We start from the raw sequence: 72,089 nt of genomic DNA, 5'->3' as shown, positions 1-72,089 counted from the left end.
GTATGTATGTCATAAATGTTTCTCATTCAGGGGTGGTATTCTAGAAACATCTTAAGTCATTTCTTAAATAATTTCACTAAAGTTCAAAGTTACAATGTTTTGTATTTCTTTACTAAATAAGGAAATACATGTTTTTTTGGAATTCCTAAAATAACATTGGCATAATGATGTTATTTAAATGTATATTTTGATGCCAATCTATTGAAATATGAAATGAAACACTTCAGAAAATTTCCTAATTTAAGGATAAGAATAAAATTTAACTTAAGATGCTTCTGGAATACGACCCCAGATTCATATGTTTCACTTTCAAAAGGCATTATGCTTGAAGAGCATTTGTTAAATTCTTTGATCAGATTTGTTTCTTTGGTCCTTTGTTTCTCTGTTCAGGAGAATTCATTTGTGTCGCGTTCTGAGAAAATGGGGCTTAATGTTTGTGCGTAAAGTGTCATCCCAGATTAGCCTGTGCAGTCTGCACAGGCTAATCAGGGACAACACTTTCCGCTTTTATGGTATTTTTAGTTTCAAGGAAGTCCCTCCTTACCAAAAATCAAGTTTAGGCGGAGAGTATCGTCCCTGATTAGCCTGTACGGACCGCACAGCCTGTGCGGACTGCACAGGCTAATCTGGAATGACACTTTACGCATATGCATTAAGCCCAGTTTTCACATAACAAGGCTCATTTTATTATCAATCATGCCTACACTGTTTCAGACATATTTCGAAGCCAGTCCAACACTTCGTTTAAGGAGAACAAGATTGGTTTCTTCACAGTTCCAGTCTGGCTCAAGAACAATCTGCCTGAGGTGAGTAACATAAGTTACAGCCATCTTGCTTGTCTTGGACAGTATATATGTATTTGGAGCTTCAGTAACCCGGAGTGTAGCTACCCTACACAAAATTGCAATTATGTTTTTAAATTGTTAATATGGTACTTAAACCTCTTGGAAAATTAAAATGAGGCTACTGACCAGCTTTGGACATTGAAAACAAAAATCATTCCTGTTTCTTAAAAACCCGTAAATCCTCAGAACAAACAATAATTGCTCACAATATTTCAGAAATAAAGTTAACACATACAAAATCAATGCTCCTTATAGCAATAGCAAAAATTTCAATGCTAGATGTGGTCTGGTTACATAGATTTAACAAGATACAAAATGCTTTTTTTTTTTTTGTGGGTCAATATATTACACACATGTTCATGTGAGGCACAATATATTCCAATTTAATTTCCTGTAACAATATCTATTTAAATGAACACTAACTTGGTGCGTGAACATGTGTTTAATATATTGTTCCGAAAAAAAAATGAGCATCTGGTTTCTCGTTAAATCTATGTTACGGTACCAAATCTAACTTTGAAATTTTTGCTATATTATAAGGAGTACTGATTTTTGTTATGGTTGTACTTTATTTTATTGGCAAAATATTTGTTGGTTTTGAGTATAATTGTAACTTTAATTAATTTAAATTATCTGTGTTATTCCTCTTTATTACTTGCATAAAATTAAACAGTAATATTCTTAACATTGAATATTATTGGATTATTTCTCCTATGTCTAGAAAAATTTGAGGTCTTTCTATGAAGTACACTTCTACATTTTACAGGTGGAAGTTTATCTTTTGCTGATGCAATCCTGCAGTGTTTGTTGGCAATTTTCTTTTCTTTCATCTTATGACAGATTTAATACCCTCTGTAATACAAACTTGAAATAGTTTTTATGCCCCTGAAGGAGGGCATATAGTGTCTGTCCGTCACACTTTGCATTTAGGTTTCGAAAAATGCTCATAACTTCTATGTTGCTTCAGATGTAACATTCATATTTGGTATGCCATTCGGATTGCTAAAATTAACGCGATAAACCATGAAATTGGGGGAAAAAGCATGATTGACCATGAAATTGGGAAACATTAAGCATTATAAATATGATTATAAGAACAGAATTTAAATTGATAAGTGTATGTTTGACAGCATTTTTATTAGCTCACCTGATTGCTCAGGTGAGCTTTTCTGACCGTTCTTTGTCCGTCGTCCGTCAGTCCGTTAACATTTGCTCGTAAACACTCTAGAGGCCACATTTCTCATCCCATCTTCATGAAATTTGGTCAGAAGCTTTGTCCCAATGAAATCTCGGCCGAGTTCGAAACTGGGTTGTGCCAGGTCAAAAACTAGGTCACTAGGTTAAAAAAAAGAAAATCCTTGTAAACACTGTAGAAGTCACATTTCATGCCCATTCTTCATGTAACTTTGTCAAAATGTTTGTCTTAATGATATCTTGGTTGATTTGAAAAGTGGTTCCGATCTGTTGAAAAACATGGCCGCCAGTTGGCGGAGCAGTTTTCCTTATTTGTTTATAAAGAAACACTAGAAGTCACAATTTTTGCCCAATCATCATGAAAGTTGGTAAAAACATAGGTTCAATTGATGTCTCAGACGGGTTCGAAAATGGTCGAGATCGGTGAAAAAACATGGCCGCCAGTGGGCGGTGCATTTTTCTCTATATGTATATAGTGGCAGTTTTCCCTATTTGGCTATAGAGATACCTTGTAAACACTCTAGCAGGCACAATTTTTGCCCAATCATCATGAAAGTTGGTCAAAACATTGGTTTTATTGATTACTCAGACGAGTTTGAAAATGGTCGGGATCGGTGAAAAAGCATGGCCGCCAGTGGGCGGGGCATTTTTCTCTATATGTATATAGTGAAAACATGTGAACACAGTAGAAGTCACATTTTTGGCCCAATTTTCATGAAACTTGCTCAGAATTTTTTTTTTTCCTCCTTGATACGAGAGTTGAGTTAAAAAATGGTTCCGGTCAGTTGAATAACATGGCCTCTTGGAGGGGGGCAGTTTTCTCGTTATGCCCCCCCCCCTTTCGAAGAAGAGGGGGTATATTGTTTTGCTCATGTCGGTTGGTCCGTCCACCAGATGGTTTCCGGATGATAACTCAAGAGCGCTTATGCCTCCCCCCCCCCTTGAATCCCCCCCCCCCCCGAATCCCCCCTCAATCCCCCCCATTATTTTTTTTTAAATAAAAAGAACATCTTATAAATTACCACCACACCCTCACACTATACCCCCCCCCCCCACCCCCAAAAAATAATTTTTATGCCCCCAGTAGGGTGGCATATAGCATGTTGAACTGTCCGTCAGTATGTCAGTCAGTCTGTCTGTCAGTCCGAAAAAAACTTTAACATTGGCCATAACTTTTTCACTTTTTAAGATAGCAACTTGATATTTGGCATGCATGTGTATCTCATGGAGCTGCAAATTTTGAGTGGTGAAAGGTCAAGGTCATCCTTCAAGGTCAAATGTCAAATTTATGGTGTCTGTCCGTCCGAAAACTTTTACATTGGCCATAACTTTTTTAATATTGAGGATAGCAACTTTATATTTGGCATGCATGTGTATCTCATGGAGCTGAACATTTTGAGTGGTGAAAAGTGAAGGTGAAGGTTATCCTTCAAGGTCAAATGTCAAATATATGGCGTCTGTCAGTCCAAAAACTTTAACATTGGCCATAACTTTTTTAATATTAAAGATAGCAACTTGATATTTGGCATGCATGTGTATCTCATGAAGCTGCACATTTTGAGTGGTGGAAGTTCAAGGTCAAGGTCATCATTCAAGATAAAAAAAATAAAAAATTCAAAGCCGCGTTCTCATGAAGCTGCACATTTTGAGTGGTGGAAGTTCAAGGTCATCCTTCATGGTCAAGGTCATCCTTCAAGGTCAAAGATAAAAAAACAAATAAAAAATTTCAAAGCGGCATTATCATGAAGCTGCACATTTTGAGTGGTGGAAGTTCAAGGTCATTCTTCAAGGTCAAGGTCATCCTTCAAGGTCAAAGGTCAACAAAAATCAAAGCGGCGTTTTCATGAAGCTGCAAATTTTGTGTGGTGTAGGTTCAAGGTCAAGGTGATCCTTCAAGGTCAAGGTCATCCTTCAAGGTCAAAGGTCAAACAGAATATTTAAAAATCAAAGCAGCGTTATCATGAAGCTGCACATTTTGAGTGTTGGAAGTTCAAGGTCAAGGTCTTCCTTCAAGCTAAAAAAAAAATAAAAAATCAAAGCGGCGTTCTCATGAAGCTTCACATTATGAGTGGTGGAAGTTCAAGGTCAAGGTCATCCTTCGAGGTCAGGTCATCCTTCAAGGTAAAAAAAAAATATATATAAAATTCAAAGCTGCATTCTCATAAAGCTGCACATTTTGAGTGGTGGAAGTTCAAGGTCAAGGTCATTCTTCAGGGTCAAGGTCATCCTTCAAGGTCAAAGGTCAAAAAAAAAATAATTTCAAAGCGGCGTTATCATGAAGCTGCCCATTTTGAGTGGTGGAAGATTAAGGTCATCCTTCAAGGTCAAGGTCATCCTTCAAGGTCAGAGGTCAAAATAATAATATTTCAAAGCGACTTTCTCATAAAGTTGCACATTTTGAGTGGTGGAAGTTCAAGGTCAAGGTCATCCTTCAAGGTCAAAGGTAAAAAATGGGGACATTGTGTTTCTGACAAGCACATCTCTTGTTTTTTTCAAACATAGTTAAAAAACACAAATATTTATTTTTATTATTTTATTTTTGAAATACCGTCCAATTATCCCACCTAAGAATCCCCCCCCCCCCCCCAAAAAAAAATTTTTGGGAAGGTAATGTAATAAATGACCACACCCCCTCACTTTACACCCCTCTCCGCCCCACCCCTCCATCCTTTGTGATTGAAATTGAGGCAGGTCCCTACACCTTTAAAAAGAAAAATTAATGAGCGGTCTGCACCCGCAAGGCGGTGCTCTTGTTAACTTGTTATGTTCATGGATATATGGGTTATTTTCGTACTGATTAGTGCGTGTACATTGCATGTTATTAGAAGCTAATTACACTAACTCATACAAGTATTGTTTATAAAAATAAAAAAACAAGATCATATAACTGTATGCACATAGCTTTTGCATTAAAATCCCTCAAATGAAAAACACTGTTGTAAGATGTCATTTAAATTATCCAATAAAACACATTGTTTTTGAAACAAAGATTGTTATTTTTACACACACAAAAATCTGCTTAAGATGTTTGTTTTTTTTTTGGGGGGGGGAGAGGGGATGAGGGTTAAGTGTCAATGCTGTTTACTAAAACTGAAACACAGCATAATACACAATGGCGAGACAAACTTTAAGTCTTTACTTAATTATGAAGTTTCTATATTGTTCTTGTAATGTATACTTTCCTTTCTATGTGATTATAGGAAACATATTGCATTCAAGTAAGTAGATTAAATAAACCCATATATCTGTGAACATAACAAGTTTAAAAATGATCTGTTGTCTTATCTACATGCACTAGGCATTGTTTCTTCAGATTGTCATTTGCCACATCCATGTTTATATTCTTGTATATAATAATCATGGATTATATTCACATAAAATAATATATCATTTTATTCTCTTTATGGTTTATATATGCAGTTGACATGTTAATTTCATCCAAAAAGCTGTTAAGGTAATACTTGAAAATGTCCAACGCAAAAACAACCATTTTGTGTACCAATTTAACGTGAATTTAATCATGTTTTCATATAAAATATTCACGTACTAAATTTCATAAAAAACAATAAATTATTGTAGTTTTTTTAATAATATGTTGAACGTTCCTTAAATTAAAAAGCTAACCAAAACGGTTGAAATTAGATGTTGTTTGCGTATTTCGTGCAAACACAGTATTTTATAGGTTTATGGGCAGCCATGGATCTTGGAAGCCATCTTTGCTTTAGTAACCATGTGATCAATAAGTTTCGTGGGTACAAAAATAATGTTTTACCCTAAATAATATAGATTATCATCAGAATTTTCAAATAAAATCTTAGAATCATGCAGCGTGAGCCCCTGATGCTACTAGACCTCATTGTGAGAGATTTTAATTATACCCATTGTTGATAAATGATTTTTATCTTTATTTTTATGCCCCCCTTCGAAGAAGAGGGGGTATATTGCTTTGCCCATGTCGGTCGGTCTGTCGGTCGGCATACGCCTAGGATCATGAAACTTCATAGGTAGATTGATCATGACTCGCAGATGACCCCTATTGATTTTGAGGTCAAAAGGTCAAAGGTCACAGTGACCGAAATAGAAAATGATATTCAGATGATAACTCAAGAACGCTTTTGCCTAGGATCATGACACTTCATAGGTACATTGATCGTGACTCGCAGATGACCCCTATTGATTTTCAGGTCACTAGGTCAAAGGTCAAGGTCACAGTGACAAAAAACGTATTCACACAATGGCTTCCACTACAACGGACAGCCCATATGGGGTGCATGCATGTTTTACAAACAGCCCTTGTTACAATTATAATAAAGAGAACATGAAATTACTGTTTACAAACAAGAAATGTGTTTGTCAGAAACACAATGCCCCCCTACTACGCCGCTTTTGTTCAATTATTATTCTATCCTTTAAATTTTTTTTACTTCCCTTGTGAAAATGATCTGTACCTGCCAAATGATAAATAGAAATTATCTCCCTTTAAAGCTTGTTACTTTCCTTGGTGTTTATTTACCTTTAACCTTGAAGGATGACCTTGACATTTCAACACACAAAATGTGCAACTCCATGAGCTAAACATGCATTCCAAATATCAAGTTGCTATCTTCAATATTGAAAAAGTTATGGCCAATGTTAAAGTTTTCGGACGGACAGACAGACAGATGGACGGACGGACTGACAGACTGGCGGACAGTTCAACTGCTTTATGCCACCCTACCGGGGGCATAACAATGGGCATAAACGGAAAAGTATCAAAACGATCAAAATACATAAACATAACAAGTTAACAAGCCTTTTATATCTCAAAATATATCAATATGCACATTGGGCATTTTTTCCTTATATTTTTCATTTACCCCACCCACTTTTCTTGTCTTACAAATCACATTAATATCATAAAATTCACATAAAATATTATACATTTATACATTTCTTAGTCCCATAGATGTGTGTAAATGTAGTTAGGATAATTATTGTATCTAAACTGTTTATCAGATACAAATTGAAACATGTTATAATAGCAAAAACACATGTTTTTTATGCTAATTTAGGCTAATAATAGGCTAATAATAATTTTCTTTTATCGTCACACTTTTGTTACCGTTTCTCATAGCACCTTCAATACTTTACTGATCTCTTTCATATTTGGCATGTAGGTACCTTGCATGGACCTCTAGCTTTTGATGAGGTTTGAGGTCACTGGGGTCATGGTCACAGAGACTTATACTTTTTCCATCACACTTTGTTTACAGTTTTTCATAGCACCTTCAATACTTTACCGATATATTTCATATTTGGCATGTAGGTACCTTGCATGGAACTCAAACTTTTGATTAGGTTTGAGGTCACTGGGTCAAGGTCAAGGTCACGGAGGCTAATAATAATATACTTTTTCCGTCACACTTTTGTTACAGTATATCATGTCACCTGCAATACTTTACCGATCTCTTTCATATTTGTCATGTAGGTACCTTGCATGGACCTCTAGCTTTGGATGAGGTTTGAGGTCACTGGGGTCAAGGACACCGAGGCTAATTATATACTTTTTCCGTCACACATTTTTTTACAGTTTCTCATAGCATCTCTAATACTTTACCAATCTCTATCATATTTGACATGAAGGTACCTTTCATGGACCTCTATCTTTTGATGAGGTTTGAGGTCACTGGGGTCAAGGTCACAGAGGCTAATAATAGATTTTTCCTTCACACTTTTGTTACAGTTTCTCATAGCACCTTAATTACTTTACCGATCTCTTTCATATTTGGCATTAGGTGCCTTGCATGGACCTGTACCTTGTGATGAGGTTTGAGGTCACTGGGTCAAGGTCACAGAGGCTAAAAATAGATTTTCCCGTCACACTTTTGTTACAGTTTCTCATAGCAATTTCAATACTTTACCAATCTCTTTCATATTTGGCATGTAGGTACCTTGCATGGACCTCTACCTTTTGATGAGGTTTGAGGTCACTGGGGTCAAGGTCACAGAGGCTAATAGTAGATTTTTTATGTGTTTATTAACACATAGATTGACAAAGCGCATCATTCGGGAGCATCAATCAGTTTCACTGTTATTCTTGTTTAACCTTTTTTTCATTGATATAGTCATTTTTTTCATACAATGTTAAATTTTTTCACCAAAAAACTTATTTGTTTAATAAGAATAATATGTTCTCAATGGCTTAAATTAAAAAGCTTACCAAAATCATGGAAAACATATGTTGTGTGTGTCATTTGCGAAAAAACAGCATTTCCTATGTTTCTGGTCGGCCATCTTGGATTTAGACCCAGTGGGCATGAAAATGTTCTTTAACCCAAGACAATGTAGAACATCATCAGCATATTTAATAAAAAGGTTCCAATCATGCACCGTGGACCTCTGTTCCTACTACACTTATCATTTCAAACCCTTAGATGCTGATGAGCAGCAAACAACATCAAACCTGAACATACTGTGAGTTCAGGTTGTATGCTGTTTGCTAATAGCCATTTTTAGCTCATCTATTTTTTGAAAAAAAAATTATGAGCTATTGTCATCACCTTGGCGTCAGCGTCGGTGTCGGCGTCGGCGTTGGCGTCCGGTTAAGTTTTGCGTTTAGGTCCACTTTTCTCAGAAAGTATCAATGCTATTGCATTCAAACTTGGTACACTTACTTACTATCATGAGAGGACTGGGCAGGCAAAGTTAGATAACTCTGGCGTGCAATTTGACAGAAATATGTGCCCTTTTTATACTTAGAAAATTGAAAATTTTGGTTAAGTTTTGCGTTTAGGTCCACTTTTCTCAGGAAGTATCAATGCTATTGCATTCAAACTTGGTACACTTACTTACTATCATGAGGGGACTGGGCAGGCAAAGTTAGATAACTCTGGCGTGCATTTTTACAGAATTATGTGCCCTTTTTATACTTAGAAAATTGAAAATTTTGGTTAAGTTTTGTGTTAGGTCCATTTTATTCCTAAAGTATCAAAGCTATTGCTTTCATACTTGCAACACTTACTAACTATCATAAGGGGACTGTGCAGGCAAAGTAATGTAACTCTGACTGGCATTTTGACATAATTATGGGCCCTTTTTATACTTAGAAAATTGAAAATTTGGTTAAGTTTTGTGTTTAGGTCCACTTTATTCCTACAGTATCAAAGCTATTGCTTTCATACTTGCAACACTTATTAACTATCATAAGGGGACTGTGCAGGCAAAGTTATGTAACTCTGACTGGCATTTGGACGGAATTATGGGCCCTTTATACTTAGAAAATTGAAAATTTGGTTAAGTTTTGTGTTTTGGTCCACTTTACCCCTAAAGTATCATAGATATTGCTTTCATACTTGGAACACTCGCAAACTATCATAAGGGTACAGTAAAAGGACAAGTTGCATAACTCTGGTTGTCATTTTTACGGAATTATGGCCCTTTTTTGACTTAGTAACTTTTAATATATGGTTAAATTTTGTGTTTCGATCCACTTTACTTCTTAAGTATCAAGGCTATTGCTTTCAAACTTCAAATACTTTCATGCTGTCATGAGGTTACTGTACCTGGCAAGTTGAATTTTACCTTGACCTTTGAATGACCTTGACTCTCAAGGTCAAATTATTAAATTTTGCTAAAATTGCCATAACTTCTTTATTTATGATTAGATTTTATTGATACTTTGACAAAACTACTCTTACCTGACATACCACAGTAGACTCCACCCAAACCATCCCCCGTGCCCTCTCCCCCCCCCCCCTATTTTTTTTTTTTTAAAGATCATCTCACAAATGACCACCACACCCTCACACTAAACCCCCCCCCACCCACCCCACCCCACCCCCCAATTTTTATGTCCCCCACTATAGTAGTGGGGGACATATTGTTTTTGCCCTGTCTGTTGGTCTGTCTGTTGGTCTGTCTGTTTGCGCCAACTTTAACATTTTGCAATAACTTTTTCTATATTGAAGATAGCAACTTCATATTTGGCATGCATGTGTATCTCATAAAGCTGCACATTTTGAGTGGTTAAAGGTCAAGGTCAAGGTCATCCTTCAAGGTCAGAGGTCAAATATATGAGGCCAAAATCGCTCATTTTATGAATACTTTTGCAATATTGAAGATAGCAACTTGATATTTGGCATGCATGTGTATCTCATGGAGCTGCACATTTTGAGGCATGAAAGGTCAAGGTCAAGGTCATACTTCAAGGTCAGAGGTCAAATATATGTGGCCCAAATCGCTTACTTTATAAATACTTTTGCAATATTGAAGATAGCAACTTGATATTTGGCATGCATGTGCATCTCATGGAGCTGCACATTTTGAGTGGTGAAAGGTCAAGGTCATACTTCAAGGTCAGAGGTCAAATATATGTGGCCAAAATCGCTTATTTTATAAATACTTTTGCAATATTGAAGATAGCAACTTGATATTTGGCATGCATGTGTATCTCATGGAGCTGCACATTTTGAGTGGTAAAAGGTCAAGGTCATCCTTCACAATGTCAAGGTCATCCTACAAGGTCAAACATCATATAGGGGGACATTGTGTTTCACAAACACATCTTGTTTTTGTTTTTTTGAAACGGTTAAAAAACACAAATATTTATTTTTATTATTTTATGTTTGAAATATCGTCCAACCATCGCACCCAAGAATCCCAACCCACCCCCCCTCCCCCCACCCGAATCCCCCCCCCCCCCCCTAATTTTTTTTTTTTTTTTTTTTTTTAAGATCATCTCACAAATGACCACCACACCCTCACACTATACCCCCCCCCAATTTTTTTTTTTTTAAACGGTTAAATATCACAAATATTTATTTTTATTATTTTATGTTTGAAATACTGTCCAACCATCGCACCCAAGAATTACCCCCCAACCAGCCCCCCACCCCCCCCCCCCCCCCGATTTTTTTTTTGCATTTTTTTCGCATTTTTGGAAAATAATGTAATAAATGTCCACACCCCCACACTATACACCCCTCTTCACACCACCCCTCCCTCCTTTGTGATTGAAAATGAGAGTCCCTTCACCTTTAAAAAGAAAATAGATGAGCTGTCTGCACCCGCAAGGCGGTGCTCTTGTTACTTTTCTTCTGAGTGGGACAGGGTTCAAGTAGGGCAGTTGTCCATTGCTAGCATAATAATGTGCTGTTAGTACTGGTTAACCAAATTACCCAGGAAGAAAGTGAGTAGATTAACAAACAGTCATGAAACAACCAAAAAACTGTTAAAACCTGAAGAAATATGTAAACAAAAGAGGTTGACGTCATTCTCAGATGCTACCTCTTTTTTCGGACCAAATTGATACACGATTCACATGATATGATTGGAATATTTTTCAAAACGGCAAAAATTAAAAACAGAAATCATTTTCATCATTCTCAGATGCGGCCTATATTTGCGGACCAAAGCTACTTGGAGGACCAGCACATATTGATAGCTGTGATAGCCAAGGATGCGGACAATGAGTCCTATGGGGAATGTGTGGTCAGCCTGCGCGGCATGTTCTCCGAGGAGCCTAAGGACTTTGAGTGCCTTCTGCACCACCAGGGGGAGGAGGTGGGCAAAATCAGGTCAGAAACTCGACATGTGATTTATTTGAGTCTCATTGTGAAGAACTGGGCATGATGGTTTCTTCAATATATACAATAGACATACAGTCCATGAGTATACATGATCAAAACAAAGTAGCATATGTAAAGGCTTGACATGTGATAGTATTGGATTTCATAAAATTAAATAAATCATACAAACACGTCACTGTTTATTTAAATGTTTCTGGTACTTAACATGTTTCGGCTGTAGCCTTCATCAGTAGTACATTATTTATTTTTTATTGGATTTCATAAAATTTAAATGTAGCATCAATACATTTTTTTGCTGACAACATTTTGAATCTATTTAGCTATTTTGTGATGGTTTATAATGCTTTGTGAAAATTATTGTCCAAGAATAACTTGTGCAGTTTGCGTACTGATGTATGCTTTGTGCACATCATTTCAAGGACCTAAACATTTTAGTCAAGTTTCATGAAAATCCATTAAAGGTTATAGAAGATATACAGGAGACAAATGAAATGGAGGCAAAAACATTTGACCTTGAAGTATGATTTTGACCTGGAGTAGACATGCGCCCTCTGTACTTGATCTATCACTATACATTTGAGGCAAGTTTTATGGAGATATTTACATGGAGGCTTAAACATTTGACCTTAAAAAAGACTTGAACTTGAGTCAGCATGACTCAGATTCATTCATTCTGCACATTGTCTCTTTTCCTATATCATTTGAGGCAAGTTTCATGGTTATCTGTTGAAGGATATAGATGACGCGGACTACAAAGTTTTACAGACATACTTAAGGAATGACAGTTTTGATGGATAAAAAGGCAGTCCTATTATCCGCTGCTTGCTCTTTGGGGAAATATTAAACAAATTCCAGGGGGCAGGTAGACCTTCTTTTGTGAAGAATAGTCCAATGGTAAACTTTGTACATGTTATGTGACTTAATTGTTCTGTTTCCTCTTAACTTATTATATTAACCCTTTACCACTTAGAAACGCATTTTAACAAAGTTGTAGTCCCTCAGATAGTTAAATTTTATGAAAGACTTTTCTTACTAATTTAACTTTAAAGGCTCCATTTTTAACCCTTAGATACTGATGAGCAGCAAACAGCATAAAACCTGATAAAAATAGATGCAGTGGGAAGTGATATTTTTTTAATGGATGGAGTCTACAGTTGGAATGGTAGCCTTTTGCCATTATGATATTGCTAGATCCTGAAAAGTGTATAAATGATGTGCATTAGATTAGGCGGGGCATTGAATTGATTCATCTATCATTAATGACAAAAAAGCTATACAATTGTGGTATAACTTATTCACTACCTTACATGGCTTTCACCTTAAATTTCAGCGGCAAATTCCATGTTCGTTCAGTAGGAAAGCAAACCAACACCAGAACCATGCATAGGAATTACAGTAAGTATTGAAGCAAAATGAATTACATGAACACTATTAGAAAATAATGATGCTCAGTGATCAAATTTTATTGTTAACAAAACACTATTGTTAATATATATGAGCCGTGCTCTGTGTTAACCCTTTGCATGCTGGGAAATTTGTCAGGTTTACAATACTGTTAGGCACTGACAGAAAATTTACCTTTATGTGCACTCAACAGCTCTTATAAAATGACCTTGCTTCCACATACAACCTTGAAACTTCATTATGTAGATTCACCTTGATGAGTTCTAAATGCAATACCCATTTTTGGGTCACTAGGTCAAAGGTCAAGGTCACTGTGACGTAAACAAAATCTTCTGACAAGCTTTCATTTATTACGGCACTTGCAGCCGAGCATTGGTACCTGTTATGTGGTGCTCTTGTCTCACTTCCTTAGAATCATTGCTTTTGTTTATTCTCCCCTACCGATGAAACCAGAGGGGACTTTTCGCTCCGTCTTTCAGTATGTCACACTTTTCTGGATCCTGTGATATCTTTAAAAGTTCGTCATATTTGCTCATGAAACTTGAAACATGGATAGATGGCAATATAGAGATTATGCACGTAATTTCATTTTGTTCTTACGTCAAGGATTCTGGTTGCCATGGCAACAAGTAGACTAGAAATATTGCTGAAAATGGGGGAATTTCACCAGTAGGGGACTTATATTGCTTGGAAATAGTCTTGTGTGATTTAATTTGCTTTAAAATGATTACTTGTAGTTACAATTTAATGGTCAGTAAAATTGTAAATGTTCAGTAAATAGTTATATTGTTTTTGCTTTAAGGTTTGATTGCCTTCGACACTGAATACCAGTACCAGGACCCTGAAATGTTCGTGTCCGACCATCCCATGCATCGCTCCAGTGCTCCGCCACAGACACAGAAGAAGCCCGGTCCCTCTTCAGTGCAGCCTGCGCATGGTTTCAAGTCAAGGGCAGCACTCCGTCAGACTGTCAGCGACACCATAGATAGTCGCTCTACTGACCCGCATAGAGATGTACGGAGCATCATAATGCAGTGAATTATTTAACCCTTTGCATGCTGGGAAAGTTGTCGTCTGCTAAAATGTTGTCTGCTGAATTTCTAAAATTAGCAATTTCTTCATTTTTGTTCATCACAGAATACTATCAGAATAGCAAACAGTTTGGATCCTGATGAGATGCCACGTTCTGTGGCATCTCATCTGGATCCAAACTGTTTGCAATGGCCTTCAAAATTCGATTCCAGCACTGAAAGAGTTAATCCTTTCCCACTCAGACCCAAAGTAAAAATGGCTATGTGCAAACAGCATAAAACCAGAACAGCATGCGAGTAACTTGCAGGCTGTTCAGGTTTCATGCTGTTTGCTGCTCATTAATATGTAAGGTTTGGTAATGAAGCCTTTAGAACTTTATTCTAGTAAAGAGGATTTTAAATTTAATCAGAATTTCAAAGAGACTACCAGCGCATCAAAGTGCGTCTTTAAAGGGGTAAAGGGTTACGTTACAGCTCAGTCCTCAACTGTATATAACATTAAGCAGACTGGTAGCTTCATAGGTATAGTGATGGCCTATAGGTTAAATTCCAAGCCCATCCATATAATTTTTAGCTGATTGCTCAGGTGAGCTTTCCTGACCGGTCTTTGTCCGCCGTCTGTCCGTCGGTCTGTCCATCAACATTTGTTTGTAAACACTCTAGAAGCCACATTTATTGTTCGATCTTCATGAAACTTGTTCAGAAACTTCGTCCCAATGAAATCTCGGTGAAGTTCGAAACTGGGTCGTGCCGGGTCAAAAACTAGGTCATTAGGTCAAAAAAGGAAAAAACTTGTAACCACTGTAGAAGTCACAATTCATTCCCAATCTTCATGTAACTTTGTCAAAATGTTTGTCTTAATGATATGTTGGTTGAGTTCAAAAGTGGTTCTGGTCCGTTGAAAAACATGGCCGCCAGTGGGCGGAGCAGTTTTCCTTATTTGGCAATAGAGAAACCTTGTAAACACACTAGAAGTCAAAATTTTTGCCCAATCATCATGAAAGTTGGACAAAACATTGGTTTTATTGATATCTCTGACGAGTTTGAAAATGGTCCATATCGGTGAAAAACATGGCCGCCAGTGGGCGGGGCAATTTTCTCTATATGTATATAATATTGATTTCTCGGACAATTTGGAAAATGGCTCAGATCGGTGAAACACACTTTTTTAGAATTGGTCTTTGTCCGCCGTCCGTTCGTCCACATTTGGTTTGTAAACACTCTAGCATTCACACTTCTCAAGCATTCTTTATGAAAATTGCTGAAAGATCTCAGTCAAGTGAGCAAAATCACATAATTAATGCCATAATTATTGCCCTTAGATTGTCCAAAGTTTCATTATATTATACAAAATCCTTGTAATCACTCTAGAGGTCACAATTTTGTTTCAGATTTTATGAATCTTAGTCAAAATATTTATTTGTGTAAGCAAAGTTTGATGTTTGGTTAGGGGGATCAACTCAAAATATAGGTCACCAGGTAAAATCTTACAAAAACAAAAACACTCCATACACCAGAGTTTTGGTTCAATAATGATAAAACTTGACCAGGATGTATGTCTGGACAATATCTAGGTCAAGTTTGAAGTTTGGTAAAGATTAAATGAACCGACTCCTCTCAGGTGAGCAAACTAGGGCCATCTTGGCCCTCTTGTTTGTTATTTAGCGTCACTGATAAATGAGCTTACCATGGGAAAAGGTCAGAAGGTTAACTGAATTTAGTAATATGCCTGAAATTCTGTTAAGTACAGCCAAACATGTAAATAAATAAACAAAGAACACTACTGAGAAAAAGATGTAGCCATGTTTGTTACATTTATTTTACAGGATTAATATTATTAAACTAGATATTAACAGTAGATGTCTTGCATTAAAGTCAATTATCAAAACCAAAAGTGGTCATTAAAATTTATTTTTTTTAGCCAAACATTTAAATGATTTTGCCTTATCATATCAGACTCTGGCACCAACAATTAATAAATGCTAAATCAATTGATTATTTATTTTATACATGTTTAAGATGGCCAGGTCATTGGTTGACCAAAGGCACATACACGCCCACCCTGGCTCTGGGGTCGAAGGTCAACCCCCGCCCCTAGTGAGGAGGAACACTCCCCTGATGGGTCATGGGGGCCTCTCAGCAGGGGCTCAACGACCTCTGAGACAAACCTCGGCCCCAGGGGGTCAGAAGTTTGGGCCCCCACTGCCACCCAAGCACAGGACTGCTAGTGTGGTAGGTAGCAGTTTTTACAGGTCTTATATGTAAGTAACACGTACAGATTGTACTAATGTTTTGTGTTATTATACCCTCATGTTATTAAGTAGGTGGTATACTTACACTACCATAGACTTCTGTATCTAGACCCCTTAAATCCCCTTGATTCTTTAGGAAAACTTGAGTAAGAGCTGTTGAAGAAGGAGTGAAATAATGAGTTTTGATCACACTGTTATTATTTTAACTTGGGCTCATACTATACCAAGCAATTCTTAGACTGATAAGTCTTAGAAAAAAGAATATTCTTTAAATTGGAATATTCAAGAAAAGCTCCAATGTTGAGTCAAACTTGGCATTAACTGCCTCTGTCTACACCATTCATCACGTTAAACATTTGTTAAGGACATTATTGCCAGTAAAAGCATGTTTACATTAAAACACTGGACATTTATTTCTTGGTTCAAAGTCTATTCTTTCTTCTAAAGTCTAAGAATGGGGTGATGAATACGGGCCCCTGTTTATTGTTGGTACATTCCTAGGACCAGCACCCGGGCGCGAGGCATGACACCCGCCATGCACCCACCACCCTTGATGAGTGGCTGGCGGGGCTAAACCTTTCCTGCTACACAGACAAGTTCCTGCTGAACGGCTGGGATAGCCTCCTGTACCTGACTGAGCTCAAACAGGAGGACTTGAGAAACATCGGCATAGACGTGCCCGAACACCAGAAAGTCATCCTGAGCAGCGTGAAAGACCTCAATCAAGTGTGATATTTTTTTGGTCTTTGTATTTCCTATGTATCAGACTGGCTGTGGAAGAAGTGGGCTTAATGCATATGCCGAAAATTTTGTTCTTAATTAGTCTGTGCAGTCCTCACGGGCTTATCAGGGACAACACCTTCCACCTAAACTTGATTTTTGTTTAGAAGAGATTTCTATAAAAAGAAATTATCCATAAAAGCGGAAAGTGTCATCTCTTAAAAGCGTCTGTTGACAGCACAGGCTAATCTCTGACAACACTTTATGCATATGCATTAAGCCCATTTTTTCCAAAGGGTGGCTTTTGTAGTTTTACCCACCTGTAATAACACCCTTTGCTCTGCTCTGCAGCTTATGTGCTTATGTTGTCATTGCAATTTTATAATAACGCATTATGAAGACATCCAACATGTGCATGAAGGGTCTTTCAAATAAATGTGCCGCGTTCTGAGAAAACTGGGCTTAATGCATGTGCGTAAAGTGTCATCGCAGATTGGCCTGTGCAGTCCGCACAGGCTAATCAGGGATGACACTTTCCGCTGTTATAGTATTTTTAGTTTTAAGGAAGTCCCTCCTTACCGAAATTCAAGTTTAGGCGGAAAGTGTCGTCCCTGATTAGCCTGTGCGGACTGCACAGGCAAATCTGGGACGACACTTTACGCACAGACATTATGCCCAGTTTTCTTAGAATGCGACACAAATTATTGTCCAGATATAACAGATAAGAGACAAAATAACACATGCAAGAACGCAGAAAATAGCGTTGATCTTATGCATCTTTATTAGTGTTGTTTATTAATAAAACTTTTTGTTAAAGTATAAACATTTTGTTGCTTTCCTGTTTTTACCTACCAAAACTGTTGGGTGATTTAAAATTAGCCCATTAGTGCCTTTAAATCGATATTTCTGCCTAATGTTAACATGGAAAAAAACCCAGCTGAATGAACTCCCTTATCTGAACATCGCTGTTATGGAATGTCAAATTTGACTTTTTTCTATGTTTGTTACCTGTTTATGAATTTGTTTCATGTATTATACCACTTCAAACATTTGAAAAACCATTCATGCAAATGAAAATGATCTGTGTACATCTTTTGTCCATAACCTTTTATACTAAGCTTATATCCATGTCTTTCCACAAATTGTTTATGTAAGTTGTTCAAACTTACTAGATAATTTTTAGACATTTAACATTTGTATACATATTTTTGCATTGATATACTACTTGTGCTCACATGTTATATACTTAATTTAACAGACCATGACATCATCTTATAACAGTGTGTAGATTTACTTCATTCATTTTTAATCTTTCACTTATTTATTACATTCAAGTTCATTTTACAAATACTTGGTTAAATTTGATGTTTATTTTTTTTTTACATAATTGATATCTACCAAACTTTGTAGAACGTAGATTTGGGTCCTATACTTTAAAAAAGTTCTTGTTTCATCTTGGTATTTTTGTATATAATCATTCCGTTTCTGAATGTCATCAATTATGTATGCCTAAAGCATCAGGCACTGCATTTTAAAAAGTATTTGTAAATCACGAAATGTCTATTAAGTTACTTAACCGATCAATGTTGGTTATTTTTGTGCTAGAAATCAGCTCTTAGAAAACATTTAATTTAATTTAAAAATTAAACGAGACTTACCTTGGTTAAGTCGCTGTTTGATTTAAATTATATGAGAAATAAAAGTTGAGGAGGCATTAGATGAGATATATTCTCGCGCATGCGCAATCAGTCTTTTAAATACAAAATTTGTTTTGTTGCTACATAAATGTAACATAAATTAAGTTTTATAATCATTACTATTCATTAAAGATATTATATTGTAACTGAAGTTGGGAGGGAGGGCGGCATTTAATGCCTCCTCAATTTTTATTTCTCATAGAATTTAAATCAAACAGCGACTTAACCAAGGTAAGTCTCGTTTAATTTCTAAATTCTATAAGGAAACATGTTTCGTCGTCCTTTAATGAGATTTTGAAGCCTGATGCCAAACAATTTTGGGAAATACTACATGAAACAGCACATTGCAAATACCTTTATGTTACATCTGTTGTCACATCCTTAACACTGTTTCAGCAAATGAGTTATGTCCATGGATAGTTTAGTTGTAATATTTTGTGAATGTACTTTCCTGAGACCAGCCTGCTGTCTTCAGAATGTCAGTTATTGGAACCCACATAGTTTTGGCCTTAGATGAAACTGCTGCCGAACACTGTGAGCAGTAAATTTCTGGTAGTCGATTCCTGATCTTGCCATCACAACGGGAATCCACCGGCTTATTGTATCTCTGGTAACTGGTCGGAATGGTTTGATATAACTTATAAGGAGACTATAATCGGTATTATTTCTACATGGTTTAGTTCTAATTAAATATTCCTTCAACACAGTTATAACGCACAATCTCCTATTTCGAGGATAAGCTTTTAAAACTAAAGAAGAACAATCAAAGCCTGGCCGACTCTGTTTTAACAAACTATTAAACTGAATTATGTAACCTGAACTGAACTTTTTTAACCAGTTTATAACTCAAAACATGTAAAGTCTGTGCCCTAGCTGAGTCCGTAAGTCCCAAAAGCATGGTCAATTTCACTGTTAAATTCTTAAGCGTAAGAGTCCTCACAGGCGAAAGTTTCTGCAAATTATTCAGTTCCAAATTTACATCCCATGTTTCATTAAGTTTCGGTGTAGCAGTTCTAAGATTATACACACCCTTCATAAATCTCACAACAGTAGGGTGAGAACCAGCAGGAAAAATTTCCAATCGAAGTCCAATTTATGAACGAGCACCACGTGCAGTGTTCAAGGCACTATGACCTAGCCCTTTGTTAAATTGTTCAGTTTAAAATTCAACTACATCTGTTATAGAAATTGAAACTTGAGAAATTTGTTTTCTATCGCAATACTGAATCCATCTCGAAATATAGCATTGATATTGACATTTTGTTGAGTTTCGCCAAGAGGACATAATAATTCTGGTAGCAGTTCTAGAAAAACCCTGTTATCTGTAAGAATTCCTGACACTTTGCATGCTATTAACACTAGTTTTTCTTCGAGACGATGTGGTATCTCTTGATGTGGAAGGTAGTGCTTCTTTGCTGTCGGTAGAATCGACGGGTTTTGCACCAAAAGTTTCATTAATAATGGAAATCATGTCTGTGTTGGCCACAATGGAGCTATAACTAAGGCTTTTGATTGGTCTTATTTGATCTTTCGAACGAATCTGGTAAACAAACTGAATGGTGGGAAAATATAGCAATAATCTATATCTGCCCAGTTGAGCGTAAAAGCATCAATAAATTTAGCCCCAGGATCTGGCTTCCATGCACAGTACAATTTAAGCTTCGTATTAAGTCGGATGCAAAAAGATCAATATCTGAGGTTTTAAACTTATCACACACAGTATGATAAATCCAACAAAAACACATACTTTTCTTTCCTTTTTTATCAACGTTGCGGCTTACGCCTTCATCAATGTTACGTCATTGACTAAACGTACATTAAAATGCGGGAAAATGTACGTCAATAAAATGAACGTAAATTAAATTAAGCTTTACTTTCTGATTCAAGAATACACAATTTCCTATAAAATTATATATAAAAATACTAATAGGAAAAAACAAAAGTAAGCTAAATTAAATTGAAGAGCTAGTCTTTTATGTTAAAAAGAACTTTGTTATTCATACCATTAGGGTGTAATGTTTTAAGTCTATGTACCCAGTAAGTTTCTTTACACAGACGATTCATGTTGTTACTAACAACATAAATTGGCATAAAGGAAAAGAAATTTGCGCTGTGGTGATCTTCATTAAAATGTGATGCGACCAACGTTGAAAATTCAGGGTTAGATAAGTTTCTTATGTCAAATCGATGACTGTTCATTCTTTTTGACACCGGTTGCATGGTTTGTCCAACGTATTGCTTCTTACACTGTTTACAATGCAATGAGGTATATTACATATTTAGATACACAATTAATATTCTTCTGTAAATTAAATTGCTCGCCTGTTATTGTACTTTTAAATTTTTCTCCAACGTGTATCGATTTACAATGGGAGCAACGTGTTCTTCCACAGGCACTTGACGCACGTGAATTGTTCAAACTTTTCGTAGATTGAGCACGTGTAATGAAGTTTCCTATATTATTAGGCCTTTTAAACGCCATTATGGGCTTATTAGTTTCATACACACTTCTCACTTTTTTTAAAACTTATCACACATAATTTTTAATACATCATTACACAATGATCCTTCTGAACATTGAACACTCTTGATGTCTTATTAGCGTCATTTTCTTTTCTTGCTATGTGTGTACATGAAATCCAGATATCATGTGCAATGCAAAGAGACCAAATTTCATGACTAACTCTGTCACAAACCAATGACTGGGTCCCCCCCTGTTGGTGATATAGCACACTGCAGTAGTGCTGTCTGTTAAAGTTTTTACATGTTTCTTTTGCAGATCGGCAAAGAATGATTTCAATGAAAACAATATGGCTAGAAACTCTAGTTCGTTAATGTGTTTTTGTTTTTATTGATCGCTCCAACGACCACCAATTTTTAAATTTTCACAGACAGTCCCAGCCTAACATACTTGCATCAGTTGTAATGCACATATCAGGATTTCCTTTATATATATATATATATATGTCTAACCTGCGAGTGAACATTTTCACACCACCATTGTAACTCAGATTTCATGCTATCCGAAATCAACATTTGACCATCATAATTCCCATGGTTTTTTCTCAGAGCTACATATTTTGCTCTCTCATGTTCCATGTAATGGAGTTGTTCATACTCTACAGATGAAAAACTGGAAACAATCAGTCCAATGACATGAGCAAACTGTCTGATTGTTGCAATATTTTAACAGGATAGATTTTTACATTCTCTATCTATTCTGACTTTTTTGTCATCTGGCAAAGCTACTATCATTTTCTCAGAGTCTATTATGTTTCCAAGATAGCAAAGTTAGCGATTTTAAATAAGCACTGATTTCTCATAATTTATCAGAAAACCTATATTTTCGAATAAAGCACATGCTTTTTTGAAAGATGTTGAGCATTCTAGCTTCGAGTTTGCACCAATCAGACTATCATCTATGAACAAGTGCATATTTCACCTTAAGTTCATTGTTTTGCATATACTGATTTAAGAAGCTTTGTAAATTTCAATGGCAAACATGATAAGCCATTTTGGCAACATGCAAATTCAAATATTTGGCCCCTCCAGTCAACTTTAAGAAATTTTCTGTACTCCTTAGCAACTGGCACTGAATAGAAAGCATGACGAAGATCAATGCTGGCCATATACAGATCTTTTGTGATCATTGTCAATGCTATCTCAAAGGTATATATTTTAAAGTGCCTATATGGTATATGTTTGTTAAGATCTTTTGAATTTACCAATCTAAATTCTCCATTTTTCTTTTCTCAAAGAAAAATTGGTGATATGAATTAATCTTCATAAAACATGGCTTAACCAATTACATTTTGAGACAACAGCTCATCGACAATTGTATCTATAATATGTGTTTCCTTTGTATTGAAAAAAAAAAGGCTTATCATGTTTGGCTGTTTTGGTGGTGAATTGTCAAGAGACTCTATTTTTTAACCTTCTACCATCTGCAAAATTGAAGGATCAGATGTTGATTTTTGTCATTCGGCAACAAAAAATCTCAATCTACCAGCAGAAAACCCACATACCTGAGTTCTTTCTAGTTCTTGGAGGGGTTTCTCAGGCCTCCCCTCCTCGCAGAGTTTTGTGGATCAACTCCAGCATGACCAGCTGATCCCAGGTAGTAACCTGGACCTCGATCAACACCTTGTGCTCGGATTCTGAAACGACCCCGGAAACCAGCTCAGCCTCCTCTGAAGTTACCATCATGACCTCTATAAGGCCCATACTGTTGCATCGTGTTTTCATTTTTGGCTTCATCCTCTATTTCTTTGTCAGCCTTTGAGACATCCTCTCCAATCAGTTGATTTGTGTATGGCGACTGATGATTGCACAAATGCGTATACTCGTACTTGAGTTCAGGTTTTGACAAGTCCTTTCTTGTTAAATTAATTTGTCTATTGGCATGTCCAAGGAAGGCCAACGTGTCATTCACATTGTCCACTATGAACTAAATGTCTTCGCACTTCTCACCCAATTTCTTTTCATGTTTGCGACTTGATCAACCATCTTAGTCAAAACAACTGCTGCATTCCCAACAGAAGTTTCTAAGTTCTGTAACTTTTTGTCTGTTGCACGAGCATTTGGCGCTAGCAAATCCCAAACAAGCTGATTGCATTTGACAACTGATATCCATCACAATTAGCTGGCCTCGCCAGCTTTTCATCTTTAAGAAGTAACATATACTGGTCTTCTTCCATCCCCTTCCTAAACAAATCAGTTACATTACTGGCCAATACAGTGTCTATGTCTTTATCTGTAACTTCTTGTTCCTTGAACCTCTTTGCCAACGAAGAGAACCTGCTGTCAGTGACAGTCTCATTATTGTTCGCATCTTGGCAAGATTTGTCATGGGATCGCTTACTTGAACATGGATCCGGTTCGTAATCCACATATTCTTCATCATTACCCTGCAAATCGTAACAATTTTCACTGTTCTCGAGGTCCACGACCTGTTTGCAAACATCAGATAGCGTTTCCTCCGATTTATCATTTTTATGTTTAATTTCCATTAATAATTCGAGAATTTTCATTCTTTTTGGCTCTTTTGCTTCCTTAGCTTTGTCTTTTTCTTTGCTTTCGGCCTACGATTTATCCAAATTCTCAGCCATGCTTCAATGAAGCAGTTGACATGAACACTCCACGTGGTTCAGATTTTTTTTGATTTTTGGCCGAAATAAACATTAGTATTAATATATAAAAATAAATACTCACAAATGACCATAAAAGTATCCGAATCTAACACAAAACATCAAGCGTCACACGCTTAAAACGAATTTTTTTTTTAAAAGACTGATAAAATTTAGGTGCGAACAGCGTCCGCCATATTGCGTAAGCACACTGATTCCGCATGCGCGACCACAGATATCTTTTAAGGGCTAAGAAACATGTTTCGATATAGAATTAAAACACTGTGTTCATAGTTTCTTCAAGGCTTATTGGATTATTTGCATTATTGGGCAATTTTCTTTTGGTTTCTTAGGTTAATCAATGTTATGTTGGATGTTGGCTGTCAGTTTTGGATATGTCATGCTTCATTTTAAATACAATATACATTAAAATCAGGTACATTAAGATGTATTATACCTAATTTTATTATGCATTTTTATGTCCCCCACTACTATAGTGGGGGACATATTGTTTTTGCCCTGTCTGTTGGTCTGTCTGTTGGTTTAATAAAACTTTAACAATTGCCATAACTTTTGCAATATTGAAGATAGCAACTTCATATTTGGCATGAATATGTATCTCATGGAGCTGCACATTTTGAGTGGTGGAAGGTCAAGGCCATCAGTCAAGGTCAAAGGTAAAAAAAAAATGTCTAAGCGGCGCAGAAGGGGACATAGTGTTTCGGACAAACAAATTTCTTGTTTACATAAACAATTGTACCTACAAACATTGTCCCTGCCCACTTTACCCAGGAACACCCTTTTTTATATTTATGTTTACCGTCCATTTGCAAATTTGTACTGCTTGGCTTTACTAACAACAGTGGTAACTGAAAACGTTGGAGTATGTATATATAAAGTCTCGTATACATGGAAATATTCCATTCAGTTTTTGCGAATCTGCTGTAAATATTAAGCACTTTTTTCTGTAATCACACTTATATACTGACTGAGTGAATATTTAATCTGAATTCCTGTTAAAAACAATTATGAATATTTAAGTACATGTTAGTTTTTTATATAAAGCATACCTTTTGTGATCATTTCAGACACATTTTTAAACATGCAATTGTTTTGTATTTATTATTTGTATGCCACCCATCGAAGAAGAGGGGGTATATTGTTTTGCTGGTTGTTGGTGTGTCAGTTGGTAGACCAGTTCGTTTCAGATCAAAAACTCGTCAACGAATTTACCGATTGGCTTGATACTTCACATGTTCATTGGTCTTGGACAGTAAATGACCCCTAACAAAATGGGGGTCACTAGGTCATAGGTCAAGGTCACTGTCACAATAAGTGAGAAAATCGTTTCCGATTAATAAGTCATCAACGAATAGACTGATTGGCTTCATGCTTCACATGTGCATTTGCCTTGGACAGTAGATGACCCCTATTGAAATTGGGGTTTATTGATCAAATGTCAAGGTCACTGTCACAATTTAAGTGGGAACATCGTTTTTGAGCAATAACTCATCAATGAATCGACCGATTGGCTTGAAACTTCTCATGTGCATTGTCCTTGGACAGTGGATGACCCCTATTGAAATTTGGGTCACTGGTTCAAAGCAGTGATTTGGGGGCATATGTCTCCGACTACGCAACTCTTGTTTCTCTGTTCCTTATAGTATTAATCCATCGTCATTTGAGTATTAATAAAATACTCACCATGCATTATCACTTTATGAAAATGATACTCGTTTTGGCATTGAAATGATAGTTAATGATGTGATAATATACTGATGTATATTAAATATTGTATATACTGATGTATGTTACTATAACTTGACACCAAAACAAAGAGAGACAGTACTCCGTGTGTTCAGTGACTATTCCATTGTACCATGACAGGATGCTTTTATACTAGCCTGCTAGTTTTGATAAACATTATGTAACTACATGTTACTTTTATGCCATATATATATTTTTTATCTTATATAATATTGTTTTATTTGTTTTCATAAATAAAATTAAATACTATATGAACTTATACATTTTGAAATCGATTTATGTTAAAAACTAAATAACCATTCTTAGATCTATCAGTCAACATATAAGGTTAAACGATATCCGTTTCAGTTTTCACACATATCAAAAACTGATAATTTTTAAATTGATATATTTGTATGATTAACTTATTTATCTGTCATCAAGGCTTATAAATTATAAGGATGAAAGCCATGGGAAACAATTCGTGTTGAAGATCAAACAACTAAGATGACAAACATCCATAATGATAAAATTCTGTGGTATTAATAAAGCTTGTATGATAAGTTTGGTTTTTCGTTAATGAAAACGGTATAAAACAACCTAAACAAACATTTATTGAAATGAGACTGGATGTGACTTTTATAAAGTACTATTGGAAATGTTATGGAAATGTACTCCAGATTTACCTTTTGAACATTAGGCTTGTTACATGTATAAAAAAATAAGCGTTAATCAGTCATGGAGATGTGGCCATGATTGGAATTGAGTCAAACAATCGCCACTGCTTTTGCCATGACATTGTATCATGATAATATCAGTTTTGTCCCAGTTCTTTTAAGAACATGCTCATATTTAGCTAGCTGGATACGGTGAAGTCTATCTGTACAATTAACTTTTCTTAAACGACAAAGCCTGGAGATGCTTTATATATTGGTCGGTATATGAACGTGCAAGGATCCTAAAGATGCTCGTTTATACATTGTGTTTCTAAACAAGTTTATGCTGTAAATATATAAGATTATGCATAGCCAAAGTTTTACATATCTCTTGACTCGAAGAAACGAATGCATCAAAGTTCATTGAGATCTAATGTTAAGGTAGCGTTGCTACCAAGCCTAATATTAAATTAGATTGAACATTTATTCCAAAGTTAATTTATGTATACACAGGAGTTCTCATTTCCACAATGTCAAAAACTCTTTCAAGGATTTGGACTTCTTGATTAAGATTGTTTATAACATTTAGTATTTGTCAAGAGTTTGTTTCAGTTTTGCTTGCAATATTCTTTAATGTCCTTGTTCATCCCAATTGTTTCCTAGCAAGACATTAACATTATACTAGTTCTGCTGTAGGGAATTAATTATGGCAAGCATTTCATTTTAATGATTCTTTGGATGGATGTGTGGTTTTGTGCTTTATGTTTTATACAACTTTTGAAGCTGTGATACAGGAAAATATGGACACATTTGTCTTTGTTTAAAAAAGCACTAGCTGTATGTCCACCTACAAACGGTACTGTCTTATCACTGAAGTGCATCTATCAAATCTTTCTTTTCTTCATTTTTTTTGTTAAAACCATCTTCAATTGAATTGCTTTTATAAAGTGAAGTAAGTTTAGTATTTGTTAAAAAGTATGGGGTATTGTTCATAATCCAGTTGTTAAAATTGTTATAGTTATTCTTTGATAATGCATATCACATATATGGTAAATATTTATTTTTAGTTCCATAATGTTCTAAATATTTGACATTGACTTGTTACATGCACATATGTAGGTATTAGTCATTTACTTCTGTACATGCACATCTTTCTTCACTAGAAATTGATGTGATGTTTTATTTTTTTTAAGAACAAATGTATGAAAATATTTTGCTAGTCGTACTGAATTTATAGTGTTTGTAGCAAATTGAACTCACATTTTTAAAAACAGAGGGCTCCATTGCATTGGACAAGGGCACAAATCAAGGTCAGATTTCAAACTTTTGTTGTCTACATTTTGTTTTTTCTCGAGGTCTTCATAATGTATTGAAGGTTTGAAATAGAAATTCAGATTTCTACCCCTCACAATAAAATGATTTTCCATTTCAGATCAAGGTCACAATTCACACATCAAAATTCAAGTACATTTAGTTTCAGCTACATATAAACTTCTTAATGCTTTTTATTTATTAAATATTTCTTTGGATGATTATTGTAATTATTTCTTGTCAGTCAATGTTACAAGTTAAATCTTTTATTCAAATTTTGTTATACACCATACCTTCTCAATGTCTTGAAGTCAACTGAATGTTAATGCCTTTTTCAACAAATACTGTGTGACATAATCTAACCCATGCACTTAGTAAAAGATCATGTTTAATTTATTTTTGCTGTCATAGAACTGTTTTTAAATGTTCACTTTTCTTATGTATGTTAAGTGTGGATGTTTCATTTCATTGTTTTGGCACAAAATACAAACACAATAAAGTGCAAAGAAGAAATATTATTTTTCGATTATTTAACCCAGCAATAACAAGTGAATCTCGATATTGTCTTTTAATGACAAACACATGATTTAATATTATTTCACGTATATGTGAATGAAGATTCTGATAAAATGTTACGCCTCAATGTCATGATAAAGCAACACGTTTGCAAATCCACGCATGTATTCAAATTCTTTCACAATATGGGGTACAATACATTATAAGTGCGGGCAACAATGAGAAGATATTTTTTGGTAACATTAGATGTCTTATCACATCGTTATCGGTAGTAAATACCATATTAGTACATATCATTGTCGACATTTATATAACCATAATATCATACATAATATCATACAATATACATGTTTGTCATGCAAATGCAAACTAACATATCAACGAATAGTATCGCTAATTATGAAATATATGCCTTCACATATAGCAACATAAATTTATATATATACATGTATTGCACATGCTTTGCTTACGATGACCCCGTCCGTCATAAAGGAATATACATGTAATTGCCTCTAAAGGGATGAGTTCGTACGTGCACACGATACAAATATTTCTTCCACTTTCCAGTCACCCGATGACTCCACATACTGCAATAGACATTACGAAAATACCCACGAACAAGAACCGGACGTTGGTATTGGAACGTGCGGACGTTTGTTAACAAACGCCAGCGATATTGGCGATGTCCTACACGGTGAAGTGATTGGGCAGTTTTCTCCCAGCCACTTTGATGAGGGCGACGATATCACCGAGGAGAACGAATATGCAGAACCAGAAGAAAACGAATACCATGTCCCAGAGTTGATCATTAAACACCCTGATATAGTGGTATGTATAGTCTAGTTCTGCTTGAATGTTTTGAGGTTTTATGAGTGCTCACATACTGCTCGTACTGCCCACCGACCCTGACGGTCAATAGCTGGGAGTTGGATTAGTGCAAGTAATGCGTAGTCTTGAGTTATTTTACACCATATTCAGTTCACTCTTTATGCCCGTCATATTATTACCCCTGATGAAAAGTGATATAGGTGCGCACGTGATGGCTTGCTTGTGTAACATCTTACATGGCATTTGTAATACAAAAAAGAAAACCGATAAAACACTGTGGGTTTAATTAACTGTGCTGCCTGCTAGAAAGTGGAACACAATGATTTTGTTGATTAATATATGGGATTAAGCGTTAAAATAAGCAGAATCTGTGTTTATATTAGCGCCCAAAAAACTTTCTTATACGACTTGCTTCAGACATGAGAAATAACTCGAAATGCATAACATTCTAAATATAAGATCTAAATACAATTCGATGAATTCCTGAATCTGTGTAGTCAGTTATATACACAGAACGTCGTTTTACAGGGGCCCAAAGCTAAACGATAATAGCACTGATAGTATCAGTATTCACTTTAAAGGATTCCTTAATGAACAATATAAGCTATATAACTTGTTTTATTTTTAAGATAACTAAATAAACCGTAAACATATTTACAGGATTTACCAATAAACTTTAATTTTTATAACATAAATAAATTAAATAGTGTTCTGCCTTACACGAGATCAAGAGGAACAATTGAAACAGATAATGAACAAATTTACAAACTTATCTTTTAATACTTACACAAACCTTTGATAGTTTCGCAAAACTTTTCTGTGAAAGAAAATACATTAATATGCACAAGTCTTTCGTATGACATAATTGAATGAATGTTGTTAAGGTTAAATGTTCTCTTTTCAGGACTCTCAATTTGGTTCATTGAATCCCGAAACTAAAAACGTATACAACGTCCTTGGTGACCACGAGCTCGAAATAATAAAACAACGTCACGAGATCTACGAGAGTTACGCGCCGAAACACGTGTACAGCTGTCTGGAAGACAAGGGCTTCGAGGAGGCGTATACAACTAGACGGATCAGCGACCCTATTGTGCAATCGTGCGAGAAGAAGACATTGGGCGAGTGGCTTGACGCCCTGAGCCTAGGATTCTACCTTCGCACGCTAGAGGACAATGGTTGGGTGAACCTGCTGGTGTTGAGAGAGCTGACCGAAAGCGATTTGGACAATATGAACATCAGGGACCGGAAACACAAGAATAAGATTCTCACGGCCATTAATCATTTGAAAAGCAACAATTAGCAAACAGAAGGATTTGGATTATACTTATTCGAAGTTCGGATGCACATACACTTACAAAAGGACCTCACAACATCGCTTAATTTGGATGAATAATATTGCTGCATGTAAGATAGAGATTGACGCACATTTGCATTTTGTGTTCTTTTCAATGTTCTATTATCTGTCTTGTATGTTGCACTTAAATTAGAAAGCGTTTATTCAAAATATTAATGACACAACAATGCTCGTTAAACACAATAAAAACAATCTTACACCAACGAACACTCGTTGAACACAATAAATACCGTCAAAACTGAGTGAATCTAGGAACTCGATGCAAGTGCTTTACAGCACGTTATTTTTTTGTTATTTCATATTTGATGTTCGTGATTTCGGTTTTTCCAGTGTGAATGCAAAGTGCACACATACGTTGCTTACTTCACATTATTTAAAGATGTCAACTTGTTGCTAGCTGGAAACATAACACAGTTATTTTGGGTGTTCTAATATGGAGTGATGAAATTGTGTTGTGATAATTACTTCACGCACGGATTGGTGACTTGTGTTCTGAGACTGAGCCAGTATTGACAGAGGTCATCCGATGAATGTTAAGTTAATTGGAAAATTTTAAAATGCATGAAGTAGGTATATGATTTGTTCACAACAATTGTTTCATAACGTACCTCTAATGTATACACGTGTTCTTAATTGCAGGCTGCCTTTTAAAATTCTGATCTTAAGAAATATTAGTTAAATGTATGCTTCTTGTTCTTTGAACAACTGGTCGTTTATGCACCTACTTGTTTCATTAATGCATAAACATATGTGGAGCAATGCCCATTTCAGAGTTAAATGCAGTTGAACAGCGTCGTGGTCACGTCGAGTCAGCTTAGGACCAAAACATAATTTAATTTTGTTTGAGATTAGCATGCCAAAACGATGCTATTTACTCCTTAATTAAAAAGATAACGGCAGATTACATCAATTTTTGCATTTCGTGTGTTGCCTACGTGCACATATAAGCATGTTCTTCGGACTTGGTCCAATATTAACAAAGTTTCTAAACACACGAACAGAACGTTTGTTTTTTCATTGCTTATTATATAAAGTTGGCAATGATAAGTGGAAGTTTTGTTTTATGAAAAAGGTACCAGACACGTCGCGTCATTATAGAGTAGTTTAAACATGTTGACAAATACAAACTATTTGTTGAATTGATACATATTACAGGTTCAAAACATGTTATATCTCATAGGTTTCTTTATCCGGCACTTAAACTGATATTGCTCATTGGTGTAAGCCTATATTGGCCTAGCCTAAAACAGAGACTTGCCTCATCATCATAAGCCTGAAACTGAGTCTAGCCACACTCACATTAAAAGGTAATCATGATCCACTTGTACGTTTGTAACATGAGCAACCATTGTATGAGTTGCCATTTTATGCATATTATATTGTTATACATATTACATAATGTGTATTCGTGGTTTATTGACTGGTCCCTCTGTTACATACATGTCGAAGATGAACGTGCTAATGAGCACACAATGTGAGTTTGATAAATATTGTATGCACTTACCATGAAAACCAGCTCGTTTTGTTCACGTGATTTTTAACGACAAGTTCCACTAAGTACTGCGGTTATGCCAACTGTATACCATCGTGACTTCAAGTTGGCGACATCATTTCACTTATACATATAGGATCTGGCACAAGTTGTAATATCATACTCGTCCAGGAAATTCGTTAGTAAGCTCGCCAAAGGCTCGCTTACTAGCAAAATTCCTGAACTCGTTTAATAAAATATGGTATAATATGACGAGTGTCAGATCTTTTTTATCACATGCTTTTAAAGGGACTGTCAACCACGAATAACGAAAAAAGAAAAGTTCTAAAATATCGTATTTTTGTACAATTATTAGGTTATATTGATTAAAATATCACGACTGGTATATTACATTACTTGAAAAAAGTTCATATTTTCAGTATATTCTGTAATTAAATTTCGCGATGTGAAATCGAAAGTACATCGCGAAAATATGTGACATAACTATATACACACTATAAATAAAGCAAGTATATTGGTCATTTTATATATACAATTCACAACGCATGCATGCACAATTCGCATTACTGGGTTTACCACGTGACGATGATGATCAATCTACTGGCGTTATTTATAGTTAACTGGTAGGTTCCTGGTAGACATATCCAGTAAAATTTATTACCGAATATTCTGAAAATATTAAAACTTAACCATTTTTTTAAGTAATGTTATATACCAGTCGTGATATTTTTATTAATATAAACTAATGATTGTAAAAAAATACGGTATTTCACAACTTTTCTTTTCTTCATCGTCGTGGTTGACAGTCCCTTTAAATGAGCAAATTAAATAAATATTTACGCAAACATAATGATAAATCCCAAATGTTGCTTATATTTCGTGACGTCATTTGACGTTGCAACGTCATTTCAGCAAAATAACAAAATGCGATTGGTCAATCGAATGCAAATAAGCCAATTAAAACGCTTAAAAAGTATATTACAAATGTGTAAGATAAAATATTAGTAATGTTTATATTAAATGGAAACAGGTTATGGGATGTGATAAAAAAAAACGTCTTGTAGTGTGCCTGTCAAATGCTACTTATCAAATAAACGCGCTAAATGTTTCTATTTTTCAGATAACAACTTATCGAACGGGATCATGTATTATGTGGGAAACGAGGTGCATGTTAAGTGTTTGACAATCCATAGTAGCATATTGTAACCAGCATTTAAAACAAAGAGGTCTCGGAGATTTTATAAAGTTCTTACAATTCCATTTTAAGTGAATTACTTTTCATCACACATCTTTGATACCAAATCGTTGGGAAACTCTGATATGATATAGACATAATTTGTGGGCGTTTGAAGAAGCATAATGTATTAAATCTTATGTTTGACTTTCTACCTGGAAATACGATAAACAGTAACAACTAAGAACAAGGCGTTTGCGTAAAGACGAAGAACACATGTGACGAATCATTCAACATATAGCCATTACTTCACTATGCACTATGCATCAAGGGATTCTGTGATAACTTTCTTCAAATTTTCTCATTGATCTGTGTCAGAAGAAAGACTAAGGTATCTAGGGTCAAAACACGCTGAAGTCTAATGTTACACATTTTGATTAAATAAAACGACAAACGGTGGTCAGCGGCCGGACAGCAAAGTTTCACTAAACAATTATCAATTGCATAGTCTGATACGTTCGGTTTGATGCATTCATCGGTTGCCATCCGATGCTTGTTTTTATCCTCAAAAGGGGAACATAAAACGAGTTATTTTCCATTAAGACAGTTTAAAAATGGGTTACAGGGTACAACATATAAGTTAAACGCTTCTACAAAACGTTTTTTTTATTTTTTGAGAGTAAAAGTTGTTTTTAATGTAAGAGGAAAAATAGTCATGCCTGAAATTGCTATAATACTTTTATTTTATAAAAACAACGTGATAACACTTTCAAGATCATGACCACAACTTACTGCCATCCCTTTAATATTTAAATATGTTGGTGTGTTTCTTTTTTCAAAAAAACATTAACTAAAATCAGATATGTGCATTCTTGTTTAATTTGAATTCGTTTATTTGATCTCTTGATTCATTAATATGACTGTCCAGTTTAACCCATTTATGCCTTGCGTTTAGAAAAAAGGCATTGGCAAACAGCGTAGACCCACATGAGACGCCACATGATGCGGCGTCTCATCAGGGTCTGCGCTTTTGCTTAAAGGAATTTATGTAAGAAATATTCTAAATATAGAAATAAATATTTATTAGACATACCTAATTTTGAAAATAAATTGATCCAATTTAGAAGGATGGGAGAGTCCACTAGGCATACATGGGTTAATGATTTCTGTAACAACAGCTGGTGTTACCTAAACATCACATTTTTTGTCTGAAGAATAACATAAATAAATTTCGTCGATCTAGCTATGGTGCATTTCATTTATGAGTAGCTTTATAGAACGTTATTAGATCAATAAAGACGAGATATAATATATATTTTTCATGTTCTGTAATGATTTGTGAGGTTGTGTAAACTAGCATTTTTCGAATAGATAGCATAAATATGTATAAATCTTGAGATAATCTCGAATAAATTATGGGTCATGGTGTCGTAAAAAATAAAGCTAGCCAGAAAACCATATTTGTTCTGTATCTAAAAAGGTTTTCAATAAATTAAACACCATTATGGTTATTAGAAATGTAAATACCCATATTAACTACAATTAGTTGCTTTCTATGGGCAATGTTTAAATTGAATGCAATTCATGCCTTTCATTACTCAAACTTTCATGAAAGCATGTGAAGACGTGTATGTTCTCTTGTGAAGACTTGCATGTATGCACGTGAGGTTTTACCTTGTATACGCAATATGTTGGACGTCGCCTATATTACACTATAGCTTTATTATTATTATTATTATTATTATAAACCTGATTTATAAAGTACCCTTTCATGTAATAAAACACGTTCAAAGTCGCTGACATCAAGGCCAGCAGATTGACATTATATGACTTTATACATTGAGTAAGAGTTTTAATTAAAGGCAAGAATAGTTTCTCACAGCAAAATAGTGCAATACTCTGGGAGATTTTTAGCTCATACGGTCTGAGGCTAACTTAACAAACTAGCGATATTTTAACATACACCCACGATACTCTTAGTGATGCTTACTCAAGACGCACACTCCGTTGAAGGCTGCTGCATCGGCAAGACATATGCACATGCTGGTCTTAAGGTCACAAGACGCGTTTTTGTCCAATGGACACTTGCTGCCAGTGTCACAAAGGCCTCCATAGGATCCGCCTGAAATGCAGCTATCAAATGGATCTAAGGGAAGAACTTCAGTCAAACTGAACGTGCAATTATTGCATTCACAATTCATAAAGCTCATACTGTAAGTGATGCGCTCTTATTGCAAGGATAAACATGTATATACATTTCAGGTCATTACTAAGATGATATAGGTTTATAATGTACAACAAGTAAAGGGCAGTAAACATTGCTTAACTATATTTTAAGCATGATAAAACATCCAGTACCGGCGACTTATCATCCGCAGTCAAGTTTTACCAGTAGTCAAGACGTAATTACACACCTACTACTTTGCATGAAAATTTATTTGGTTGGTACATGGAACAAAATGTACAAGAAATAACACGAACCCTTATTTGTACTTATGTTAGGTACACACGCCGTTCACAATGTCAGTGCCAGGCCTACATGTACACAGCTTTGCGATAGGATCACAAACAGCGTTCTTGTCCTTGGAGCATGTATCATTGTTACCGTCACACCTGCCGCCAGGTTTTCCATCTGTAATATAAATAAGTGAAACTCCAGCTGTTGGAGCAGTATTACATTCTCATTATAAACAATTAGTTTGCCCTTTATTTAGGGAAAGTGAACAATTGCCTAAACAGTACGAATATTAATAGATTAAAGACAGATATGCAACATTTTAAAGAATAAGCACATTTGGTTTTCTTTTAAATTCGATAGTTCTAATGTGTTCTTGATTTTTTTTTCTATGTGTGCTTTTTGGCGTGTCTTTAAACAAATGCTCTTGTTGATTTCAATATTTTGTAATTGAATCAAAACGTGTAAATGCTGCTTTTTATGACCTCAGACAACGTTAAATTATACCATTAAAAATATAATATGTTTAAAGCCAAATTACGTATCTGTGTAAATGTATCAATATTTGACAAATCGTTGGTCCTTTAAAGGCCTCAATGAGTTAAGACGACGATAATTATGTTGATGATGATAATAATTGTAAAAGTATTGCTTCTGCGTATAATAATGATGGATAATCAAACGCTCGTTTGTGTTAAATACTGACTTGGGTTGACATCAAATTTCGGAACCAGTAAAGGCTATATGCAAATACACACGTTAATAACATTGTAAACATCAAACATCAAAAGCAAATGCTCGAATTTCGTGAATTGATTATTATCTAAGAATGCAAGTCTATTTCCTATTTTATTACAATATATACACAGTGTCTAACCATTATCGTCTGAATGTATGACATTTGAATTTCATAAGAACTTTACGGCCAAACCTCTTGAGACTTTTTAAAGACAAAAATGCTGATAACGTTAAAAAGCATTTTTTGTTGGACATGTCTATGATTCACTCAGGTTAGGTCCGTATGTACATATTGACAAAATATGTAAACGTCCATTCAGCCGGCAAGATCACAACAAAAAAATGGCTTTTTTTTTATTAGTGTTTCATCAGTGTATTATGATTAATTGGTGTATTTTTATTCGCATTGGATGACATAATACAATTATTTAATGGATGTGAACACCCGTCTTTGCCGTTAAACAAATTGGTTTGACCCCAATAAATTAACAATACCTCCCTTTTTGTAATGGTTTACACTTATTGAAGAAGATTGACATTGGCTTTACAGTTAGGTCGAACAAAGAGGATATATTGGACGTGTGGAATTGTTTTTTTAATTTCAGGGCCTTCGATCTCTTAGAGTTCCCGAGTGTTGTATTAGCTGATAAGACTACCTTATGGATTTGAAAGCACCGTGTTTATAACTAAATAAAATACTAAGATTGATTCTTGAGTATTACACACAAATCTATTTCATCGAATTACGCATCAATTAAAAAATGCCGTAATTTTTTGTATAAATAACGTTACTGAAAAGGGTACATTTTGTGTATAAATATGAATAAAAGTGAATTTGTGAATCATGCTAGATCAAGCAAGTGGCGCTGAAAACATGGTATTAACATAGCCAATAGGAAAAATCACGTACCTGTCTGACACCAAGCTATTACACTCGGTGTACCACGACACGCGCATCTTGATTCCGTTTCAGATCTTTTACGACGAGTTGCTTCAGTAGTAGTTTGACTAATTTCCAAGCAAATCGAGATTTTATCCATTTGCTGACATTGGATATTGTTGTTGCATAATGAACCAACGACTCCTGAAAATAAAATGTAAGAACGGCGTGTCAAAGATGCCTAACTAGACATAGAACACATGGCGATTAGGGAAAAATTGTTCAAACCAATTATATGGGAAACAATATGATTTGCAATAAAATACAGATTAAAACAATTTTCCAGATTCAAACAATTATCTTACCTGGGCATTGACATATTCCGTCGGTAAGACTCTCGGTAGAAACACCAGGAATGCATTCTATTCCATACTCAGCGTCCTCGCACATATTACCTCCTCCAAGATCACACTCCTCTCTCGTGTCAGCTAATGTATTTTAAATATAACAACAACAATTACAAAAACTTGCTACTAAAACTTACCGAAAAATAAGTTAACTACTCCAACAACTATTACTACTACTACTAAATATGTTTTTAATACATCTCTTATATCTAGATATTAACACAAAATTAATAATGCAATATATTACCTAGACATTCACAAATTCACAAAATTAACCTTACTTTCGATTCTATGATTACATAACATTTATCAGTACTAAAATGCAAATTAATTTGACATTTAAAATAGAAGTTCTTAATACGATCATGTCTCGCTTTAACAGTCCCAACGGTGGTGAGCAGCAGAACAAGAAGCCAGCTTGTCATTGACATGCTGGGGTAAGCCATGGTCCTCTCCTACTGGCTAATATGAGATAATTTCAAGTTGTATAACTAAATAGTAAGATGACTTACGGAAATAATATATTATATTATTTATTTGCCTAGAGGCTAAGCTCTAGGAGATTTAGTGAACAGAAACACTCCCAAAGTGAGAAAAAATAATTTCAATATAATGTGTGCATTAATGAACACGAATATATCAGTTTTATAATGTACAGTCAAAGTGATTTGTTCGGATGTTGCAAAGCAGGTAACAGATGATGAGAGATCTCAAAGAAAGCACACGTGCCATATGCTGAAAACACAACAATGTGTAATAGACCTTGTTTGCCTGATTTCTCAAATATGTCCGCTTTCTTTAAAACATACTGGTACCGCTTGAACAACACCAGGTCTGTGTTTTTTCACTTGTAATTTGATGAAAATAATTGTTGGTTTTGTATCTACATATTGAAACCAATAAGTCAAATATTTGAAGGGTTTTAATCACAGCTAAGCAAACTGACTATTCTAAAAAACGGTAAAAATCATAATGCAAAATACTACTTCTGGCTAAGAAAAAACATTAAAAAAATCCACTTATTGATGTCTAATATCAACTGATTAGTTAGAATTAGAAAATGTTTGTAACATTTTCCATCAATAATTAAATAGGTCGATAAATATAACGTTGTTTAATTGGTCCAGTAGAGATCTTTTTTTTAAAGAAAATCTGTTAACAAGTACCTTCCATAGACGCATCTTTTATCATGATAAAATATACCAGCTATAGGAAAATGTGGGATCCTTTAATATTTATCATGAAATTAAATTACATCCATCGACCTTCTTGGTAAAGAAATCGATTCGTGTTTAGATCCCATCTCACATGGACTAAAAGCCGAACTGAAAATAAACTTAATATCGACGTTATTATTGCAAAATTATAAACGTAAAAATAATGCAACAAATTATTTAGATACACAAATGTCCATTAAGGGCGGGCGGGCGGCGTTATCACCCCTTCGTTTAACTTTTCCCATTACTTTTACCTGTCAAATACACCCTCGAATGGCGACTCAATAGATTTGCAAATCATATATACCCTAACACGAAAAACTTGTGCGCTTTCGCGCTAAATCCTAATCACAAACCCGTGCAATTTTCGCGCTTAACCATTTCCATAATCTCTCTTCTAAATAACATGTATAAAACCATACTATACCGTGTTTATCATACCGAGAATTATTTCATGCAAAAATTATGTGTTGACTATAAAGTTTGACTAAGAAAGTTACGATATACAATTGAGGGAAAACATGAGTACGATTTTCTAATATTTTGTTAATACTGAATGCTATCGTCATTGTTTCTTAGAAAGTCAAAGTTGTTCAACATATGTCGTTCCCAAACTGGTATATCTAGATACTGTATGACAAATAAAATCGTTTCCATATTAATAACCAGATTTCAACATGTTATTAAACATTCGCATTGTAGTTGTTTTTTTATTAAATCGTGATAAACTTTTGAAGAAAGGTAGAACACGGTTTCAAACATGTTTTTTTCTTATGAATAACACATTTCATTTCAAGATTGCAAGCAAATACATATACAATATGAACAATAATACACAAATGTTATGTAAACATATATTAAACGAAAACAATGCATCACATCTAAGGTTATCTACATTATGCATGTAATTGTGTGTTAAAAAGCATTTACGAATTACAAAACAATAAGAAAAAAAGAAAAATACATTTTCCAGTGTGTAAAGGCAAGCAAAGATGTATAAATTACATGGTATACATTATGGTAAGTTATTATGAAAATGCCATATAACGACAATTTAATAGCCCGAGCAAGGTCATTAACATGTTACATTTACCAGGGATAAGGGTATTGCGCTTGACCGCCCCCCCCCCCCCCCCCCCGGTATTCAGTTGTGGAAAGTTAAAACCCGGGATATCAGAGAGTGGTAACTGTCCCCGATGATAGGTACCGCCATGTTATTGCCTAATTAATGCAAGCTGCTAGACGCTTGCTGTTTTGTCTTCGGTTTAACTCTTTGCTCAGTGTGTGTAAGGCTAGCTTGGTATACATTATATCTTGTCAAGCCATTGTATGAAAAAGATGTTGCTCCTTTAAATTGTATTAATTGGTGAATAATTTGTTTCCGCGACCTTTTATTTAGCTCTGTTAAAGCTACGCTCTATCAATAAGAATACTCTTCTTAACATGAGCTTTTTTCAGTAGAAGCTGACATCTCATCCGCATCAGCTTGTCCTCAGTCGTCATATCAATGCCAATTTTGCGTCATCGGTACCACAGGAGACAACCGTACAACTGCCGTCACGGTCCTTGATGGGCAGGTGTCTATAATCTGTTCCCGGTCGGTCAAAGACACACACGGACAACTAAGACATAAATACTGTTGTCGCCGGACCCTGTGCGTTAGCTATACGGTCTATCCCGGGCGCTATCATCTTCCCTGAAAATCACGGATCAACATGGCAGTTAAGGAGGAACTTCCCGTGTTGGCCTCCAGGAGCAAGAAGAAAATTCCAGGACGTCACAGGACCTACATGAATCACCACGGATGTGCACGGTGACAACACGGTTGACATTATCCGTGTTAATCCGTCGGCTGTATGGGACTGGGACTACAGCCATATCTCCTTACATTACGGTCTGATTTATTTTATTAAATACTAATTAGCAATGCGTACAGTAGTTGTCTACATTACCTATATAACTAGCATAGAAACCATGTGTATCATAAGTTATATTAAAAACATAAATAAGTTTCGCATACATACTTGTTGTTTGCAATCATGAATAAACAAATTAGACGAGTTGATATCATTTTAATCTTGCAATTAAAGATGCTTAAAAGGTGCATACGAACGTATTTCATTTATTATACACATCCATTATAATGCGTTATCTAATCATATTAAAGCTTGGGATACCGACAAATTAAAATTACGTCTATCGGATTAATATTTATATCAGTTTCTGAAAATCAGCACAAGTTTTTAAAAACTCCATGGTCATGAAATGATATCGTCAGAAGGTAAACTGGGTTAACAGGTTAAAAATGTTCCTTCAATAGGTTTGATTTCATCACAGGTAATCGTTCTGTGTACCGGTAGTTTCTACTCTTTGAAAAGAGCGTAGTTATAAATACGCCAAATTTCTGAAAATGAAGGTTATCAATTCATATTTGACACCCAAACGTTATTTTATACCTTGGCGAAGTTATTCGTGCTGGGTTATTTGTAACGAAACGCTGTTTGCGAATTAAATTAATAATTAAGGTTATAGAAATTTGTCAACGCGGTTAAAGTAAGTTTTTGTACTTTGTATATAAACGGGCTAAATGGCTTTTGGCAATGAAATTCAAAATTATTTTTTAAAGTGTATGTCTTATTAACAAGATTATCAATTAAAGGTGCATCACACTTATCTGGATAAATAAAGAATGTGTTAATATGTAAAATATAAAAAAAAACATTTTTTTTGTAGCTTTTTTTGTATGTTTTTAAAAGGAAAATGCAATGATACTATAATGCATTAGATATTGCAATAACACTATTATTGAAGTAATTTCTTCAATAGAAAATTGTGTTACTCCTATGATAACTTTAGTGAAATTCGATAAATATTTTTCAGAAGATTGATCGGATAGCTGTTTTACAATTGAATTATATTATAACTTTTGGGTGTTATAACAAAGAGAACGGTAAAGAGACCACATATAGCACAAGATGTCGACGGCTCCAAAAGAGCTTTATTTTGATAACACGTGGGGTACAACAGGATCCAGCATGGAGGCGCATAATTATCAGGAACTCAATAAACCAACTTGCACTGGGCGTTGCCACTTTAAAACGCTAAATTGCCAGGAAGTATTTGATAACGAACAAAGAACAAACAAAAACACAACCGGTTACAAAGATCGTAATGCAGTGAGAGCTAGCAAACTCAGAGCAACTACATGTATTATCTGTACTTCAGTTGCGTTTATTGTTTGCTGTGTCGCAGCTTTAATTGCAATTAGCATGACCATCCGACAGCAGAAGACGATTGAGGAATTGCAGACGACAACTGAAAACCTGCGCAACCGACTTGCGCAGTTGGAAGGAAACGCTAAGCTCTGTCTGCCATGTGCAGAACTATCATTGAGTCCATTTCCGGAAGGCACGCCCGAAGTCGCTGAACTGCTTAAACACTATGACAACGGTCAGCAGATCTGTTGCGCAAAAACGGTTAACCAGACGTCGATATTCCTTAATCTGGTACGTAGAACATTATTTATGCTATTGATTGCAACGACCAAAACTCTTTATATTTTTTCACTGATGTTTGCTTGTGACGCCGTTTCGGCTTTTTATTTACTTCTGCTTCAAAGTTTATAATTTATAAATTTAAATTTTTTATTCGATCATACCATTTGATTTGATTTCTTAGATTATATACAAAAACGTGAATTTTATCGAGCTTATAATTAAATATAAATTTAAAACAATAATTTATATTTATTCTGATTTTATATTTGCAGTTTGCAAAAAGGAAGCAACTGGAGAAATGCGCACAAGGTAAAAACAATATTTTGTGCACTGTCAACATGTTTGGCTTTTCACCTATAAATTCCTTATTAAAGATCAATTGGCGATTCCTATTGACACTCGTTTTCGAGTAAAGATAAGACGGACATAGATTTTGCATGCGCATTTTACTGCATTTTTTGCTACAGATGCCATCAATGCAGAGAATCGTCCATCCGGAAATTGTAGCAGTTTTGGATCCCCGAACATTCCTACTGGCAACGCATTCAGCAACGTGTCTGCGCATATGCTGGCTGGCCCTCAGCATTCTAACCTGTGTAAGTAGCAATCGGATGTATTCTCTTGTTACCGCGTGACCCTATGGGTGCAACATTTGGCGAGTTGCCACTGTGCCACTAGGTTTTTTATACTTAACTGCATATTTTCAGTATTTTGTTTAATTATCAGTCCGAAACGTTACATACGGTTTATTGTTTTATAAAAGATAACTAATTGACTAAATGATATTTTCTTATAGTCATGGAATTTATGTCGCTTGTTTGAACATAATATATGCTTTTTATTTATGACATTTAAAAATGTGTTTAGTAATAGCTCTTGGTATATTTAACTTACAACTGATGCAAACCTGCAAAGAGCAATTTGGTGTGCAATAATAATCAGAAATCAGTCTTATTTTGCCGTTGCGTTTTAGTTGGCTTAATTATGTTTACATCACATTTGACAGTCTGTTACGCAGAATGAAGAAATTTAAATTCAGAAGCCGCAATTGCGCAGATAGCATAGCACGTGTTCTGAACAAATGTGTCTTGTTCTGTGAAAATTGGGCAAAATGCAAAATGCATGTGCGTAAAGGGTCCGCACAGGCTAATCAGGGACGACACTTTCCGCTTTAATGGTATTTTTCGTTTAAAGGAAGTCCCTTTTTACCGAAAATCTAGTTTAAGCGGAAAGTGTCGTCCCTGATTAGCCTGTGCGGAATGCACTGGCTAATCTGGGACGACACTTTACGAACATGCATTAAGCCCAGTTTTCTCAGAACAAGACACATATTATATTATGTCTAGTGACAATAGGTTTATCATATAACCTTAAATTCGAAAATGATTGAATCTTTAATGTAGGTAAACACGTGTTCGAGAAAAAAAAGGGAAACATTTTGATAATAGTATCTGGTGTTCGTGCGTCTGATGTGCAGCTATCATTAAGCGTGCAACTCTTACATTTGTCCAACCTTTTAATTAGGGCAATACGAAGAAACCTATCAATACGACATTCGATTGACGTATTATATTTCAGTTGATAATGTACGCACAAATATATATTACACCGCTAGTTTAAATCAGGAAGTAGGCAATTTATAAAAGGCCCGTCTATACTAACGTTTAATAGATCGGATAAGCTATAAATGGCATACTTGATTGCAAAGTTCATTTGGTTGTCATAAGATTAATCGTTAAGTGCATGTACTCAACCCATTCAAAGTCTAATAACGTGAAATTGTATTATGCAATCTTTTACGGATTGAACTTACTTTATATTTGTTAAATTGTTAAGTGCAATCAGGTTTAAATCGTGATGTATTAACCTCGTGTATTCACACTGTCAACCTTTAAAATGGTAATAACCTGTATAAATTAAATTGAGTTTTATATTAAATACTCACACATTTACAAACAAACGCAAACGACGTACAAGCAATAGTGTTTTGCACTGAAAGCAACCGTCAGCTGTTTCATATTTCAATTGGCATGTACGTAGACTATATTTTGCTGACGCTTTCGCAGCCTCTGACGGAAGAATCCGGAACTGGAGTGTCGGCCCGGTGGCTCCCGGAACTCACCTTACCAACATCAAGCTCTCCTCGGACAACCACTCCGTCGTCATTGCGGAGTCTGGCCGCTACTTCCTGTACAGCCAGGTCAGCTTCTTAATATACTACAACCCGGAAACGCCGCTTGACTCCCGGAGCGCTGCACAGTCCTTGTTCCACTCCGTCTTTCGATATAACTTCATATACCCGTTAGGCGATGAAGAGCTGTTGCGAAGTGACGTCACACAGTGCTGGGAACAGAAGAAAGACTACGGACGCTACACGAGTTACGTCGGCGCCTCTGTCCAACTGAATAAGGGCGATCTGATCTATGTCAAAGTATCCAAAATCGGATTCCTTTCGAGAGAAGAACCGGGTTTAACATATTTCGGGTTGTTTAAAATTGGTTGAATCATGCTTTGCTATGATTCTTTGTGCATTGCTCAGTAATATTGCACTTTATTAATCATATTTAATAGAGCTTTCATTTATTCGCCGTATCAAATACGTTTACATCCTCATATTGATCTCAATTTTCAGATGTCGGCATTATATTAAATATTAAATATTGTGAGAAAGAGCAGGGTTGTATTTTAGATTACAAGTGGTTTGCGCGCTGCGTTGAAAATGCCCAACAGTGAAAAATATTTTCCCCCAAAACAACATCAACAAACGACGTAAGAACTTATTAAATAAGCGCATAATAGTAACAAGGCGAGGAGATCAAATTGCTAAAAAATGCAACGAAATCATTATCTTACAACGTGAGGGTTTACAATTTCCAGAAAGATAAAGAAAATACATGTGTGAGTCCAATAAGGTCAATGTTTTGAAACTCAATACGTTCTTGCTGAATTAACGGATTGCATCCTAGCTGTTTTCGGACGTCGTAATCTGGAAATCTTGTTGTAAAATTGTACATTTGAAAAAAAAAGATCACTCTTGTTTCAGACAATAGGTATTGTCTTTCGATTTAATGAACACTTGTTATTTCAAAAGATGTTTGAAGCAACGTGCAACGTGCTAAGTGTAAGAGAGCCCATATGCAGTTTGAATACTATATAACAAAACGATGTTACATAATTAAATTATACATCGGGTATATAATACGTTTTACATCATAACAGTTATCGTATTTGTATTAGTTATTCTATTTTATCTTATGGGTTGGATCGAAGAAGTTAACTCAAAGTGTTGTTTGTAATATTTATAATTCAATTGTTGTATATTTAAGAATAGTTCGAATTTTGATTTGTTCGTTTTATGTTTTTGTATTGCGTTCAGTAATATACAGATGTGCTCAAATTGTTATGACATGATAAATGCATGTGTTGAAATATTAACTATATTCTGTTGTTACTTCATTATTTGAACGCTTAATAAACGTTTAATAATAAACGATAAATAAATAAACGTTTTATAAACGATATCTTCATTTAGGAACTTATCAGTTTGTTTTGTTAAGAAATAGGCATAACGTATCTGACATAACATATACATTTTTGCAAAAAACTTAAGTATTTATCCCTTCAAGGCATTGCAATCATAAGTATATATTACCAAAAATTAAATTTTAGCCGTGTTTTAAACTTGATACAAAAGTGAGAACAGGCGACCTACCCATAAGGATTTCTATACTTTACACAAAGGCACATTCTATTGTAAATAATACAACGATGCCAGTAGTTTTTAGACTTCGTTAAAACTCATACAAGAAAACATATAAACACGGCAATGACTATGTACATCCTTAACCCATTTATGTCTAGCGTCTAGAAAAAAGGCCTTGACAAACAGCGTAGACCCAGATGCGGCGTCTCATCAGGGTCTGCGCTGTTTGCTTAAAGAAATTTCTGTAAGAAATATTCTCAATATAGAAATAAATATCCTAGACATCCCTAATTTTGGAAATGAGTTGATCCAATTTAGAAGGATGGGAGAGTCCACTAGGCATAAATGGGTTAAGTGGGAGTTATCGTTCGTGTGCTCTGCACTATCACTCAAAGCCCTCGATCACAAAATGAAGATTCATTTGAATACCTTCAAAAGTTCTTCAGATATATTCCACACACCTTATTGTATAAGTATACCCATATTAAAAGGAGGAAATATCTTTGTTTATTTTCTACAAAGACTGGACAAGTTCGCATAATTTTAAATATCTTTCATAAAGCCATCGTTGTTTGATTAACCTCTGTTTAAAAACATTTGATGAGCATGGTGGTAAAACATTGTCGCTTTACAATTGACATCATTGTTTGTTTTTTTCGTTTTAAAAAATTATACCATGAATGTGTTCAGTAATTTAGAAAATGATATAAATTTATTCCATTCTCGAATCACACGCGGCTTTTTTACTACATACAAAGGGAGAGAATTGACTGTGTGCTAGTCTGCAATTATAATGTTCACAGCTATTATGCTATTACAGTATACATAAATTTAGAGTGTAAAAGTAAATATATAAAATTTGCGGCACAACAATTCAACACATTTTCAAGAGGCATGCAGTAAACTTTTTTTTCAGATGAGTTAGCCTATTAGGAAAGCCCTTAAGTGAGACCAAGAAGTGAAGCTTTTCAGCTTTTCAGCTTTGATGATGATGATGATGATGATGATGATGATGATGATGATGATGATGATGATGATGGTGGTGGTGATGATGATGATGATGATGATGATGATGATGATGATGATGATGATGATGATGATGATGATGATGATGATGATGATGATGATGATGATGATGATGATGATGATGATGGTGATGATGGTGATGATGATGATTTCTGTTGTTATTCTGGTGGAGGACACCCACACACATTAAAAATCTTGGAATCTAAAAAGAGCATCTTAAAGTATCATATACGGATCTTTAGTCTTCAGGCAAATAAATACCTTGTTTACTCACTTTTTTAATAAGTATAGACTTATATAAGATTTCCGACCATTAATCCAATAAGGGCTTAAGTGGTTCGTTATAGACAGGCTTTAGAGTTGTAGATTCTTTAACAATGGAACATTCGCAATATGTTAAAACTCACGTTTCGAATGTGGCTGTCATGTAAAAAAGATCAATCATAATATTATACCATAATAGCGCCAATTAAGCCATAACACTGCAATTAGCTCAAAATAGCCATTTACAAACTTATTGTTGTATGACACTCATTTTCTTTCAATCATTATCTTCTTTATGGGCTATTTATCTTTATTGGAAAGACAACACAAAGAAGATTAGTCCCCGCCAAAATGCTCTGTTTTTCGGATAATTGTATGCGTATTTTCATGATAATCATATCGTATCTAAGGACGCGCTTACAATGACTAGCTTTCATCGACCCAGTGTGCGACGGTTTGTAAATAGCGAGCCGTGTCTATCTATTTATATCTCTATTGATCTTACCGGGTATCTTTAATAGTAAACCAACACACGGTGACATTTATGCTACAGATATGTGGAATTTAGTTTTATGTGGATTATCGGGAATATTGTTAGGGGTCTTGTTTTCTTTCCAGCGTTCGAGTCCTATATGTTCAAAATTTGACTACGATGAAAAACTACTGGAAAGGGTTATTCGAAATGACATTTTACTGAACGATGCATTGGACAAAATAACTGAAACCAAAGCAAAAGTTGAACACGTTTTGACGAGAATAATTGAAGACAATGCCAAAGCTGAAGTTAAGATTTATTATGCCGTAAACACACTGGACGTAAAGAGGAAGGAGCTTGATGACAATGTAGAGTCGTTCATCAACTCTGTGACAAGGAACGTATCAGTAACAGTTGAAGAAATGAAAGCGAGCCTCAAATATCTCGAATTACAAACTGATAATGAACTGAAGGCGAAAACACGGCAGATTGATGAAAAGGTTGAGGATTTTATTACCTCTGCTTCCCAGAAGGTACATCGAAATGTTACTGACCTGTCATCTGCGGTACAGTTACTCGTGGAAAGGACCGCTAGTGAATTGGATATTATCAAAGGTTGTATATATACATTCATGATCATTTTGTCAGAAAACACATAGAAAAACTATTTATACGAGAAAATAATATTGGTATATTCAATATATATAATAGACATACAGTCCATGAGTATGCAAGATCAAAACATAGTAACATATTTGAAGGCATGACATGTGATCAGCACTGAATTTTAGAAGTTGGTAAATAAAGTATCAATACATGAAAAGGTCTAGGACAAGAATTTGTTTTATGGCAACATTTAGAATCTATTTAACAATTAATGCCATAAAGATAACATCAAAAACAACAAAGACGAGCTGCAAGAGAGCGAGAAGTCAAGTTTGAGTAATGAATTATATATACAATTAATCATAATAATATTTATACAGGTTTCTTTGACTAAATGCTTTATGTACATACATAGCTAAGTTTCTGTTGGTACTTGTATTATATACGATTGCATTAATTCAATTTTTTATCATGTTTGGTCTTTTCCAGTAAAATTTATTCACATTCAATTTCCTAATATCATCATATAAGGAACATTCTAATAAAATAATTGATATTCATCCTCAAGAACATTGCAATGTTGATATTTTCTATCTTGAAAAGGTATGACTTCAGGTTTATGCCATCTGCCTGATTTGATTTCTAGTCTATGGGATGAAACCCTTAATCTACAAAGATCAGATCTTAACTTATTTATACGAACATCTTTTAAATAGGTTGCATTTCAAAACGACAAAACTGTCTGCAACTTATTGCTCTTGAAGTATCATTTTGATCTGAAATCCAATTTTGGATAAATGCTTCATTTAATCTAGACTTTACCAAGGATAGAAAACACTTTTTATCACCGACACCTTGGTTTAGCCATGCATATTGAAAGCCCAAGGTCTGCAATAGATTACAAACAGATTTTGCCCGATAATGGTTATTTGGTTTATTTAATAAACCTCTTACATGTGGCTATAAATACACTTTACATACTTAGGATATTCTAACTGAATAAATTACAACCAATAGATTATACCGTTTTACATTAATGGCTCTTTTAGTTATCAAGGATGTTCTTCCAAGTTCCCCATATACAAAATTATTCAGTGTTTGAATTTTCACGCCAAGTAGTTTTTTGCAACAATTTAAGTGAACTCTTTGAATTGCCATTGACTCAGGGAAGATCCATATTTCTGACCCATAACTTAAAATTGGTAAAACATGCTGATCAAACAACTCTTACTGCTGAGAATATTTAAAATATCACATATTCATGTACATAAATATGATCTCGCAGTTAGCAGTGTAAAATCCTATCAGCACACAGATAATCGGATACTTCCAAGGTTGTGCTCAACTTTTGAAAAAAAGCGTTAACCTCGAAACAACCAATGCTAGCCCATTTTATAGACAAATCGTAGTTTTATTCAGATAATAACGAGTGATATGTGATGTGATTTTCAAATGAGAATATAAGGTTAACCTTGTTTTTTTCCAGTACATGAGTGTCGCTTTTTTCATAAGCTAGTTTATTGCGAGATACTTCTATTAGATTCATATCGATGTATCAAAACATTATTTAATCAACGTATACAATTAAGCTAATAAGTTATTTATCAATTTGTCATAGTTACTTAATTAATATATTCTTAAACACGAGAACATTTGGCTGTTCAAAATATTGCCTATATTTACCGTCAATATGTTACTTTAAGTTTCCAAATGATTTATTAATCATTTAAAGACCAAAACACTCCTCCATGTGCGTGATTAAAAAGGATTTATAGTGTTATTGTGTCATTGAGACAAACAATGAAGCGATAGGGCGGCATAATCATTATCTTGACTACTTATATAAAAAATATGCACGCACGTTGTAAATTCCATATAAAATCAAATACGACTTCTTATTAAAAAAAATGTTAACATTCGTATTTTTTTATATTTTAATTATTTAATTAGCGGTTTATAAACAATAACTGTTTGTTTCTCAATATTATTACAAAATTTGTCTCTTTTTATTTTAAAGCGCAACAATTATCTTACTGAAAAAAATAAATTGTAACATATAAAATATATTACAGAGTTTTCAAAATCCCGAATACAATACTCATATGTGCCTTTGCAGTTTTTGCTAAGAATTTATTTTCTTTATTTCAGATCAGTTAAAAGTCCCTACAATTTACTTTCGTGCGCGCATTACGGTTAGCGACACGGGCCTTTCAAGGGGCCAGGATGTTTTCTTCCCGACAGTTGAGGTAAACGAAGGTCAGGGTTATGATCCTTCAACAGGAAAATTCACAGCTTCGATCCCTGGAATGTATCTGTTCAGTGTCCAGTATTGTGTGGTTTGCAATAAAGTTGTTCATCTTGAAATAGTGCACGGAGGCAAGACGTTACAGAGGTCAACCCACTACCACTATGATTCAACCGCAACTTATCCATGTGTGACTATGCAGGTATCAGCAGTGGTTGCCATGGGAGACATGGTCTGGGTGAGCTCTACGGAATCGAGCTTTTTGTGTTCAGATTCGAGAAGATATAATTCATTTTCTGGCACATTGATTCATGTATAACCACACTATGATGCAATGCTACACACTTCAAATCTTGAGGAAGAAGACGCCAATGGTGTGCCTTTAAATGTTTCGACTCTATTTAAATATTTTAATTTTATAGTGTTTGTTCAATTAAGGTTATTCACGCATATCTGCATGATATATATGAAGAATTTTTTCTATAATACAGACTATCAGCATAAAAATGGTATATAATGCATGTTTTATATGTATTTTTTTGTTTTGAATGCTGCTGCTTAATATCGTTGTACTGTTTTTCAATAGCTTTTGGTTATCGGTATGTCTCGCTGGGTGGTTTCCTCAATACATGATAAATAACTTGTTAACAACCAACAATTTAAAAAGAAATTTCATAATAAGATTGTATATATGTTAATATGTTTTATTGCAGTAAGTGTGACTTACGTATGTACATATATGCTTTTATTGAAATGTCAATATCTTTCTAAAATTTGGTTTGATATATCAATTTTAAATGTATAAGTCGTTGCTTTGAATATCGCATTTATTTAGTATATATGAATTGCGCCATGAGAAAACCAGCCTTATTGACATTTTTTTCGATTTTTACTTATTTAAATGTTCGGTATTTACGTCCTTTTACTGTTCGAAATATGTAATAAACGTCATACTTTTCTTCTTATAGCCTATAATTATTTCCATTTTCGTGAACCAAATTAAATGAATGTAACGCTAAGACGAACGTTCATAACGACGTAATTTTGACGTCATGTCGTACGGATATTTGTTTTTTAATTCACTACGGATGTCTTTTTTGTGTAATGTCCGTAATCATTGATTGATAATTTCCATGTTTTTTCTTTTTGATACCAATGACGTTAATGTGTTGCTGTTTGGTTATTGAGTTAATATTTATTTATGATTTCCTTTTTTTCTATTTAAATAACTCATTCTATCTGTTTGTAATACAAACAAACGTGCAAAATACATCATATATTTACTTTTAGTGGTTAAACGAAACATTTTAGCAACAATACAAATGCCACATGCTGTCTAACACGGAAAGCCAATGCGACCCGAGCTGACAATATAGAGCGCACGTTGTCACGCCGTGCTGCAGATAATCCAGCGGCAAGTATCGGCACTTGGCGATCGGTGTTCGTGAAGCGAAAAAATTTGTTCTTCAGCAAACAAAAGGAGGTTTCTTCACCGTCGCTAGATGTCTTCACCATGACTACGCCGTGGGTTGCAGACGACATTCGGAAGTACTGATATTTCCTGTAGCGGAAGAACACATGTTATTTGTGGTAGTTTCTCCAAATGAAATAAGTGTAAATAAATATTTGCGTACAATTTACGTTTTTATTATTTTATAGCTGCTACAAACCGTATACCAGGTAGCGCATTGAAGTGTTCGTCTATGAGCGACTTCCAGTTACGCCAGCTCCACGCAGGGTAACGAACTGCAACGTTAGTGCTGTTGGATCCGTCCACTACCGCCGTCCACTGTTTCAACGTCGCTTCGCTTGTACGCCTTTTTAACACAGGCAAAACCGCTGTCAACGTGACAACGCGCGTGACATAAAATATAATAAAGTCTTAAATTAAGTCATGATTGTTTTTTGACAAAATAAATACTTGTAATGACTTATCGTATGATTGTTGTCCCTTGAAAATTAAGCCCAATTTATATTCTATTTTATCTAAAGTATATTATATTTTCTATACCGGGAATCTGCATCAGGAATTCGATAGTGTCCTGCTGACTTGTCGTGACACGCTAAAGGAAATATCCAAGAACGCATCTGTTTTAATTCTGCCCTGAAAATAAGCCTATCACGCATACCGTATTAAGTAATGAAAAAAATATCGTGTCTCGCGTTCAAAGGGCGACACACGAAAAACAAAGCGACACACGATATTTTGCGCGACACACGAAGCGATACACGGTATTTTTTTATTCAAATATCGCCCATATTATCCGAATCTCGTGTTTCGCGGTATAATTTCAGACCGCGACACACACAAGCGATACTCGATTTTTTTGCGCGATACACGAAGCGACACGCGACATTTTTACTGTTCAAATATCGCTTTAATAATATCGCCTGTCGACTCTCGCATTTTTTACAAATCAGGGGAGACAAAAAGGGGATACTTTTGCGTGGAGGACCGCCACATTGATAATAAAGGGTTCAAATTACTGTAACACCGTTCAAAAAACGCGAGAAACGACAGGTATATTATTACAGCGATATTTGAACAGTCAAAATATCGCGTGTCGCTTCGTGTATCGCGCAAAATATCGAGTATCGCTTCGTGTGTCGTTGTCTGAAATTAGAGCGCGATACGCGAGATTCTGATAATATTGGCGATAATGAATAATAAAATATCGTGTCTCGCATCGTGTGTCGCGCAAAATATCGCGTGTCGCTTCGTGTTTTGTGTGTCGCCCTTTGAACGCGAGACACAATATTTTGCACGATACTCAAAGCGACATACGATATTTTGCGCGATACACGAAGCGACAAACGATATTTGGCGCGATACACGAAGCAACACGCGCTATTTACCACGGTATATCGCCTTTTGGGCTACCTACACAAGGTCGATATTTTGTGGTACATTCTCGCGCGTCGCTTCGTGTATCGCGCAAAATATCGTGTGTCGCGCAAAATATCGTGTATCGCTTCGTGTGTCGTGTGTTACCCTTGATGAAAGAAGGGCGAGATTATAGATCGCACTATCCGGATTCCGTACTTCTAAAATAAGCTCACTGTAAACAGCGCTTTGAAATTTGAATGCGTTGGGTTACTCTATTTCAAATCAATGATTCATTTCATACTGAACGAAACAGGAAGATAACTTGATATCAACCAAAACACGATTATGTCAAGGTTAAACAGTAATTTTGACAAATGTAAACATTTAAGATAGCACAAGCGCTATAATCGAGTTGAGACCAAATGGGTATTGTACGAAGGTATCAATATCCAATGAGTAATGAATACATAATGATATAGCTTACGAACAGTATTTGTGGGTGAACATATGAAAATTAATCAGTTCCTTAATTAGTGATGTCCAACATATCATAAATGATGATTATGATACTGGATAATAATAATAATAATATATTATTATAACTTTGACTCTTCTTTTTTTTCTTCTTCTCTTCTTCTTCTTCTTCTTCTTCTTCTTCTTCTTCTTCTTCTTCTTCATCTTCTTCTCTTCTTTCTTCTTCTTCTTCTTCTTCTTCTTCTTCTTCTTTCTCTCTTCTTCTTCTTCTTCTTCTTCTTCTTCTTCTTCGTCTTCGTCTCTTCTCTTTCTTCTTTTGTAGTATTATTATATTATAGTAGTAGCTAGTAGTTGTTGTTGTAGTAGTAGTGGTAGTAGTAGTAGTAGTTGTTGTCGTAGTATAGTAGTGAGAAGTAGTAGTAGTAGTAGTAGTACTAGTAGTAGTAGTAGTAGTGTAGTAGAGTAGTGGAGTGTCCTAGTATTAGTAGTGTAGTCGTAGTAGTAGTAGTAGTAGGTAGTAGTAGTAGCAGTAGTAGTGAGTAGTAGCTAGTAGTAGTAGTGTAGTAGAGTAGTAGTAGAGCGTAGTAGTAGTAGTAGTAGTAGTAGTAGTAGTAGTAGTAAGTAAGTAGTAGTAGTAGTAGTAGTAGTAGTAGCAGTAGTAGTAGTAGTAGTAGAAGTATTAGTAGTCGTTTTTAAACACTGTATTAAATTAAAAAAAAATATTGAGAGGTTGTTTTTTATTTGGAAATATTGGATAAAAATCGCATGGTGAAACAAAAATCGGATGGAAAAATGAACAAAAAATCCATCGGATAGCAAAGGTTTCACAAATGCAAGAAATGGAAATTTTATGAACATAATAATGGATCGTAGAGAAGCATTCAATATCGCATACGTTAACCTAAATAGGCAACTTCAAAGACCAACGGTACTTGACTTTGTGAAATTCCGGTTTCGCAATGTTATAAGGTTCATTTTGAAAGAAACACGTGTCAATACAGTAAATTAAATACAATTGTAGATCTATAACTTTAAATACACATGTATTAAAGAAGTGTAATTTAATCTGTGTTTAACAAATTAACGCACATGTATACCATGGCTTTTATAAAATGCGTTGAAGAAATGGCATAAGCAAATTGATTATGGAAACGGTCCTTGAACAAGGTTGTTCCGACCTCGTAATGAGTTGTTTTTTTGCAACACAACACGCCTTCAAACGAGACCTAGTTCAACTATGACATGACAAAAAAGTAGTATACACAAGTATTATTCGCTGACTTTTAATCAAGTTTACTTATTTATGATCTATAAGTGCGCAATTGGAATATGATATTTACATATGACAGCATGTTTTGTGATTATGCGAATCGATACTGTTTAAAAAAAATCGGTTTCTATTATAACATATAAGTGCTTTGTACTTACCATTTAAGACGATATCAAAACTGAATTTATAGGTTATTACACAACTTTTGTGTGCAAAGGACCCGTATTGACTCAACTTTATAAGTTTGCTTATTTTATTTTGACATTGAAATTGCAATTGATGCGCTTTTATCGCAACTTTTTTTCGCCTGGAGTATTATAAGTTGAACGTTCCTATCTATATTTAGGAACACGGCATTCAAATTATTGACGTACACTTATTTCTTATCGATATTTAATTTAGGTCATACATCAAAACGAAGTCAAGAATAGTCCGCATGACAAGCTGATTTGACCATGTTAATCATATGATAAAATTATATGAGCAATCCTTTGTTGTAACATATAGGACCCACACACGGTGTCCCCGATATGAGTTCGCGTATTAGCGGCCTCCACGTCGATCACAAAACTATTAAAACGTTTGAGAACGGCGTTCATACTACGTTCTTGGCGTGTAATCTACGACTCTACTGCGACCTTTACGTTTGCACAGCGACGGCGCGACGGCGCCACGACCATACAGCGGACGTGATGCTTGAACACAAACAAGCCCATCAAAATAATATTTAAAGTTTATGCTTAAGTTGTGAAGACTTCATTTGATTTGGTACAATTTCACTAATGCAGCGTTAAGGTCACGTCTAAAGTTCGTGGGCGGGCAATGGCAGTCAGCACACCGACGCCATCTCCTGAGAAAAGCCAAGGGTCTTGAATACAGTTCACGGACACTACCAGACGTTCAGAAAGCCAAAATCATGGCAAAATAAATGACTGCAGTTAAGGAGCGACTTGAACTAACGTGATGTAGACAACTATGGTGGGGTGGCTAACATGACCAACAACTATTCAATAAAACGCTGTTTACATACAATGGTTAGGGAAAGTGGGAAGTGTTGCGCAATGTCTTCATGAAAAACAAAGTTCATGTAAAACCCACGTTGAAGAGTCAAAGGTGCAGTTTTAAGTAAGTCAATCCGCATCCGTGCAAAGAAAGACGTGTTGTTTAAATTAAGACAACCCGCATTCGCGCACAGAAAAAAGTGCAATATGGAGTGTGTCAATCCGCATTCGCGCAGTGGAAGGAGCGTGTTTCAATATAGCCAACCCGCATTCGAGCAGAAGAAGGGCAATGTGAAGTGAGTCAGCCCGCATTCGCTTAGAAAAGGAGTGTCGTTTGAAGTGTGTTATCCCGCAAACATTTAGAGAAAGAACAGCCGTTTAAAGTGAGTAAAGCTGGTCAAAGTTGTGTATTATGCTGTTGAATGAAAGAATGATTGGCTTAATTTTGATCGAGCCTTTAATTATTAAGCTAAGAAAACGAGTTTCCTCAAATAACGTATCCTTTCTGTGAAGCCAGATAAATTCTCTTCCACGAAGGAATTTTTTTTTTACACTTTTTTGCATGGAAGTGCATATCACTAACCCGGTTAAGTAAAGCGGAAGAGTTCATAACGTAAGAGGTATTACTTTTTAAAACTGTATTGTTAAGATATTTGAAATGCGAAGCGGTTGTACGAAATTCATTGTGCGTATCGAATTGATACATTTTGGTAAATCCACAATGAGTTGATGCGTAAAATAAAGAAAAATAAACTTCTTTGAAAAAATTCATTCATTATCAAATATATATATATATATATATATATATATATATATGTGTGTGTGTGACAAGGTATTCAACTCAAAATGACCCGAAAATAGGGTTATCGTTTTGAGCAGCCATAACTTCATGACTTGTGCAGCGATTTCAACAGACTTGGTCTTATTCAAAGCAGAAATGAATTTCCTTTCTGGAATTGTACATATCTAGCAATATTGTTCACACATGTTTGGTCAAATTTTAATAAACAGCACTATACACAACTCGCGTGGAAGCTCAATTTGAAGAACTCAAATTGCAGACTTTTATGTTGAATGGTCACTCGAGCATTTTATTAATTTTCAAGACGGTTTTTGAAACCGAGCACCGCCGGAACAAGGAACTTGACAATATACATGAATCGAATGGGATAAGATAAAATAACTTGAGAACAAAAGGTGTCTTTTTTGCAATAATTCTCGCTAGTTGCACTAATTTAGCTTCAACTGCAATAATCATGAATGTCTGTCAGCAGAGAACAATTAAAGAACTGCTAACAACAACATTAAAACTCAACGACAGACTTGCGAAGTTGGAAGAGAACGCTACACTTTGTATGCAATGCGCGGAACTATCATCGGGTCCATATCCGGAAGACACACCGGATGTGCCCGTCGGAAGTTGAATACCTTGTTATACCTTGTTATATGATTATATAATTGGACAGATTTGTTTTTGGAAAGGGATTATGTTTCATATCGTCAGTGTTATCCATATATAATTTAAAATGATAATGTTTATATATATTATAATTATTTACCTTATGGAATAATATTCAATTACATATCAACGAATTTCGTGTAGTACTACGCTAATTATCAAATTGTTATAACGTTAGATGTATACTTTTGTTGATGTATATTCTTCTATTGATGCTTAACAACAAATAAACGATTTTTTAAAGATAACTGTGTTTCTTTTTTTTGTTTCTTGGTCCTTGCATATCACTTTTTGCCAAAAACTGTTACACACATTTTCTTTAATCTATAACAGACATTGCATACCAAACTATAATTAAGATGTCATTGTTCATTCAGCTGCCACAATATAAACATAAATATTCATTATTAAGCTGTCTTCCATTAGACGACCAACAACACGTTCTGGTAGAGCAGCTCATTTGGATGCCACATTAAGCTGATGTCATCATTTATAAGCCATAACAATCTTTTCAAATATAAAAACAAATACATATGCCCAACATAATAAAAACAATATTAATTATTTTATTAACTTTTTCTTACAACAGTATTCTCATATACTTTTCTGAAATATGAAGACAATTAGAATTTTCGAAAATATAAGCGTGAAACATTTGACAAATCGACGGTGCGGGCAGATATTTGGTATATGTCTCCCTACGTCGGGTTTTTCAGTGATGTCTCGTGTTACATGAAAATGAAATAACGACCTTCCTGGTCGACAGTTTTATTCGAAACAAAATAAAGCGGTTCAGCACAGTATGTAATTTGTTGATAGAGCACGTTGCACGTATTCGCCAACCTTTCTGTAACGTGAAAATAAAGAATAGACCAAGACTAAATTATTTATTTATTTATTTATTTTATTTATTTATTTTTTTTTTGGGGGGGGGGGGGGGGGAGGAGGTCGGGGATTGTAAGTGAGCAATTATCACATGACCAAATGTTAAATGAAAGATCATCGTGTCAAAACAACTCATCTAGAAGAGTAATTGTATAAATTACTTATATAAATACACCTTAGTACAAAACAAAAAGTGACGCTCGAACACACGAACCTTATATTAAATAAGGCATGCATTTAACATATAAGTGAACAACGAAATTAAAAGAACATCTATTAAACTTAAAACTATATTTTAAAACAGTAAACCAATTGACCTTTGGATTTATTTCGCGTATAGCGGAATATGCATATGTTTGCCCGTAGCTGAATTTCAAAGGGACAAGTGGTATTTACTGTTGCAATCTTTAAATAATTATCAACTGCTTGTCAATTTATGAACAGGAAACAATGAAATTAATCAACGTGTGGCAAATCGTGCAAATAAAACATAAAACTGAAAGTGTGTGAATTTTCATTTCATTAAATCCGTTTGAAAATGAATTGCAACTATATCTCAATGTTTAAACAGGACAATGAAAGTGTGCCAAACATTATGGGTTCAAATGTTGAATGGGTTTTAATATACACTGCATATTCTTAATCATTCTTGGTACCCAATAGGTTTTGAGACTTCTTTTTCCAATTACTTATCCTCCAATTTTAAATGGTTTATTTATGAAACATCTGCATTTATAAATGTTAACAATTTGATAAAATATATTACAATCTCAAATATTGTTAACATTTTGTGTGTTTATTTATTGAAATAATAAAATTTCACCATTTAATAAAGAATTCTAGAATGAATATTGTTTTCTTTATTTATTAACGGTTCATCTGTTGCTGTTTTTTCTCGTTTCTTCTTGTGGACTAAAGCATATCAATTATTGCAATTTGAAATAAACGCAGACTAATACAAATCAACTCACAGTCACAGAGTATTTCGAATATGAAAAAATGATTTAATATTGTAAAGCAGTGTTTATGTTTTTGAAAGATGAATATTGTAAGGCAAATTATGTATTTCCTATTAAATATATAGTGCTTATGTCGATTTCATATTTAAAACACATTACAAAAATCCGAAATCAAGCGTTTTTGTTAATAAAAAAATATCTACGTCGGGGGATTATCCAGAAATTGCCAACTGAAACTGCACAGTAAGTTAATGTATGTGTAAGTTGCATGTTTGTTTTCCTCATATGTTTTTATGCTTAGTCAGACTAGAGTCACATTTATGGAAAAAGTGTTTTCCGCTAGTATCGAGTCAATTAGTAGAAAATGAGGATTTTGTTTTGCAAGATATAAGTTTTAAATTGAATTGAATATGAGCATGTTATTAATTCAGTTATCATCTAAATACCTTGTTTATAAAACATTCAGGTCATAAGATATTATATCCTATACGTCTATTTTGCACAAAAGCCAGAACAAAAATGCATACGCCTTTCGAAACGCATTTATTTCAGTCTTTTACAAGTCTATGTATACAATTATTCTTAATTCTCAAATAAAAAATACACCGTTGTCGAATTTAATATCATTGATAATGTGCACTAAATGCAAGAGCAACTATAATATTTTATAAGATGAGAATGCCTTGTAACTCTGTGTTTCATGTTCTTTTTCGGTAATGTATACAACAAAAATCCATTTTACCAAAATAGCCCAATTTGAGTTACATGTACACTTGCAAAGATAAAAAATACGTTTACACTGATATCACCATTACGCAACATGATTCAACTGTTTCTACGTATTCTATAAATAGATCATTTATCAGCTAACTTTCGTTTGTTAATTTCATTTCCAGTAGTCGCATTTAGTGGAAACGATAAGCGGGTCGGATAACACACTGAAATGTACAGCTACAATCAACTTCACCTTTCGTTTTCTTTCTAAAAAAAGCATGCATATACAAGTATGTGTATATCATTTTATTCATTTACATAAAATTTTACATACAAAGAGCAACGTCAGGACTAACATTTCTTAAGTATTAAGTTATTTTATTTGCAAGTACGTGTACTGTGTTATAAATATGTATACTTAAAACCTTGATTGTATGTGTATGTTATTGTAAGATTCAAGTTTGTAAATTGCATAATTTTAATGTTCGTTATACAACTATGAAAACTATTTGGGTAAGTCTAAAACATATGCAGTTTGTACTTGATTACTTGTCAAAGATTAAGTTTTATATGCACGTTTTTGTCCGTAGTGATTGCTATTGTTGTCGTATAGTTTTTTGCATCCCGTTTGCATGATTTTGAATGTCTGCAAGATATATAGCTACTATTTAGTATATTATTTGTTAAACACCTTTACGCACATATTTGACATACTAGTACTAGTATATGTTTTTCGCAATATATATTTTGGGATTTAAATTTTCATTGTGCAATTTTTGTAGTAACCGGTTTTGGTAATGTATCGTTGTCAATGCTTATGTCGATTTTTATAAATCATTTAAAGGTGTTGTTTTAACAATTCGAAATTAATGTTTCGTTTCGTCATTTAACGCATGTATAACGAAAGTACATAAACTAAATTATGTTTTGCAGTTGATGCGTGTAATCTTAAATTATATCGTAAGCAATATACTACATTTACAAAAAATGTATTTCCTTTTTATTCATTAATAATGCTTGTTGCATATGGAGAACATGCGTTTTCCGAAAATTGAAACTGATTTTAAGATTGAAGAGCGTTTATAAAAACATATACATAACGTACTTGCCTTTTGATAAGCCCTATTGTTATGATTGAATGAGGTGCGAACACATTCTTAATATGACAGTTTAATGTGATATGTCAAGGGCAGTGGCAGACCTTCAGTAGATCACTAGCTTTAAAGGGATCTTTTCACGCTTTGGTAAATTGACAAAATTGAAAAAAGTTGTTTCAGATTCGCAAATTTTCGTTTTAGTTATGATATTTGTGTGGAAACAGTAATACTGAACATTTATCATGGTCTAATATAGCCATTATATGCATCTTTTGACGATTTTAAAACCTAAAAATTATAAAGCGTTGCAACGCGAAACGATTGAATAATTTGGAGAGTTCTGTTTTTGTCGTTAAATTTTGTGAAACCACGAAGATTGCTTATATAAGGTATAAAATACGTCAAGTATGTGTACTTGGCGGAATAGCTCAGTAGGCTAAAGCGTTTTTACTTCAGGACTCTGGCAGGACTCCAGGGGTCACTGGTTCGAAACCTGGTCCGGGCAATGTTCTTTTCCTTTTTTTAATTTTATTCTTGATTTTTTACTGGAGCTTTTACGATCCAATGTTTACATTTATCGATATAAAGCATTTAATGAATAAGTTAAAAAAAGCCAAAATCTGTGAAAAGGCCCCTTTAAGAATCAAAGCAGATAGAAATAGTTGCATGTTGTACACGGACTTCCATGTAAAGTGCATTTACTTATGTTAATGATAAATTCTTCAAATTCAAACTGATAGTAAAATAAACATTGTCAAGATTTATCTTATTATTTTCAGCGAACTTAGGTACGAAAAGCAGTGATGGAAGCATAAATTCTTTAAGTTTTAAAAATATACGCAAGTGACCTGGGCTTAAATTGATGAGCAATATTTTCGGAATTCATCTGCAGACCAATGAAACATGCCGATGGACCCCATAAGACGTTGCCAGACGTTTGATGCACGTGTTCGCTATTACAGCAGAGTATCCTCAATAAAGACATCGCAGGGCGCGCGTGTAACACGATTTTTTCTTTAAATGAAAATGTTCCGTCGGCGCAAACTATTCCAACGCAATCCAGGATATGCGATTTTAATCTTTCAAATGAACTTCCGGTGTAGAAGAAGAAGAAGACACGTGACATCTTCTATAGTCATCAGCGACGATTCAGCACAAATGAAGAGACAAAAACGTCTGATAGAAGGTCTATCGTATCAAGAATGTCAGTTGTTTTTATGGGTCTCATTTCTGGTCTTTGTTGCGTAGTGTCTTTTACTGCGCTTATTCTTCAAAATCGTCAGCAGTCGGTAATAACAAAACTACAAACGACGGCGGTAAACTTGCGCATGGCGGTTACGAAATAAGAAGAGAACAACAGACTGTGTCTTCCGTGTGCAGAGCTCTCTTTGGAACCATTTCCGGCGGACGCACCTCACCTACATGCTCTGATGAAACCAGACGAGAAAGGACAATACATTTGTTGTGCGAAATCGGTTACGCAGATTTCTGTTCTCCTAAATTTGGTAAGTTAACAGTATGCATGCGGTAGTAGTCATTTTGTTACGACAACAACAAATGTTTTTATTGACCGTTAATGTATGTATAAAATTTATATTGATCTAAACTGTACTTAACAAGATTGGTTAGCTGCGTATTATTTTATTTGCAGTTTGCAAAGAGAAAACAGATGGAAAGATGCTCTACAGGTTCGGTTTTTTATTTAAACAATTATACTTTTAGACTTAATATTTTGTATTAAAATCATTATAAGTTACACAAAACATGGTACATGTTTTTAACTGCCGTCGTTTTCAAAACTGTTGCCACTTTAGTGTTTAATTGTGAGAATAAAGATTCAACCAACACTATTTTAATAACGCAAATTTAATTCTCAGAGACAAAGTCTTACATGTGCAGCACATCCGGTACTGCTGGTTCCCCGTCCATTCCCGCCAATGGCAACTCATTCCGCAACATATACGCGCACCTGCAGGCCGGGACACAGCCGGTATATACCGGTGAGCTATATAACACGTACATTGTATTTTTCTTAACATATACACACATGTCTTTTTTACTTTATATTAAATATATTTAATATAGCACATATTAACACAAACATTTATTTAAATATTTAAATCCTTTAACGCTCAACTCCATGCAAAAATATTTATGTGCTCAAATATTCTTGCAAATTAAATGTAATGTTAATGGCCTTGTTCATAAATGGAGACCGAGGTCCATTAGTGTACTGCAGGAACATCCAATATTTGCGGCATTTGACTACACCAAATGAAATTATTAGAGTCGACGAAGGAAATATTTAGTGGCCCATCGTCTCACAATAATCCCATTGCAGCTGTTGACCTTGAATATATGCATGTTCTTCTACTGAACAAAACATATTAAGTATTAGTGGGACGGGTAAGTGTAAGTGATACAGTAAATAGTAAAGTATTCAGAAGTGGTTGGTCATCGTTTGCCTAATCCTTTATGCCGCTAGTGGAATAGAATCGATAATAGTGTTTCGCTGGCGAATTGAGCTGCAAATGCAATTGCCTTCGCAAATATACCTATCTAAGCTTAGTAAAATCAAATCGCAAACAAGCATAATGGCCACAACTGTCAGTTGTGTTTTTTAATACAAAATATCATACGCTTTCAGAGTCTGATGCACAAATCCGGAACTGGAGTTTTGGCCCTGTCGCAACGGGGACTCACCTGACCAATATCCGGCTCTCGTCCGACAACCGTTCTCTCGTCATCCCGGAGTCTGGCCGCTACTTTTTGTACAGCCAGGTCGGCATTCTTATATACTACAACCCGGAAGCGCCTCTAGAGTTCCTGAGTCACTCTCAGTCTTTGATCTATGCCGTATACCGGTACAATATGATACACCCTACTGGTCACGAGGAACTGTTGCGGAGTGACGTAACTCAGTGCTGGGAACAGAAAAAAGATTACGGGCGCTACACGAGCTATGTTGGCGCGTCTGTCCAACTCAATAATGGCGATACAGTCTACGTAAAAGTTTCTAAAATCAAATTCCTTTCTAAAAGTGATTTCGGTATAATGTATTTTGGATTGTTCAAACTTTCTTGACAATAATACAAACATGTTAAGCAGTTTAACGAGGTTCATGCCTTCGAGGCTTATATCTTTATATATACACCATGTCCAATAATTTACTTGTACATAATCCAAAAACTTAACATCAGACAACCGTTTAATCTTAAATCTTCATGCAAATCTCACGTAACATGAACAGGTTTGTCAGGACGATGCTTTTTAATGCATGTAGTAAAGTGGTCTTTCTTGACATATATACTTTATTGTAATGTTTTCCTTATAACAATACTTTAACAAGAAAAGCATTAACATTAAGACCTAAAATCAGTACAAAACAAATCACCACAAAAATTAATTCGCGTTTGGATCAAGCTCACGATCAAGAAGATATTGTACCTCCGACCAAAACGTGTGCTGACGATGAGGCTTGCGTTCAGAACGTACCTTCCAAACAAGTAGATATCATACGTTTGATCGACGCAAGCGTATAAACAGGCATATGTCTATAACATGTACTGTGCACCCCAGACATGGGAACAATAAAACATGAACTTGTAATGGCTTATTGCCGTTAGTGACAGATAAATCTTCAATGGTACATTAAGTGACCAATAAGAAATGCGTTTCACGAGTGTACATAACGGCTGATCCAGAAGAATTGATACAGCGGCCGATGAAACTTATATTAAGCATGTACAAGGCGAAAGCTCCAAAAGTTGTTGCATTATGTGTGTAACAGCAATTTTAACGTTGAGCATCGCGTATGTTTTACTAGAAAGTGTACATGTGGCGGCAAATGATTTAAGATGAATTCGTTCAAATAATTGTTCCGTTTGTTGAAATAAACCTAAAAATAAAATGAACATTAATTATATACACTGTTTGCATGTAAAGATGAAGTTTTTTTGGACATTTTATACATTTAATGTTAGTAAAGTAATAATAAATGTAAATCCATGGGCACAATTTTAATGTATAGGATAAGCTTGGTTCGTATGTTATTTCTGTTTGTTTAAGAAGTAATTGAATAGATTATGAGGGCAGCATTAACTACGGCTAATATGCAAACACATTACTAGTTCAATGCCACAGTTTGACGTGAAAAGCTTTGCACAAATCGTCTTTCGAAGCAACTCAAGTAAAACAGACATATCATTGAAAATGTTGATTGCTCCCCTATGCGCTTTGTCATTTTGTTTTGTTATTTGAAATCATAGGAATCAGAAATTGAGCAAATAATTCTTTGATATATCAACAAATCGGAACGATGGCATTTACCTTACATTGGAACAGGTTGATGTGACAATATGTGCATGTAAGGCCTATGCTGCATATTCTTTTACAAATGTGGATCATAAGTACCCCAGATATCAACTGATAATACATTATTACCATTAGTATTTAAAAATATAAGAAAAATCTTTCGAAAATCAACGAGGCAATCCCATGACTATGTGCGCCCGTCTACGATATAAGAATATTGGATTTTTGTCACCAAATTCAAATTAATATGTTTCTTAGATCTCTTGCGTAAGCGTAACACGGAAACATTTATCGGTGAAATATTTTCAGAACCAAGGAAATTGATTTCCTTCAAAATACGAATAAGGACGGACGGACAGAGCGTCTCCCTTTCAAGGAGAATAAAAAATATGCAGTGCAATCAGTGCGTTACTGTTTAACGGTTCGGTATTCTTTATTGTTTTTTTCCGTATACGACAACTGGAGTGAAACAACATGAACGTTATTGTACAGATCATTCGTACTCAGTGTTATCAAGAAATAGAAAGTGTTTTGCCAAAACAACGAATAAAACTCGAATATTTACTCTGGAAACGCGTCCAGTAACAAAATTACATAAACTGACCGGTGTTCAGTCCACCAACCTGTGTAAGTAGCTATCGGATGTGTCACTTTATAAAAAAAAGTAGTTCGTGTTGACCAATGAAAATTAATATAAATATGTAAAGGCTGATACTGAACGACACACTGCGAACTTACATTAAGTTCTGTTTTCCCACGCAACGCCGTCAATATGTTTTGGTAAAATTTGGTGAGACGGTTTAAATGCATAGAGGTCTTACCATTATGTGTGTTCTTTGTTTTTCTCATATGATTCTGCATAATATCTTATGTAATAATAGTATATCATTGTTTCTGTTTGCTGTTAGGCTCTACATGAGTCCACCAGTTGTATCATTGCCTCAGGCCCCAGTTTGTAGCGACGAACGAGAAGACGAAGCAAAAAGAAGAAGAAGAGGAAGACGAAGTTTACTTGATGGTTTTCAGCGCAATGGAAACGTTTTAAAAGTTCCAATATTTGATGCCGCTATATAATATTCATAAAGGCAACTTGTTTACTAAATTGCAGCAAGTCCAACGACAGAAAATACAAATATTGGCTTAATCTGTATTCAGTTAATACTTTTTGCGTATAAAGCCTTTCATGCTATTCAGTCTAATATAATCACAAATACATTTAATAGAAGAATACCTCAAAGTGCAAAATATGATTCAACACAAATAGACAAAGGTTTAACTCTTTCTTCATTACATCGCAAGGTTGTTTATGTTTAAACTGTCAACCTACAGCACTGGAATTGATTATGCAAATTTAACATTCGTTGGTACGCTCAATTTAAGAATTTAATTTGGGGATATACCATTTTATGTCACCGAAATCTAACAGTTGGTCCAGATTTATTATAAAATACAAATCTAAATATGTATAAATATATATGTATCAATTTGTCAATTCATCGAATTGTTTTTAAATGAACGAAACGCATAACATAATTATTTAATATAAGTTATAACTTGTACACAATTTGCATGTGCTTACTAACCTAGAACTGCTTATTTGTGTTGTTCAATTAATTAAAGGATTAATATTACTATGAATTACAATGTAGGTAAGTTTGACTTTTCTTAACTTTAACTAAACAATTAGATGGAACCTCCAAGTAGGCATTTCGCCCTCGCTGAACAAAACGTGTACACGAGTGAACACAAGGAAGGACAGTCTTTTAAATGATACCCAGAGAAGACATTATTTAAGGACAGAGTTGTCACAAATTAAATTATTTTACGAATTTGAAGGTAACATTCGAACTATATAGCTTAACATTATGAGAAAAATATTATCGGTCGAGTTTAGTACTGTCCTTTTAAATGTGTTAAAAGATGCAATCTATGGTACGTGCTAGCCTTTTTGCTAGCATATTTGTTGTTCGTGCTAACCTATTTGCTAAGTATCTAAACATACATTTTATTCTGCAGTTGTTAAACTATCAAATAATTTGATCAGCACGTGTAATGATTATAATGACCTGCTTACATGTGTTAATGTATAGCTACTTATATTGACCTAGATTGAACCGATTTATATGTATCATTTATACTTCCTGGTCGTTTTTCAATCAATTTTAATTTGATATGTAATTACATCAACCAATCAGATTATGTGTTCTACACTGATGGCATTGTTTTTAATGTTATGCTTTCAACTGACCGTTCAAATGCAGTTTGCGAGGTTGTATTCAATTTTGTTTTAATTGATGGCCGCGTGCTTTTGTCTTGTGTCTAAGTTTTTGGCCACTTGCCTTAACTAAAGGTCTATGTAGTGATGAAAAGAATATACTACCGCTGATGTAAATAAGGTTAACTTTGTATACATAATCAAAATTGAATTATTCATGTGAAATGAACATGTTTTTAAGGTGTCCATTTCAGTAGTACATTCTTTTTTGGAAGCATTGTAGTTATTAAACAACATTGTTATTTGAACTGATTAAACAGCAAGCTGATATGAGTGAGGGTTGTTTATGATTGTTTCATAATTGACCTGTGCAATATTTTCTCATGCTTTCCATCTCGCTTAGCTGTCTTAATATGGACGTACAGACGTTGACACATTCGATTTCGTAGAAAAGTAAGCTTACGCAACCCGTTTCTGTTTCGTAAAGAACAAAGAGAAAGTTAGCCTTGCTTTTACGGTATCGGCTGATTACTTGTATTGTATACACAAGCTGATATTCAGGTAGCCGTTTTGTTTAAACTTAGTTCACGGAATATATATTTACCTAATTCCTCGAAAGTACTAGCTAAATACGGATGACAATATGCGATAAACTTCACACACATTAAGGATAATGCAGAACTTTCACGTACCTCATGAATGAGCAACTAGAAAGCAAAATTTTCTGCCATTGAAGTGATTTTGATTTTTTCTTTGTCTTTGTAACAATGTGCATTTAGCTGTAACGCCAAAAGATCCTACTTTTTACATAATGAGAGACATAAACCGCGCTTAAGCTTTTAATAATTGCTAATGCACCAGTTGACCACCGCTTATTATTCTATGTGCATTTATGACAAACTTTGATTTTATTTACGTTTTGCTCTACTTCAAGCTTACAGCTGTACGAAAACATACAATCGGTCATAGATAGTTTTGCAAGGAAGCCAAAAATAAGTACAGAACACTTGTCCATATAATAATATGACTGATTACTTCAACACTTGTTTCTTCAACAGTATGTATTAGATTACAAACAAGGATATACATTGTATATTGTTTAAAATCAATCAATTGTTCAGCAATTTGCTGAACTTAATGTTTACGTTTTTAAGTGCGAATAATTGCAAACTCACGATTATACGTGGATCCAATAACAATTGAATCATGTACATATCAATTTCAACCTCCTACAATCGACTTATTTTTATTATGTTCATTGTTATTATGTTACTCTTATCGTGCCTTTTTTAGTTATTCACAGCTGATATACGCACTTTAAACTCGCCTATGTTATGGCGAACGTGTAAACATATTTCACCGTATTGGACAATTAAAGCAGTTAAATAACTTATACTATTGGTGTATAAATGAAAAAACAAATCAATAACATATGACATATGCTGCGAGCGTATCAACTTGGACGCCCTAATGATGCAACGTTGAATGTTCAAACTTCATCAAAATGCAGCCGTTATAAATGTTGTCAAATTTACGCTTCGTTGTATATAAGATTAATACAAGAGTTGTGTCGGGTTTCTCAAGTTTTAAGATATGATTCATTTCGTCACTCGGTGTAGATCCGTTCAAGCTAAACGACGCGGGATTGTAATTTGATATCAGCCAGTCATTTTTAATTAGATCAAGGTCAATCATTTAGTTTTTTCAAGTGTAATAATGAAAGCAGAAGCGAGAGCGGGTTTTTGGTTTAAGCTATTAATACAAGCGAATGAGTAACGAATATCGTAATACTAAATAGCGTTTGAATCGTATGCACTTTACAATCAAATTGTTTAATAATACACAACAATAGTCCTTATTCGGTACTTAGGAAAACTGGTTTTCCGCTTATTTACAGCTTATATATTGTATTACCATTATCTCTTGGATTATACGTTTTCATTCAAACACTTAAGTGACCTCATACCTTTTGCAAGTATGCGAATATTGATATGGCATAAGTACCCATAACACAAAAAACGTTTTAAATGAGCGATTTTCTGATTTCAGAATACGGTCTATTAACATTATGAATCCAGATATCTATATTTTAATACGATCCTAATGTCGTGATGAGCTTATCTAGAGTCGATATTACATTATTTATCACGCGTATCAGTTTACAGAATACCTTTTGCGGCTATGGGAATATGGTTAATGTTAAAAAAACAAATCCTTTACAAATACCCTCATCAAATTGAACCATTTATGATCGCTCATCCAATACGATCATGTAATCCTAGATCTATGGACAATTCTTTCTTTTTTGTGTGAGTAAATTCGTAATGTCCAATATTAGATTAACCTAATTCATGCCGAGACCAAATCTACTTCTTGTTAAATATAATAATAAGAACGCAAATGCGGGCAACATAAACCGTTATAGCAGTTGATGTTGTTATAGAAAGCATCTAACAGTGATAGAGATGTAGAAATGGTATGTTTATCATGTCATCTTACGTGTATGTAGTACAAAATAATGGAAGTGTTTTATTCTTTGTAAAATTTATGTTTTGCACGTTTTTAATGGATAGATGCATGTATTGAAATATCTGTATAGCCTGATTAAAAGTGGAAAATAAAGTGCAAATAACTTTGTAGTGTCAGTATGATATTATACTTATCGGATATTTATCCGTTGTATCAACTGGACGTGTATCATCAAATGCATTACCTTAACCAGCGTCTTTGGTAACTATTGTAAAGCGTTTTTGTAAATTTTATCTTATTACGTAACGCTCTATATGTCAGTGTGCAATTATTATTTAATTATTATTAATACACCCGAAACAGGAAGCATCCTTGTGCTTGTTTCTAAGTAGACATCAGTATCAATTTCGATCTAAAATATGCGACAATATATGTTTCTTCTAAATGACTTCCTGTATCAAGATTGTACAAATATAATTAAAGTTTTTACAAGCATGATCGTAATATAACTACATTAATACGCATTTGTTATATTTATAATATACAAGCACGATGTGTGATGAATGGCCTTAACATGTTGGAAATGTATCACTTATGTGTGTTGCAGGACAACTTGACAACAGTGTGTGAGCGTATTAAAGGAGTATTAATTATAGTGTTTAGCAAATAAAATACTAAACACACTTCACAATTTTAAACCATATACACAGTTTTGAACAAAACACATTAGCAAATGGTCCGTGTAGGTTGTCGAGACGTCATATTAGTCTTCTAATCACGATACGCTTTGAGAAAATAAAACATTGAGCCCTATTGAGATATGTTTAAAAAAAAGCGTTTTTCGGGGGCATATGTCTTTCTATATAGACAGCTCTTGTTTTAATATATAACACTTTAAAACAACAATACTCATAATCAAAAATTATTTCGCGGACTATTTCGTAAATAAAGTTAACCCATAAAAATCAGTGTTCTTTATAGCAATAGCCACATTTCAACGCTAGATGCGGCATGGTTACATAGATTTAACGAGATACAAAATCCTCGTTTTTGTTTTTGTTGGCACAATATATTCCATTTTATTTTCCTGCAACGATATCTATTTATACGACACACGAAAACTAACATGAACATGGGTTGAATATATTGTCCCGAAAAAAGAGGATTTTGAATAGTGTTAAATCTATGTTAGGAGACCACATCTAGCGTTGCAATTTTTGCGATAACTATAAGGAACATTGATTGTTAAGATGTAACTTTATGTTTTGAAATATTTTACGAAATATTCGTTGATTATGAGTCTTTTTTTAATAACGTTCACGTGCACTTATTTTGCAAACTCGTGACACTACCCCTTAACAAAACCAGGGTGCTCACCAAACCAGTCTTAGACTTCACATATATTTACGAATATTGGTTTCAATTCTTTATATAAAATCATTGAACTAGATGATGTGACACCTGTATTCCAGTTAGTGATATACTGGTCTCGTAATCTAGTTTTAAGTAGCGGTATTAATTGATTCGAGTTCACAGATTCGGGGAATAGCCATACATCGTTAAAACCATAATATTGTTTCGTAGTACGTTATGCGGATATATGTTTTTAATTTCGAAAAAAATATGAGATAAGATATGAGCACTTTTCAGGTCCCTTTTACATTCCAAAATGTGCGTATTTTCGAAAATGACATATACTTTGTATCGTCAAACGCGTGTGTGTTTATTGTTTGCGGAAAGGGCGGAGTATAGATTAAAGAAGTTCAATTTTTATATGAACGATTTATATATATATATATATATATATATATATATATATATATATATATATATATATATATATATATATATATATATATATATATATATATATATATATATATATATATATATATCGTGGAATCGAACTTATTTCCCGTTTAGTGTTGGTTATTACGATTTGTTGTTCTGATGTTTGATATGAAACCACTTGGTTTA

At 34.6% G+C, this 72,089-nt stretch overlaps 5 protein-coding genes across 7 annotated transcripts in view; 4 read left to right on the top strand and 1 right to left on the bottom strand.

Annotated features, from left to right (window-relative positions):
• The window catches only part of LOC127834681 (phosphatidylinositol 3,4,5-trisphosphate 5-phosphatase 2A-like), a 63,734-nt gene extending 33,262 nt beyond the window's left edge, over positions 1 to 30,472 (top strand). Inside the window, exons 20-27 of the mRNA XM_052360704.1 lie at positions 715 to 806; positions 11,406 to 11,593; positions 12,936 to 13,000; positions 13,812 to 14,023; positions 16,060 to 16,272; positions 16,794 to 17,018; positions 28,632 to 28,892; positions 29,797 to 30,472. Coding sequence (XP_052216664.1) covers positions 715 to 806; positions 11,406 to 11,593; positions 12,936 to 13,000; positions 13,812 to 14,023; positions 16,060 to 16,272; positions 16,794 to 17,018; positions 28,632 to 28,892; positions 29,797 to 30,195 — 1,655 coding nt within the window. The 3' untranslated portion in view covers positions 30,196 to 30,472. The remainder of the gene's footprint in view (positions 1 to 714; positions 807 to 11,405; positions 11,594 to 12,935; positions 13,001 to 13,811; positions 14,024 to 16,059; positions 16,273 to 16,793; positions 17,019 to 28,631; positions 28,893 to 29,796) is intronic.
• Positions 30,473 to 41,073: 10,601 nt separating this feature from the next.
• LOC127834571 (tumor necrosis factor ligand superfamily member 10-like) lies at positions 41,074 to 45,532 on the top strand. The gene is made up of 5 exons (XM_052360549.1): positions 41,074 to 41,165; positions 41,493 to 42,118; positions 42,382 to 42,418; positions 42,577 to 42,705; positions 44,176 to 45,532. Exons 2-5 carry the CDS (start codon positions 41,588 to 41,590, stop codon positions 44,610 to 44,612), a joined length of 1,134 nt encoding a protein of 377 aa, XP_052216509.1. The 5' UTR covers positions 41,074 to 41,165; positions 41,493 to 41,587; the 3' UTR covers positions 44,613 to 45,532.
• A 2,026-nt stretch (positions 45,533 to 47,558) lies between these two features.
• LOC127836475 (uncharacterized) lies at positions 47,559 to 52,064 on the top strand. Its single transcript, XM_052363126.1, has 2 exons — positions 47,559 to 48,192; positions 50,332 to 52,064. The coding sequence occupies exons 1-2, from the start codon at positions 47,658 to 47,660 to the stop codon at positions 50,745 to 50,747; spliced, it is 951 nt and encodes a 316-aa protein (XP_052219086.1). The 5' UTR covers positions 47,559 to 47,657; the 3' UTR covers positions 50,748 to 52,064.
• Positions 51,722 to 52,546, bottom strand: LOC127834250 (uncharacterized). Its single transcript, XM_052359937.1, has 3 exons — positions 52,440 to 52,546; positions 52,099 to 52,245; positions 51,722 to 51,989 (listed from the first exon to the last, which is right to left on the bottom strand). Exons 1-3 carry the CDS (start codon positions 52,514 to 52,516, stop codon positions 51,722 to 51,724), a joined length of 492 nt encoding a protein of 163 aa, XP_052215897.1. The 5' UTR covers positions 52,517 to 52,546.
• A 7,665-nt stretch (positions 52,547 to 60,211) lies between these two features.
• LOC127836307 (uncharacterized) lies at positions 60,212 to 65,039 on the top strand. Of its 3 annotated transcripts, none has more exons than XM_052362832.1 (5): positions 60,212 to 60,307; positions 61,894 to 62,619; positions 62,766 to 62,802; positions 62,992 to 63,114; positions 63,762 to 65,039. In XM_052362832.1, the coding sequence occupies exons 2-5, from the start codon at positions 62,545 to 62,547 to the stop codon at positions 64,196 to 64,198; spliced, it is 672 nt and encodes a 223-aa protein (XP_052218792.1). In that variant the 5' UTR covers positions 60,212 to 60,307; positions 61,894 to 62,544; the 3' UTR covers positions 64,199 to 65,039. The 3 variants fall into 3 exon arrangements, with proteins under 3 accessions (XP_052218792.1, XP_052218791.1, XP_052218793.1); XM_052362831.1 differs by having other exon boundaries at positions 60,297 to 60,405; XM_052362833.1 differs by having other exon boundaries at positions 60,303 to 60,382.
• The last annotated feature ends 7,050 nt before the right edge of the window (positions 65,040 to 72,089 follow it).

Source organism: Dreissena polymorpha, chromosome 6, assembly GCF_020536995.1.
Source record: "Dreissena polymorpha isolate Duluth1 chromosome 6, UMN_Dpol_1.0, whole genome shotgun sequence".
Taxonomy (NCBI): Eukaryota; Metazoa; Mollusca; class Bivalvia; order Myida; family Dreissenidae; genus Dreissena; species Dreissena polymorpha.
Note: the sequence above shows the minus strand (reverse complement) of the source record. Positions and strands in the feature narration are given on the sequence as shown.

Coding starts and splice junctions, on each gene's coding strand:
- LOC127834571 (XM_052360549.1), top strand. CDS start 41,588: ATGTCGACGGCTCCAAAAGAGCTTTATTTTGATAACACGTGGGGTACA. Junction 42,119..42,381: donor CGTCGATATTCCTTAATCTG/GTACGTAGAACA, acceptor TTATATTTGCAG/TTTGCAAAAAGGAAGCAACT. Junction 42,419..42,576: donor ACTGGAGAAATGCGCACAAG/GTAAAAACAATA, acceptor TTTTTGCTACAG/ATGCCATCAATGCAGAGAAT.
- LOC127836475 (XM_052363126.1), top strand. CDS start 47,658: ATGTGGAATTTAGTTTTATGTGGATTATCGGGAATATTGTTAGGGGTC. Junction 48,193..50,331: donor TGAATTGGATATTATCAAAG/GTTGTATATATA, acceptor TCTTTATTTCAG/ATCAGTTAAAAGTCCCTACA.
- LOC127834250 (XM_052359937.1), bottom strand. CDS start 52,516: ATGCGTTCTTGGATATTTCCTTTAGCGTGTCACGACAAGTCAGCAGGA. Junction 52,246..52,439: donor ATTCCTGATGCAGATTCCCG/GTATAGAAAATA, acceptor TGTGTTAAAAAG/GCGTACAAGCGAAGCGACGT. Junction 51,990..52,098: donor AATGCGCTACCTGGTATACG/GTTTGTAGCAGC, acceptor CTTCCGCTACAG/GAAATATCAGTACTTCCGAA.
- LOC127836307 (XM_052362832.1), top strand. CDS start 62,545: ATGAAACCAGACGAGAAAGGACAATACATTTGTTGTGCGAAATCGGTT. Junction 62,620..62,765: donor TTTCTGTTCTCCTAAATTTG/GTAAGTTAACAG, acceptor TTTTATTTGCAG/TTTGCAAAGAGAAAACAGAT. Junction 62,803..62,991: donor GATGGAAAGATGCTCTACAG/GTTCGGTTTTTT, acceptor TTTAATTCTCAG/AGACAAAGTCTTACATGTGC.